Consider the following 60,948-nt stretch of genomic DNA (forward strand, 5'->3'; position numbering starts at 1 on the left):
AGTGGGAGCTGACAGATTGGTGGAATAATGAACAGCGGCGTGCTGGGTGAACGCGGGTGCAAGCACATGCCTTCTTTTGCTTTTCAAACTTGGATATGCCAGCTAGCAGTGGCAGTCCATCTTCCCTCCTTCTCCTCTCCCGCTGTTCCTGGAATGCTAGATGCTCATGCACAGAGCCCTTTCAGCTCGTGAACAAAACAAACAGGTTTGGAAACTTCTTCTCCTTTAGAGGCCTTTGGTGTCTTTACCGGCTCTGTGTAATCTGGGCGCCTTTCTTGTTCTGTCGCACTTTTCTTTACTTATTAATCCATCTCTGTCTCCCTGCAGCTTTGATGCTGGTGACGGCGTAGCTGCCCTGATTCTGTCATCGAAGAAGCTCTAAAGGTGGGGTGGTGTCATTGTGATTTGAACTACAAGGGCTTTGGAGAGCCCCAGCGGTGAGATGAAAGGGTGTAAAACAGCCAAGAGTCCACACACACAATTTTCAGAGCAGCATGAGACCTCTGAAGGCATCCCTGCCAAGAAAGACGAGGTACATTAACTGACAAATTGTCAGTTAATGTACAGTACAGCTCTGCTGAGCTATTTTGGAGCAACGAGGAGTTTTCTGAGATGTCACACAAAACACACATACACTGGCTTCACTTATAACAGCAGAGCACTGTAGAAGAGTGCATTAGACATGTCTCCTCTCCTTGTAATCCCCCCCTGTGGACAGAACAGGCTTCGTATTTGTGATCCCAATGAAAAAAAAGCAAGCTGGAAGGACAGAACACATGTAAGAAAGGGTTTGGCAGGACTGTAGCCAGCAGAAACATGCTCCAGAAAGGGAAATAAGTGCACCCTCTGGATGGATTTGCTAACAGTGCTACTCATAGCTATAGGCAGGCAGCTTGTCAAAGAGAGTCCATTGTTGACACAGCACCTTCGTGTCTGAACATGCCATTTGACAGAATGCAGAAATTATTAATGAGTGCAAGTTGTAAATGATTAATAGAGATTGTTTGCTTTGTTTATCTCACTGTTGACAGACAAGTAGCCTCTGGCTAAAATGCATGCTGCTTCTCTTCCAAAAAAAACAAGATGCTATTTCAGGGATGGCGGCCATCCCAGTTGCAAATTACTTTGGAGTGAAGTCAAGGGCCTGTTTGTTTGTGTATATGTACAAATAGACCTCACCCATCTATCTTTTAAAACAGCATGTGATGTTGAATAATTAAAAAAAAAAAAGCTGAGATTATGCTTTGTATTAGAAATAGATCTCCTTCCTTACTGCCTGCCAATCACAGACATCCACAAGACCTGGTGTATGTGCAAATTTCATATAAGGTCCTCAAGTTCAGTATAGGTGTCTTATTTTAGGATTGTTCTACTCGAACAATAAAATTGCAAAATTGTTTGCACTTAACAGAAGAAAAAAATCGAGAACTAAAGCTACATCTAGAAATATTTATTTATCACTGATTATCACCAGGGAAAGCGAAAAACATTTAACACACCTGATAAATTTAGACCCTCCTGCTATTCACCCACACAGGATTCTTCCAAAGAATTGACTGGTCAGTATGCAGCATTTTTTTTTCTTACCAAGTAAGAGTTCTCTGAATTTCACAAGTTTGAACTTGGGTAAGTGTTTCTCCGGGGCTGGTAATTGTAGATGGGAATCACGTGTGCCAGTGGACTCTGGGGTGGCCATGCCTTCTTCTGGGAGGAGGTAAGCAGAGTTAATTCACCCACGTCGACACAGACACGGAGAAGAGAGAGAAGAGAGTCAGAGAATGCAGGTCAGCACCTGAGTAGACAGGGGGGACCTTCTTCTATTTGTAAGAAAGAACTGGACAGAGCGCGGGTGAATGAATTCGCTCAGGTCACTCAGAGCTGTTTGTCTCAATTTACTGCAAGTTTTATGAAGGAATAAAGTGAAGTGGCAGAATGTAGCATCAACATACTTTAAACATGTACTCTTGAACCTTCTGGCTGGATTAGAATCTTCACAGTTTTCAAGGCGAGAGATATGTGGATTGAAATATGGATTGTCGAGTCATTCAATATTGATATAAGGGTCTAAATGTTGTCCTAGCAAGGAAATTACCTGTGCTAATTAAAGATCACACATTCACCAAAGGATCGAGCACACAAGGTGGGATTAATTTAGATTGATGGAAGGTGCATATTTGGGGAACACTGGTGTCAAAATGTCAGGCGTAATGTTCTTGTACTGCCGTGACAGTGTACACTAACTTATGTTTAATCAATTAACTGCACGCTGTAAGTGCCTTCCCCTTATCGCAGGTGCCCAGAAAAATCAAAGAACAGAATTATCGTACAAAAACCCAAGTGTGCTCTTCATGGATTCATCAGCTGTGTATATAGCTGTGTTGCATCAGTAATTCATCATTTTTTGTAGGAGTCAACATGTCAAGGTTGAACAGTTATAGGCCGCGATGATTTGTGAAGAGGCATTTCATTTGTTGGGTCACTAAAATACTCACATCAGTAGCCTCTAAGTGGATTTTTATGTGTAGGCCTAGGCGTTTTATGGTTCTGTTTTGGCATTTTGGCTGTAAGAAAATTGTGTTGGCAAAATTTTAAATGGCACTGTGGAGTATAGGATGAAAAATATGATGCTGGAGTGACCATGCAAGACGCTGGGTGCACACAGTGCATATTAGCTTTGATTATGTAGCATCAGACTGACCACACAGAAGTGGATTTGTAATCAAACCAACATGCAAACTGAAGGGACAGAGTTAATTGCAGAACGGAGCAGTAGCAAAGGGATGTTTCATCCAAACCACAACTTATGATCAAACAAACGCACATAAAAAAGAAAAATCTCCATAAACTGAAACAAGCAAAAGTTTGTTTTAATGTTTCCTGTCTCTTTTTGATTCTGATGCTTTAAAGTCTTTGGCTGGTGCTTTCCCCTGATTTAAATGGTGCTCGTGTACACTTTCAATTCAGTAGACATTTTACAGAACTGCAGAAGCCGTGTAACAAAACCATTTTTGAGACTGTTAACCACAAGTTCAAAATACATACTTGCTAGCACACTTAGACTGACCTTTAGGGAATCAATGTAGCAAATTACAAGGACTAGAGTTCAAGCAGGGTTCAAAGGGCATTATCTTGTTAAGACTGCTGCTCACTTATGATCAGGCGGAATTAAAGGCTCTTCAATAGCTCTGTCAGACTGAGAGTGATTAAGTAGATAAAGTGTCATGAATGTGCAGGATCCTGCAGAGAGTGATCAATTTTTATGTGAAAAATTACTGACTTCCAATAAACCTTTGCAGGATCAAGGACTTTTAAAAGTAGTGGGAAGAAAAAGAAAATCTGATTTTTATTTTCTTTAGTTGAGCATTGCACCTGCAACAAGATGACAGTGCTGGAACATTCTTCTGATTTTGTCCTTTTTCCCTCAACTTCTGAGGCACCCTCTGAATTTCACCTTCTGCTGCTAAGGCTTCATATTTGCCATCTCAGACTTCTCTCCTGCTGCCACCATCAATAAGCTAATGCCTGCTGTGAATATTTTTAGCTTCATATCTGTTCTTACTGATCCCCCTGACACCACCGACACGGACCCTTTTGCCTGTCTGCACTGCCTGAGGTGCAATAACCCTCCCTAGCATGTCGACATCATTACACACATTGGGCCCCCTGTAGAGCCATGGCAATGACACCATTCATACCTCTGTGAACTACCACAGTTCCCATGACTAACCCACCAATGGCTGCTGTTTCTCTTGCTGGCGTCCTAGTCCACTGTGCAGCCTGTGGTTCAGCAACAATATCACGCGCCATGGATCCAGCAAGCCCCTCCTAATTCCTTTGGGAAGAGATGCCAAGCAGGCACAAGATGAGGTAAATTATTAAGACAAACTGTCTTCCAGAATCCCTGTGCCAATTCTTAAATCCCAGTACAAAAAGAGACTGTTAAGCGGAAAATTCTGAGATTCTTTTGTGACATAGACCGTAGGGTAAATTCTGAAATACAGTTCATTTGAATTGTGTTATTCAGTAAAATTTAAATCCAGATCTATTGCAAATTATTATTTTTTTGATTATGATAATGATTTTTTTGGGGGGGTAATAGCTGAAGTTGCCTACTGTCACTCACAGTAAAATCTTGGTGACATAATGATTGCAGTCCCAGGGTGTTTCATTTTAAATTACTGTAACTGTTCACCCCACACCTCCCAGCTGAGGTTTATCGGTAGTTGCTTCTCATCGTAGTAAAGATTTGAGTGCACTTATCATTTTTCTTACATTATTACATCCTTAACATGACTTAGCATGACATTTGTACAAGTGCTCTGGTGGAACGAACCAGAAGCGGTGATCGTGCCAACACTCAATTGAATCGTTAATAAAGCTGTAATGCTGTAAATCTTTGCAATATACATGTGTAGCAGAAGTAGACGTGCCAAGGAAAAAACCCTGCAGACCTTATTTAGGAGCAAAGTGACCAAAACTTTTACGTCTTTTTTAATCAGATTTGACAAGTGATTTACACCCACTTATCACTTTATCAGGTACACCTTCATAGTACTGGGTTGGGCCCACTTTTGCCCATGCAAAAGCATGCAAAATGTAGCGCAAATTCAACAAGGTGCTGGAACCATAACTCAGAGATTTGGTCCATGTTGACAGGATAGCATAGTCACACAATTCTTCTATATTCATTGGCTACATTTTTATAGAGATTCACGTAGTCAGTAACATACTTAAGGTTTTATTTTAGGATGTGGTGTTTAAACGATGCTCAGCTGGTACTAGGGGGCCCAGAGTGTGCTAAGAAAATATCTCACACCGTTGCACCATCATAAAGAGCCTGAACTGTTGAAACAAGGCAGGATGGATCCATGATCTCATGTTCTTTATGCCAAACTCTAAACTTACCAGCAGAAATTGAGACTCATCAGGCTGGCAACATTTTTCTAATCTTCTGTAGTTCAATTTTGTTGAGCTCATGTGATTTGCATCTTCATTTTCTTGTTCTTATCCGGCATGAGTAGCAGTTGGTGTGGTCTTCTGCTGCTGTGGCCCAGGTATGCCAAGGTCTTTTGTGTTGTGTATTCAGAGATGCTCTTCTGAATACTTTGAGTCGCTGCTACCTTACTTGAAGAAGTCTGATCATTCTCCTCTGACGTCTGGCATGCATAAAGGTATTTTCACTCGGGGAACTGCCCCTTACTGCATTGTTTCTCTTTTTCTGAGCACTCTGTATGAACCCTAGAGGTGATTGAGTGGGAAATTTGCACTAGACCAGCACTTTATGAAATACTCCGATCAGCCTGTCTAGAACCAAAGTGACTTAAATCCCCTTTCTTCTCGATTCTGATGCTTGGTTTGAGCTTCAGCAGGTTATTTTTGATCATGTCTACATTCCTAAATATGTTGAGTAGCTTCTTTAACCGTACTTAATAAAGGAGTGAGTGTATATATGTAGTGAATTATGTTTCAGTGACCAATAAACTTAAAGATCTTTTAAAACCAAAAACAACATGCCAAGAGCAAAACTTGCTGTGGAAGGACTTTGGCTTAGCTTAGTAACTAATGTGACAATAAGCTACTGATTCCTGTGCAATAACTTTTTCATAGAGCCGTTTATACTTGAATGCTCCCTCTGCTCTGGATTCCCTGCATGTCCATCCCTCCAAAGGTCAGCGCTGTCAAAATGGCATGTTAGATTTGCGAGCAGCACAAATCTGCTGATAAGAGAAAAGAAAGTGGATTTGGTTTGTGAGCAAATCCTCTAAGTCTGCCAATTTTACTAGTTTCCGGAGAAATTTCACGTTTTTATAGGTCACTGTAGCCGACCGTTAAGACAAAGAAGCACTGTTTTGAGGGGGCCCTGTTTCATAACCTTTTTTAAAAGAAGAATTCAAAAGCTGACAGTAAGCAGTTCATTTATTTATATTTAAAAACTTGTGCTAAGGAAGGTGACACAGAAAATCTCTCAATCCTTGGTTACTAACAGATGTAGTTTTTTTTTCTCTGTGGTTTACATAACAAAATATTTTTATGCTATTCTCCACAAAATTTAAAAAGACACGAATTTGCCAGTTCGGTCATTTTATTTTCATAGCGGGAAACAAAAGTGTGTCTGTCGGTGTCAGCCTCAGAATTTGTGTTTCATATCTGACAGAAATTTACTTCTGGAGTTCTTGTCAAAGCAACTTTATCAGAAAATCAATTCCAAACTTCATAAAGGCATTTTATACTGCTAAAGCAATGTTCATCCATTATCTATGACAGCGCAAAACCACTGAGAATAAAACTGTTTTGACAGCAGGGAAATGTAAATAAGACAATTGTGCACGAAAAACTTCATCTCTGGCTACGCTTTACCTTTTTGTTTGCTTTGACATAGTGCCCATCTGTCAGCAATCCTGCAAGTGTGAATAGAACGATATAGATGAATATTTCACACCCCTCTTCTTCTATTGTAGTCTTAAAGAGAAACAAGTTTTTATGGAATTTTTAAGTGTCTAATGTCCATTTTTTACCAGTTAAATACACTTTCAAGGTCAATTGCTTCATGATTTGACTTGTAATTTAGTTCATCCGCCAGCTTGACTTTGACACACCTGTAAAATAACATTATTTCTATTTTCATCAGCCATCACAGAACATATATTACACATATATTACACATTATTCCATATTTATGACAATAAGCCACCCAGAGTTCAAGAATAGGTTTACGTATGTCTTCTTAGGCTTTGATAAGGTGTGCGTGTTATGGACATAAGATGGAGGATGATAGGTAAAAAAGAGAGTGTTTCTTTGGAGATAGTGGGAGCAGAACGGTTATGGGCTTTTATCTAACAGCATGGACGATCGTGGCTCAAGAGTTGGGAGTTCGCCTTGTAATCGGAAGGTTGCCGGTTCAAGCCCCGGCTTGGACAGTCTTGGTCGTTGTGTCCTTGGGCAAGACATTTCACCCGTTGCCTACTGGTGGTGGTCAGAGGGCCCGGTGGCGCCAGTGTCCGGCAGCCTCGCCTCTGTCAGTGCGCCCCAGGGCGGCAGTAGTTACAATGTAGCTTGCCATCACCAGTGTGTGAATGGGTGGATGACTGGATGTGTAAAGCGCTTTGGGGTCCTTAGGGACTAGTAAAGCGCTATACAAATACAGACCATTTACCATCTTTAGCGGCTCTTGAATTCCTTGAACACTCATGCTTTAAGACCTGGAGAGCACTGAGCTCTGAGAGGCAGGGGTAAGATATAAGAGGTTTAATAATGAAGGTCAATTTAAACAAAAAATCTGAACCTATAAAACCAGACAAAAGAAAAATATAGTATTAACCCAGTTAGAAATTATATATTGTGGCACTTAGTCCCCAAAAAGGGCCATTTGGTTAAAAAAATGTCATGGCTGAGCTGTAATTGTGGCTACTTGAGAGTAGTTTATGCTGCCAAGAAACCAAATGTGGTCTCTTGTGACCTTACTGCTCTGGAGAAAATGGACAAGCTACCCCCTGCCATGACAGCTTCTGGGTAGCCCTCCACAACATGTGGATAAATTTGAAAGCATGTACTAAATCACAGCAAGTGCACTGTCTGCAATTATAAAAATGGTGATCGATGGGGTAGGCCTTGCCCTGCGTCTTTGACTCCAGAAATAATGGTAGGTGGTGGAATTAACAGAGATCTGCCCTTGTCCATATCTAATGGCTCAGTGTCCCAGGATTACTAGCTTTGCCACAGGCAGCGGCATCATTGATTTAGAAGCATTAGTTTGTACATACAACAGCCGAGAGCCTAATAAAAAGGCTCCCTTTGCAGTTGTACTACTGCGACCCAGAGTATGACTGAATTACAATGCGCTTACTGTACAAAAGCAACACTGCTGGGACTATTTAATCTTTTCAAGAGCGCAGTAATACGAGGCCTGTGGTCTTCCACCTTAGGCCTACATTTGGGATATCATCTAACTCTTTATAAAAGTCAAATTAAGTTACACATCATGTAATATGAGGCATGTCCCTGATGATCTAGTGATAAAGATTTGCGGTGGCTCAGCAGGTAGAACGCATCATCAACACAAGACACTGGAGACACCTGATACTCCTCTGGAGCAGCACACTGAAGCTCTGTTGCTCCAGATGGTTAGGCTAGCACTTGAGCGGTAGCATGGTGGTGATTGCGAATACAACAGTGTATGATTTTTTCTTTTTGATAGACGCAGATTAGAAATTGTGTTAGTGATACAAAAGTGTTTTATCTTTTGAATTTGGCATATTGGTTGCAAACACAGCTGTCTGGCAATGTTTTTACAACAACACAGAGACGGAAATCCAGAAACTGTCATACTTCAACACATATTTCACAAGACTTCCATTAGTGTAGCACTTTTGCTTCAGCAGCTTAACATTTATTTTCACTGCCAAATACCATTAAGTCACAATTAAGAGTTAAGTGTTGTGCTAATATTGTTGCTAGTGCAGACCTCAAGAGATTGTCCAAGAGACAAGGCCATTAGTATGGTTCAGGTCCTTTACAAGAAGAGAGCAGCCCTAGGCTACGTTGCATTAGAGCCACAATTAACTGTGTTAATATGTACTGGATCCTCTCCGCTTTCAGCTTTCTGACAGCCAGCAGTGGCCGTGACCCTCATTAACCGAGCCACTGTACCTGCTCCTCAGCTCATATCAATGACCAGCTGCCCCTCACATTTCACAGTAATAATGTTGGACAAAATGATATCTGCAGAAAGTGTGTTATTCAAGAGTAGATGGGGAAAAGAATGTCATTTCTCATTTATTCTCAAAATTAGAAGACAGGCTTTCAAAACCTGCAGGCAATGACACACCAATGACTGCGTATATATTTAATATTTAATTTTTTTAAGAGCAAAACCCTAAAAATTAAAATTAGCAGTGTTTTACCCACTGGCAGGAGCAGATGGGAGAAGGGAGAAAGCCAGGAATTTACTGAAGCAAATAATAATAGTGTGAAATAATGAAGCACTAGTATGTCAGGTAACATCCATGTTACCGGTGAACAAGCACAATCATTTTTACCATTTTATTATATTTAAAAAAGCCTTTGATAATTTAGTTTTGTATTTAGTTTAACAGTTACAATGAAACTGCACTTTTTCCCCCTTTATTAAAAAACAAAATCTGAAATTATACTCGCACTGAGCCAATAACACACTCTCTCACTGCTTTCAAATCTGATTTATACACTTTGATCCATAACAGCAATACAAAGCAGACACGTGAATTCTTGTGTAGAATAAATCCATTAGCTTCAGGCATGACTGAGTGTAAAGGGGGCACAACATAAACCAGGTTGGCAGGCTGGACACAAATTCTGGGAATGGATGCCTAGAACTTGAGCCAGTGGACACCAGATCAGAGCAGAAGAGTTGCCAGTGAAGTGGACAGCCGCTGCCTTTCAATCCCCCGACTTCATCTCCCCCGCTTGTTCTGCTCACTTTTTTCTGCTCTTTCACGTCCTCTTAGGGGATTCATCTGCTCAGCTGTCTGTCTGCGGTTTGTATCTGACAATCTGTTCGGTACCTTTTACTCGCAGTCTCCTCAAATCTGTCTCTCTTCAGCTGCACGGCCCGTTCACCAACCCGACAAAATAGTAAGCGAGAAAAGCAACATCTGGCTTTTAAATAGGAGCAGCTCACGCATCTAAAAGCCTTACAGAGTGATCCTGAATAATGACTGAAGTGTTCTCCCCTCATATGAAGATGGGTGCCACATCATTTGTCTCTTCATTCACCACCCCCAGCTGGACACACATAATTCTTAAAAACCACACATACACACTTCACACGCTTCTGCCTTCTGCCCAATTGCTAAACCAGGTGACTGCGATTAGATAAAAGCAAAGACTAGCGAGCAGAACTGATTGTTATTTATGCATAACAGGCTCTTTGAAACCAGCACAATGATGTGGAGATGTGGTCCTTGACCCAGTTAATTAAAACACTGGTGGAGAAGTAACACAATAATGCCTTTGAAGTTAAACACAGCAGTCCTATTCATGTTCCCATATTAGCATTCCTTTCTCACCAGTTCCATTCAGTTTACCGAGGACCCGAAATAACATTGCTGCTTGTTGCACTGGCTCTACTGATGAAGTAACTGACAGGAAGGACCAGTATGGGAAAGCAACACATGGAATTAAATCTGAACTTGGAAAAAAAAGAAATGTTAATTAGAAATAGGAACACGGGGTTTGGTGCGGTTGTTCAGTCGTGTTTCGTCAAAACTACTGGGCCTTTTCCATGAAAACATTTTGACATAACGGTTTGAAAAGCTCAGGTGAAAATCAATTAATTAATCATATTATGAGTGTGCATGCTGCGTCCTGGATTAGTGGAGCAGCTGAACAGATCAGACCCATTGTTAATTTTATAAGAAAACTCCTGTGCTTTTTGCCACTATAACAAGCCAAAGTCTACCGTAAAAAAGGAAAAGAGAAATGTTTTATTAGCTTTCTGGTGTGATTGCGTCCTTACATAGTGTACAAGCTATTTGATTTCCACAACAGGCACTGGCCACAGATTTGCTGCTTAGTTAATTTTTTTTCCTAAAGTGAGCGCTGTAGCACCCTTGGGATAAGGTTGTCATTTATCTTGAGTTTTTAATCAGGTTTCGCCACATTAAGGAAAAAAAAATGTTGACGTATCAATATATATGACTTTCAATCACACCATGCCACAGAACAGAAAAGCTATTAATATGAAAATTACCATATTAAAAGTGCTTCATGTGCTGTTATGTCTTGGTCACTGTGCTTTCCAGCTTCCACAGCACTTAGAAAAGCAATAACCATCAGAGCTCTGATGGAATGATTTGACAGCACGCAGCTTAAAGGAATTCAAAACGTAAGCACTCACATTATATTGATTTTAGGTTAAATAAAACATAACTATTCTCATTCATTTTAATGTTCAGTATGATTTAAGTGGAATTATGTCATGTTAAAGGCTAACAGAGCAGCAACAATGAAGGCCAAAAGCTGCAGTTTCTCAAGTGACCACTTGAGGTTGGCTCTAAATAATAACAATGGATTGTATTTATATAGCGCTTTTTGAGCCCATCAAAGCGCTTTACAATTCCACTATTCATTCACTCTCACACACTGGTGGAGGCAAGCTACAGTTGTAGCCACAGCTGCCCTGGGGCAGACTGACAGAAGCGAGGCTGCTATATCACGCCATCGGCCCCTCTCGCCATCACCAGTAGGCGTTAGGTGAAGTGTCTTGCCCAAGGACACAACGACCAAGACAGACAGAGCTGGGGATTGAGCCGGCAACCTTCCAGTTACATGTAAGTCTTCCATCTTAAATGCCAGCTATCTGCGTTATGTTTGAGCCCCAGGGGTCTAAAACTTTGTACAAAGCTCAAAGTGCACCCTCAGCTGAATTGTACTGACATACTTTTACAACTATGTACAATTAAGTCATATAGTTTAAGAAAGGAAAAGATGGACTCAAATCATAAAATAATTATTATTTAATAGCCTAGTGCGTCTGCAGCAGTCATGGTAGCATCAGTGAGTGGGACACCGATTTAAAAGGGCCCGTGCACATCGGGTTTTGGGAAACACTCCTCATCCGGTCAGAGTTAGTGACTCTGACCGGTGTGTGGTGAGCAGTTTTGGTCAAGTTACTTGAAAAAAGTAATCAGTGACTAATTACTGATTACTTCCCCCAAAAAGTAATCCCCTTACTTTACTGATTACTTATTTTCAAAAGTAATTAATTATTAAGTGACTTTTTAAAAACACGATTTACAACCTGAATAGGTGATAAAGAAATAGATCTTTCAGCCCAATTCTACTTTTTCTGCATAATCCATCATACAAAATGTAATCAAATGGAAAAGTCTCTTTTTAAAACTTGTTTTATTAGTTTTATTAGTTCTTTTAACTTTATGCATCAAGCAAAAATTTTATTATATGCAACATTCTCTGACTGGAAGAAATTTGTTTAACATTTAAACCTATTTTCTGCACATTCCAGCACATAAAATAAAATATTTTTTGTGTGTTTACACTCACTTTTTCAAATAGATGCAAGTAAAACACAGCAGAAAATAAATACAATCAAAGACTAGCGGTCCTGTTGCTCTATTTTCACCTGTAAAGCAGGAGTGGCGTAGGCGGAGGTTTACCCTGGTGCAGGTGTGCCGCAGTGGTCAGTTGAAGAATCCCGAGTTTCTCTGTGAATTTCCCATTACGCCATAGCACACTCGGTGCTTGCTTGAAAGTTTAGGGGGTTTTTGCTGTAAAAAGAAGTTTTCTTCCCACACACAACGGACACTAATGTTTTTGTCACTTTTTATGGAATCAAACTCAAAATAAGGTCAGTACTTCCACGCTTTAAACGCTGCACGCTCATACTCTCTCCCGCACTCGATATATGATGCAGAGGTGTGGACTCGAGTCACATGACTTGGACTCGAGTCAGACTCAAGTCATTAATTTTATGACTTTAGACTTGACTTGAAAAAATGTTGCAAGACTTGTGACTTGACTTAGACTTTTACACCAATGACTTGGGACTTGAATTGGACTTGAACCGGTTTACTTGAAAAGACTTGATATTTTACCCCAAATATAAAATTTAACATGCATATTATATAGAGATTGAAAATGTGACGTCATTCAGGGGTAGAACCACAAAGGATTCTGGGAACTCGTGGCAAGCGGTACTAGCGCACGCAGGCTTTCAATTGAAATCAGTCACACAGCGATAAAAAGAAACACAAAAATGTCAAGAACTCGTTGTATTATTAACTGCAATGGCCGGTCACATGACAGCCACGGGAAGCCGACGGGTAAAGAGATCGGTTGTTATCGGATTACGTCGTTGAAGAGAAATTGTTCGAGCCATGTTTCCGAAGTAACAAAGAGGCGACGGATGGCCTGGATTGCAGCCATTCAAAGACCAAATATAACGTCCCAGAACCCTCCAGCTCACAGGTTAATCTGCTCCAAGCATTTCCAAAAAGATCAGTCTGCTGTTGTAGTTAACACGTCATTTTCATAACATAATTAGTGATATAGGTTACAAGCAAGTCTGGCGCTGAACAGAAATTGTCGCGCTATGCTCCTTTATTTATTGTGCATAAATAGTGAATTGTCCTGACACAATATTGCGTTTCGCTTCTGTTATTATGGTACATTGACAAAAACATATACTTTTATTCACAGGATAAAACAGTTTTTTTGTATCACCAATTGCCCAGTACGTTTACAGCATACAATATTATTGTCACTGCTACATTTCTGTAACGCGTACCAGAAATTATTTCCACTGCTAATTAATTACCGTTGAGCTCAAAGGTTATATTAATAAACAGTTAACGAATGTGTATTTATGAAGATGATTTGTGAGACTGGTAAACTTATGATACGTACGATGGTCTTTCGTTCTACACGGTGCATTTCAAGGTCCTGCACCCATCCGTCGGTAAACTGTACCTGGGCTTGTTGCAGTGACCTGAAGTTACTAAACTTCATGAGTGTATGCACTCACTCCAAGAACCGTATGATTATAAATATGCATATAAATATGCTACGATGAGATAGCTGACTTCATCTAACTAGCAAATGTTGTCCAGGCTACGTTGGTGATGCAGTTTTTTTTAATGTGTATGATATTTTTGTCATGCGATTTTAAAGCCGGTCCTACAACCGCATCGAAGAATAACATGCAGCTTATCTCAGAACTGTCGGTGAAAATTATTCTTGGAGCTAGGTTTAATTGAGCTGCATTTTAAAGAGGTGCAATTTCACAATTTGTGTATATTTTCTAAGTTCACTATTTTGTCATGTGTTGAGAAAAACACAGATTTAAAAATTACATGGTCTAATATTTACATTTAGCATATAACTGCAACATTATTTTTTCGTTTTTTTTTTAAAGACTCGAAAGGACTTGAAATTCAAAATTTCAGACTCGTGACTTTACTCGGACTTTTACACCAGTGACTTGAGACTCGACTCTGACTTGCCTGACATTACTTGAGACTTGACTTGAGGATAAAGACTTGAGACTTACTTGAGACTTGCAAAACAATGACTTGGTCCCACCTCTGATATGATCCACTGTTGATCTGCACACAGCTATTGTCACGAACGTCGCACTCGCTTACGTCACTGTCATGAGATATTCTCGCAAAAAAATCACGGTTTTAGTAATGAGGTAATGCAGCGTTCCTACGGGAAAGTAACGGTAATCTAATTACCATTTTTGCAATAGTAATCCCTTACTTTACTCGTTACTTGAAAAAAGTAATCGGACAAGTAACGCGTTACTGCCCAACTCTGGTGGTGAGTTCATTAATCCAACATCTCTCCCGTTTTATACACTCTCCCATCTAAGACAGATATTTTTGGACTTTTAACTGAGATTTCCTTTCTCTTTGAGTGTGTTATATGCGTGTGGGTCTAATTAGACACCGGTTAAAGATGAAATTTAAAACTAGCTGTTCATGCTTGAATTTGTTGTGTATAGTCAGTAAAAATTGGCCAAGGTATAGGTTACAATTATGTACTATTGCCTCTAGTGGTGCTTTTTTTTCTTAATCTTAATGAAATAGTAAAGTGAGTTAACCCAGATGCCCTGTTTCAAAATTGGTTGCCTGTCAAGCCCATATGGTCTGGCACTGAGCCTGTAAAAGCCCAGTGTTACAGCAGAGATAAATATATTTAATTATATGCCTCATATAAACAAATATATTTGGTCATTGACAGTGCTGTAAAACAGTCATTTTTTTCTATAATATAATAATATATATATAATGTAATAACAGTATATAATAATAGTTTGTCATTTGGGTCATTCAGTCCATTAACTGCATGGAGATTTTTGACCCATATGATTATGCTTTTATGTGTGCAGGGAGCCAAAAGGAAGTCAGCTATTTTGGAAGCTAGTGGGTCTGTGAGATGGAGACTCAAATGGCTCAGCTGGGAGCAGGACCGTCATGCACCTGCTCTATGGGTCCATATAAGGACCCATAGAGAAGGCTAACTTTTTCGTGTGGTCAATGAGCTCCTTCAATAGAAACCTTTAAAGTTCTCATCAATGCTTTTAGAAGTCTCATGTTTGCTTAGCTCTGTACCATCATATGATACTCCACATATTTCTGATTATAGAAGACAACCTGTTGATTGCACTGGGTCTGTAAAAGAGCCATTAGGGCTCAGAAAGTGTTTCAATTATCTTACTGAAAACAGGATAAACCCCAGGAATTTGGGATCGATTTAGCGTTCGAGTTAGAAACTCACTTCCAAAGTTGTCAGTGTTTCTTTCAGCAGTGCTGGTTTTGAAATGTCAGTCAAGCACGGCTGAGATAAAACCTAGAGACAAGGTTTAAGCTTGTTTACAAAAATAGTGTCCAAAAGAATACTCTTCAAAAATTGAAATGTATGCACAGCTGTTGTGTGGTTGGAGGATTGTTGTAGTTTATACAGCCTTTATAGTGAAAGTGAGGAGGATTCAAATTGTGTTTCAATCAAGGTTTTGACATGACTTATCTGCTCCTACAAGTCCTGCAACTGTCACAGCAGTGGAGCACAGTGGAGCTGGAGAGCAGCATCTATCAACTATAAAACCATTCATATGTGAAAATTACTGGGCGTGGTAAAGTTTTGAATGGCGGTAAAAAGCCAAACCTTGAGAAAATGAGAGAGGGAGTGGAAGTTACAGGAAGGTGATGGGGACGGTTCTCCCTGCAGATGGATTGTCTTGTGACACACAGAGGCTGCCCTCCACCTCTCTCATCACAAGTAAATAATAGAACAAAGCAATGAACAAAGACAGCCAGGAGAGCCGTTACTCAAAGAGCATCGCCATTTATCAGTGTCACAACAGACATTTCATGCTAGCCAAACACACAGAAAACACAGTGTACACATATCAATCATGACCGCAGGCAAACAGGCAAGGGCATAGAAATAGATTTACTCTGGCTTTAAGCAACTTTCAGCAAGAAACACACAAGGATCTTCATCCAGCACACGATAACATGCTCAGTTCAAAAAAACGTGGCAATTCAACGTGAAAAGGAAAGTAGAAAATGCAAATGAGGTGCTGATTATGCAATTCCGGAGGTTTTTTTAAAAAAAGTGTAACCACTGAATAAAACTTTAAAAATGTGATTTCTATGCAGATTTTCTAATCATTGCTTTAAAAAGGATTTTTATTATTCTAAGTGATGAAACTGGAAAATAATGACACCTACTGTGTGTAGCTTAGTGTAACTCACTTATACTGTCAGCACTGAATAATCAAATTTACACTGTTCCCACTGCACAAACCATAGCAAACAAGATAAAGAGTTTCATAGACCCTTCTGAGTCACAGACCTGCATACACAAGTGTTAAGTAAACACACATCTGACATCACAGCATTAAATAAAAACCCAAGGCCTTACTGCATGGCACTTACCCACCCAAGCATGGCAAGGTAATACATTAATGTTATATTATTTCCATATGCTTAATATTTATCCCTCCGAGCATTCACTTTCCAATGCAAATCTCATTGGGTGTGACCTCTTATATACTATACAGAGCCTGATAACGGGACTCTTTTCTCAATATAAGTGACAGCTCAATTCTGTGTGACACACTCCCGTCTCGTTGTCTTTATGCATCTACCTCCCCAGGCGAACGGCTGACAGTTTTGAAGCAGCTACAAAAAAAGTGCAGCAACCCACACTGTCACACCAGTACAGCCGCCACTCCTTCCTCTTTGCCTGACACCCAAAACACAGAGTAAGATTGAGAGACAGAGCTCTGAGATGTGAGGCGAGGAATATACTGACATTGTGTGCAATGAGTGGAAAAAACAGAAAAGATTTTCAATATGGGTCACCGTTTGTCTTCAGGATAGCCTTTTTGCTTCTATAACTGTGGGCGGTGGATACTAGACGTTTGTCAGTTCAAGCCTCTGGCTCACAGGCTTCCACATCCTTTACCCCTGTAACTGTTAGTCAAAAGTTCACCGATGATTACATTTGACACGGGAGGCTGTAAACAGTGTGGGGGCACCTTGGGTCAACAGAATTTGCACCTCGGGGTGTCCATGCTTCTTTAAAGTTTTGCTGATTTTTTTTTAACCAAAGCAGACTAAGGGACTGACTCGCTAAATAATAAAAACTTCACCCAAGTTCAACCTGAGCAAAAGTCTAATCAGCCAGCGAGATCCTGTGTGGATGCAAAATGGAAATGAAATGGAAGCAGTATCCTCAGTCTTTGGGTGTTTGTTTTGACTTCCTTGCTGACATTCCAATTACCAAAGAGAAGAAATTGAAGTTTGATTTATTTTTGTAATGGTGTCCTGTTAATGATATTCTCCACAGGGCATTAATTTTCGGCTCCAATTTCTAAACCGTCATTTGATTGGTGCAATATTTGTGTGGGCCGATTGTAATATCGCCTGAATTTCAACTTCCTACATCTATCTTTCCACTAAGTACTTTGTGACATAATCTAGATAACAGTTAAATGCTCGTACTGCTGTCATTATAGGAACGCATCTTACTGTGAGTTGACAGGCTGGTCATTTACCATCACAACAACGGGGTTCATAAATGTGAGGGGATTTACCCGGAAACCCCAACATTTAACAACGTGACACTAACAAAGGACTGGCGGGAGGAATTTAAATCGTGATGTGTACACAGGTGTACACACAGTCAGGAGGATACTACTTACTTTCAAGATGACTGAATCTTTTTGCTTTTATTTTAATTTTTGTGTCCAAAAAAAGCTTCAACAAATCCCAAAAAAAGAAAAGAGCACAATAGCTCTGGTATCAAGTTTATACTTGTGCGGTTTCACTTCAACAGGTATACACCGATACCCTATTACTGAATATATTGTTGACAGCATTGGACTCACACTGTGACTGAGCCACAAATGAAATGGTTTGCACTTATATATAAGCATATCTCTTAGTAAATACAAACAGTATCTGGGAAATGCTTTTTCTGCAGACTGTTATCATAAAGTAGTGCACAATGCCAATTTTCCTTAAGTCATTTTGCCTGTTATGACAATGTATTTTTTGTTGTGTGTATGTTATGTAACACCATGCATTTGTGAGAAATGACACCCTAACCGTGTACCTTATCTTAAACTTGGCCATTATCTAAGTGTCCATTATTTTTTGGCGCAGACGATCATCAGGTCTGCAGAACTCCTCAGATAAAAAAGAACTTCTGTGCATCAGAAAACAAACCCTATCCTCCTCAGCACTTCCAGCTACCAGTGACTTTGATTGACCAACAAGGGAGAACAGAGGTTCAATGACACTTTCTGTTAAAGACTAATAAGGTCTTGCGGTTCAGGCGGGCAATGTAGAGAATGTCCCCTCTTCAAAACTAAATGGGTTTATTGGCAGGTAGCTGTCATTCAGCAGCAGGGAGAGCATTTTAGACAGACTGCTGAAGGGACACTAGAGTGTCACAGTCATTCACAATCTGATTTCTGGGTCCCAGTTCAGGAAAGCGTCCAATTGGGAATCACTTATGAAGTGCCTGGTGATAACAAGCTAGGCCAAGGCTTCTATCAGGAGCAGACAGATTTGCACTTGAAGCCACCGTCCAAATGAAAACCCTATTCTGCTCAGAGGAAAGACTGAATCCAAGCCACTATTAGTATAGATTGCTGGCTTGTGGTATTCCATACACTCACGGGTGAAATAAAGCAAAAGGAGAAAGAGACCTAATCATTGGGTGTAGGCTCATAGCACATTTTAACAGAGCGATTCCAAGTCAAAGTTTTCATGATTGCCTCTTTTGGGACCTTCAATCAACACTTGCCTTCAACTAATGGAGTCTAGTCAGCTGGAGATGGCTCTGTTGGTGTGTGTAACCGTTGGCAATTTTGGCTTTAAGTTTGTCCACTTCATTTTTTGATGTGTGCTTTGTCATGAAGTGTGAAAGAGGAGACTTAAATGTATTGGATGAAACATCTTCAAACTTTTAAATATGTTGCTATGTGTCATTTTCACTCTTGAACTCTTGGCAATATTGTGAGAATCAAAATACAGGTGTGGTTCAAAGTAACTGCATGACTGGAAATAATCTCTTTTAGGTGAGAAGTTGTCTCCTTCTAGAGCTTGCCAGATGCAGACACATGACACCAGAGAACTCTCTGGACAATTACCTGCTTTGTTCTCACATATTCAGACTTTGCACTAGAGAGCTGGCAGGGCAGGCTGTTTAATATTCAAACCAACAGATTTGTTCTCTTACACACAGCTCTTCTGTGTAGATCTAAAAAATGTTATGGCTATACAACTGAATGCAAAGGAAAAACCCACTGCATGAGCTGGAGGTTGCTGGCCGATGCTAGCAAACAGATTGCCCCACCAAAAAGCTCCTTTGATTGCTTTGGTTCCTGGCAGATTGTTGCAATCGTCCATAGTTTGCACCACAAATGCTAACTTATCTGCAAACACTTGAGATTTACTCTCCAAGCTGCAGTGCGGTGCAACCTAAAAAACATTCACCTCCAGTGCAAAAAAAGTAAAAGAAAGTTGTGCCTTACCACTGCAACCAACACATTTCAAAAGGTACAACTTTTAATTTGATTACGAACAGACTACTGCTTGAACCCTCAGTCCAGCAGTGATCCCCATAGGGTGACAAACTTTAAACTACAGCAATGGCGATGTGAAAAGTTTGCAATGACAAAAGAAGAAAAAAGATGTCTTGATGCATTCTCAGTCATCCAGGGAAGTAAATCTCCAAAAAGCTGATTCTGTTCAGTCTCAGACTGAAGAAGTCACTTGGATGAGTGACGAAACATTTCTCCCACAAAATGCTAAGTCCAGATGAACAGAATCAACTTTTTGGAGAAGAAAAAAGATGTTGAGGGGGAAAACACAGTGGAGAGAGGAGTAGTTTATAACCACTAAGTATAGTGCTTCAAAACTAAATGCTTCTACTCTAGCCTTCCTTGCTGGGGAGAGGAATTTAAAAAAAAATTCTCACAAGCACCATATTATTTATTTTGTTTACTTTGATGTTTAATGTTAGTTAAGTTAGCTAGCAGAGCAGCTGATCAGGTTTTTGTAAGTGTTTATGATGCAATAGTGATGTACGCTGGTTGAAGAGGTCCCAAGTGTATTTTTGCCAAAATACATTCAATAATGAGTCTTTGCAGACAAATCTGCATTTTCCATGCAAACTACAGATGACCAGAGCAATTGCAAGGAGGGTTTTGATGCCTCTGGAAATCCCCGACCAACACACACTTTTCCTTGGCAACCAGGAAATCACCTACCTGTCTCTTGGCCTGTTTGCCTTGGGCTTTAGCGATTGATTTCATATCAACTGCCAGCAACCAGTCTGGGAATACACATTTTCCCCTTGCAACAAGTTGTTGACAGATGGTTGCTAACCCATCTATGCCTCTGCCTCTCTATGCCTGTGTGACTGGGGCCTTATAAGTGCACTTTCCAAATCATCATAAAGCACTTTAGATGGAGCATAATTGGTTAATTTTCACTAATCAGATTGCCTCCTGCTGCTCTTTTTCCAAAGTAAATTGATTTGCAAATAGAGATAGAACTAACAGATGCTATTTGTTATTCATTTCTATGTAATAAGAGTCCTTTTCATTAGTTTACCAAGCCAGACAGTCTTAAATATCACAGGAAGGACTGTTAAAGAAGAAACACACACTAGAAAAACACAAAGTCTATGACTGTTCATAGCCCTGAACAGGTACCCCAGTCCTATTTGTAGGAGGTATGACTTTCATTTAATGCTGAGTGCTATTTTACCCTATTGTAAAATATAATGTAATCCATTTAGATTGAATACAAAAATCTAATTGAAATAGCTATGAATGCATTCAGACTTTTAAAAATGTGCAATGACCAGCAACAGCTCGAGTATAGCAGTCAAAGTAATCTTTACCTGCAGATCTATCATAGCCGTGCCATTTCACATATAAACTCCATTCAATCACAGCTGTCATTAAAGCTGTGTTTGATGGCCGCCTGCCTGCCTGCCTGACCTGAATTTGCCATTTGGCGCTCCCGTCTGAGCCCTATGAGAAACAAGACAAAGAATTGAGAATAAACCGGCAGGCGGGAGACAGAGAGTAAGGGATAGATGTGACTGAATTGTTGATTTGTGCACATCACAAGGAAGAGTTTGGATGGATACAGAGATGTAAAGGGAGAGAGTTGGCGGATGCAAAGAGACATCCCAGACTGGGAAACTCTTGCATCACAGCTTGAAGTCCATCAGAGCAAAAGAAATAAGGCAGTCTTGAAATGAACTCGAGGGAGACAGAAAGGGGGGAGAGTCAAAGGATCAAGATGAGTTGGAAGATGAGATGAGATCATGGGGATGAGCATCACTCGAATGTGTAACTAAGAAAAGTTGTATTTGGCCTTTTAAAAAAGTTGTTAAGTCAGCTCTTACTAAGCTAAGGAAAGTCTCCTATTCAAGAGAGTAGGGCTGTGTGATATGACCAAAATCTCATATACCGATATAAGACCTCTATCGTCCCGATAACGATATAAATCACAAAAATGTAACATTTTCTGTAAATTCTGTGAATCTCGGGCAGCTCGACTTGCGGGAAGTGTTTCCAGCCGTACGTCATGTAGCTGGAGTCGAGTATTTTAACCGATGCATGAAACGATACATTTTTAGACATAGGTTGGTAACGGCCGCCATTTTCTTTGTGAGTATTTATTACACGTCGTGCTGCGGGGAAAAGCCTGTTCTAACGTTTGAGTCTAAGGTTTATTTTTTAGCACCTGGCGGCTCTTGTTTTGCTTCTCATCCGTAAATAATCTGCTCTTTCTTTTTTTTCTTTTTTTTTTTGTGTCCCGTTTGGATCTTTAGCCATCAGAGTTGTTGTCTTAAGGCCAAGAAAGATGCCAAGCGGATTTATTTTACCAAGTGGATCATCATGGCCTTGCCATATTGGTCCATTTGATTGACCTTTATTATAATTATGAATTTATTTTATTTTCGGTTGCTACAAACGGGACAGACATGACTGGGGGATAGGACAGGGAGAAAGAATGAAAGAAAGAGGGGGACAGAAAGAAAACCAAAGGGGAGAAGAGACGGTGAGAAAGGGGGGAAGAAAGAAAAAAAGAACAAACAAACAAAAAAAACCCCACCTGGATCACCTGTATGGAGAAAAAAAACAGAAGAGAAAGCAAACAACAAAGAGCAACATAATAAAAAAAAAACCCAGCATCATCACAATAAACTAGCTAGCAGTAGATAACAGTAGATACTAAATAATAAACGATATTGTGCAGCACGCAAGATAGACAGCGCACAATGTGCTTTGAGGCAGCAGCCAAGAAAGGTGTAGTCCGCGTCTGTGAACACCCGTGTGTACACCTGTGTGCATACCTGTGTGGATCAGCATGCTTGCATTCCAAAGGTTTCTCCATGTAACGATCTGCTAGGGAGTGTGGGGGGGCCACAGCCCCGTCCTCCAGGGTATGAAGCAGGTATGGAGGAGATCCAGGCCCCAGATATCCAGAGGCCCCAGAGTACAAGGACCCGAGGAGGACCACCAAAGGGGGGGGGGGGGGGGAACCGTGCCACCCTCCTGGGTAGAGCCCCAAAGGAGAGGTCACCCCACAGCTACGGAGCAGAGACCAGAGGGGGTTGCAGTGGCGTGCCCGCGGGCTCTGCCGGCAGCCAGCTGTGCCAGAGATGACCAAGCTTCAGGCCCAGAGGCCAGAGGCCTGAGGGCACTCCACCCCCTGGAAGGAGCCCAGCCGGGCCACAGGTGCCCGGCCCCGCCAATCGGCCACCAGGAGTGAGCCGGTACATACATGAGCGCCCAGCTCCAGACGACAAAGACCACCTACACACCAACGTCTGAGGGCATCAGCCACCAGCAGGGAGTGTGGTGAGGGGAGATAGGCCTCCGTACTTTAGAGGGCCTGAGATGTACCCAGAGAGGTTGAGTCTAAGACCCAACCTGACATATAGACACAGACGAACAGGCACACGCGGACACAAACGTGCATTCCCACCCCATATGCACAACCAAATACTCGGCACTCACCCAACGTGTAGACAGACACAAATAGACACTGCACAGACAGTCGCACTCCCCAAACATACTCTATATCCCAGGTCCAGGTACCCCCAGGGGCAAGCCGCACCTAGACCCAGGAGATGTAACCCTTCTCTCTGGGGTGGAGGCAAGCGGACCACCTCCTTATCTGCAGTAGCAGGGAGGCCCCGCATCCCAGACCCCAGTCTGATGGCCAGCACCTCCTCCCAGCCCCCCAGCCCTGACGGCTAACAGAACCGGGGTGAGTGAAGACCTCAAACCTCCCTACGCCCGCTCATATGTAGTGTTGCTGTGTGCTGTTCTAAAGTGCATTTAAAACTCAGGAGAGCATGGTACTAGCTTCCTCTCAGAGAGCAGCACGGCTCCTCCCGAAAACCCTTAGTGTCTAAATGCATTTAAAATTGAGGGTAGGGCACCAGCGCCAGAGGTGGGTTGGAGTACACCGACCATCCTCTGGATGCTGTAAAACGTGCCCACCCCCAAGGCCCTATATGTATGTGTTGTGTGAGAGTGTGAGTAATGTGGATGTCTAGGTTGCAGAATAAAATTGAGGCACAGGCGGCCAGAAGGGGACAGAGGGGGAGTGCCTCCCCTGCACCCTGGTGACATACCTGCACCCCAAGCCCTGCGTGTGTGGGTGGGTGTGGTAGAGCGGGAATAGGGAGGCAGCTGAGGATGGGGAGGGAAGAAAGGGCTCTTTTTTTGCTTCTCATCCGTTAATTATCTGCTCTTTCACGTGATTCAGTTTATTTTGAAAGGTCTCAACAGGATCTTGAGCTTTATTCTGAAAGGTTTATATGGAACATAAACAAGCGGACACGCGATGGTTTTACCGTCGTTGTTGGTAACCGCAACGCATAAAAACAGGCGCTTGTCCGTCCGTAGTGTGGTTATATTAAATATAAGAGAAAGAGAGAACTTTAAGAAATTAATATAGCCACTACAGTGACCATCAAAACGATGAAAAAATATTGCCGTAAACAGTTTATTTTGCGACACCACAAAACAAGCGATAGCGTAAAATGAAACGATAGACGTTTTTATATCGTCATCCGATATATATCGTTATATCGAACAGCCCTACAAGAGAGTTATTTAACTTCTCGTATAAGGACTCACAATGTGAGCTCAGGGCATACAGAAATAGCGACAACCATTTTTTAACCAAAAAAATATATATCCAAGCATCACTGCAGTCTTGTCACTACTGAACACCACTTATCCTGACTTAACGCCATGTTGAGCCTTGTCAAGCACCTCTAGTCCGCGTCTGAGTGTCTCTGGGGCTGTGATTGGAGTGTCAGGCCGAAGCACAGCACAGCACTCCATAAAGTGGCTATCTGGTGCTCCATTTGGGAACACTTAAGACTCTCCCTCTGCTAATTATGTGGCTCTAATTAGCTTGCGGGTAGAATCCAGTAAATGCCTAATTGTCTATTGACATTATGCAATGAGCTGCAACAAAACCCTCTATCTCTGTTACCGTATCGCCTGAACAGCGAAAAATATAGGCTGCTGAAAATGTCAGTCTTTGGGGTTTGAAGTGCATTTGCACAAGACGGCACAAAAAGGAAAGAGAATCCCAATATTCATATTCAGTATTCCAATCATGACTTTTCAAAGTCAGTGGAGATATGAAAGACTCAAGTCTGTCAGAGTTAGGCTGAAATATGTCTCCTTTTTTTTCTGGCTCTGCCTTCCAGTGTGTATTTATTCTTTTTATCAAATCTAAATTAAATGAGCTTTGTTGGTGGAAAATACTCATGAGCAACAAAAGTAACAATTTAACATAATGAGCAATGCTCAGCTGGCAAATGAAAAAGAGAGGGCATAAATTGATTAATGGTAACACTCACTCGTGCTATTGCGGGAGATCCCACGGGCATTTTCAGGATTCTCCAAAAACTCACATGCCTGTATAGAAAGTGTGAAAGAAGGGATGCTATATAGATGTAACCATTTGAAGATTCAGCCTTTTCTGCTTTGGGAATAAGCACATATTCAGTACCTTGTGTGTATCAAATCAAATCAAATCAAATCACTTTTTATTGTCACATCACATGTGCAGGCACACTGGCACAGCACATGCGAGTGAAATTCTTGTGTGCGAGCCCCACAGCAACAGAGATGTGCAAACACAACAACACAAACGAGCAAAATACAAGAATGGCCAACCTGAAACTAATAAATATATGTACAATATATAATAGTGTATGCATTTCTGGATGTGTATACTAAATATTTTCCTACGTGTGTGTGTGTGTGTGTGTGTGTGTGTGTGTGTGTGTGTATGTATACACATTTTTACAAATTAAATAGTAAAAAAATAAAATAAAATAATAATAATAATAATAATAAAATATATAAAATATACAGAGTTGAATATGTGCAAAACAAGTGGCATTTATATACAGTGTGGAGTGCATAATGTTGAAGTTCCAGTAGTGAAGCTGAGGTGTCTATGAAGTGTTCAGCAGTCTGATGGCCTGATGGAAAAAGCTGTCTCTCAGTCTGCTGGTACGGGACCGGATGCTGCAGAACCTCCTTCCTGATGGAAGCAGTCTGAACAGTTTATGGCTGGGGTGACTGGAGTCCTTGATGATCCTCCCCGCTTTCCTCAGGCACCGCTTCCTGTAGATGTCTTGGAGGGAGGGAAGCTCACCTCCAATTATCCGTTCAGAGCACCGCACTACTCGCTGGAGAGCTTTGCAGTTGTAGGCGGTGCTGTTGCCATACCAGGTGGTGATGCATCCAGTGAGGATGCTCTCAATGGCACAGTGATAGAAGGTCCTGAGGATGCGGGGGCTCATGCCGAATCTTTTCAGTCTCCTGAGAAAGAAGAGGCGCTGCTGCGCCTTCTTCACTGTTTTGTTTGTGTGTACTGACCACGTAAGATCCTCAGCCAGGTGTACGCCAAGGAACCGGAAGCTGCTCACTCTCTCCACAGCAGCGCCGTTGATGGTGATGGGGGTGTGTACTTCTCTGCACCTCCGGAAGTCCACTATCAACTCCTTTGTCTTTGCGACGTTGAGGGTGAGATGGTTGTCTTGACACCAGTGGGTCAGGGCGCTGACCTCCTCCCTGTAAGCCGTCTCATCACCGTTGGTGATAAGACCCACCACTGTAGTGTCGTCCGCAAACTTCACAATGATGTTGGAGCTGTTAGTGGCTGTGCAGTCGTAGGTGTAGAGTGAGTACAGGAGAGGGCTCAGTACACACCCCTGTGGAGCACCAGTGTTCAGTGTGATGGGGGATGAGGTGATGCTGCCCAGTCTGACCACCTGGCGTCTGTCAGACAGGAAGCTAAGGATCCAGCTGCAGAGGGAGCTGCTCAGTCCTAGATCCTGCAGTTTCCTGTCCAGCTTCGAGGGAACGATGGTATTGAATGCTGAGCTGTAATCTACAAACAGCATCCTCACATACGTGTCTCTCTTCTCCAGGTGTGACAGGGCAGTGTGTAGTGTCAGGGCTATGGCATCATCAGTGGACCTGTTGTGGCGGTATGCAAACTGTAGAGGGTCCAGTGAGTCGGGTAGTGCAGAGCAGATGAAGTCCCTGACCAGCTTCTCGAAGCATTTGCTTACGATGGGGGTCAGGGCTACAGGTCGCCAGTCGTTCAATGAGGAGATGGTGGAGGATTTGGGTACAGGGACGATGGTGGCCATTTTGAAGCAGGCTGGGACTACAGACAGAGAGAGGGAAAGGTTGAAGATGTGCGTGAACACTCCAGCCAGCTGAGCCGCGCATGACCTGAGGACGCGGCCGGGAATCCCGTCCGGACCAGTAGCTTTGCGTGCGTTCACCTTCCTGAAGCACTTCCGCACATCCTCCTCAGACAGTGTGCGCACTGACGTCATCCGCGGTGCGCACACTGTCCGGTCTCATGGTGTTCGCTGTGTCGAATCTAGCGTAGAATACGTTTAGATCCTCACACAGAGAGGCCGTGGTCTGCGGTGTGCTGGTTTTCCCTCTAAAGTCTGTGATCGTGTTTAGTCCCTGCCACATACTCCGAGGGTTGTCAAACTGTTGTTCCACCCTGTCCCTGTACTCACGTTTGGCTGCTTTGATCGTCTTCCGGAGTTGGTAATGTGCGTGTTTGTAGTCCGATGTGTTCGCGGAGGCAAAGGCGGTGTTCCGTGCCGCCAGTGCCGCGCGAACATCTCCGTTAATCCAGGGTTTTTGATTTAGGAAGGATTTGACTGTTCTGGATGGGACGACATCTTCCACGCATTTCCTGATAAATCCACAGACTGAGTCTGTGTATTCATCAATGTCTCTGGCGGCCACGTGAAACATTTCCCAGTCCGCGTGATCAAAACAGTCCCGCAGCGCAGACTCCGATTGGTCCGTCCAACAGTGCACCGCCCTCCGGGTTGGAGCTTCCTGTTTCAGCTTCTGCCTGTAGGCGGGCAGGAGCAGGATGGAGCAGTGATCTGATTGGCCGAATGGGGCGCGGGGGAGGGCTTTGTACGCATCCCGGAAAGAGGTGTAACAGTGGTCGAGTTGCCGGTTTCCACGTGTGTTGAAAAGGATGTGTTGATGGAGTTTTGGTGAGACTTTCTTCAGGTTTCCCTTATTAAAGTCTCCGGCTGTGATAAACGCTGCCTCTGGGTGTGCGGTTTCCTCGCTGCTGATCGCGCTGTACAGTTCCCTGAGTGCACGGTCAGTGTCGGCTTGTGGGGGAATGTAAACAGCCGTAATAATCACTGCTGTAAATTCCCTCGGTAGCCAGAATGGCCGGCACTTAATCATCAGGTACTCCAGGTCCGGTGAGCAGAAGGATTTGACCGGGTGCACGTTCGCATAATCACACCAGCTGTTGTTGATCATGAAACACACACCACCGCCTCTGCTTTTCCCAGTAAGATCCTGTGACCTGTCCGCGCGGTGCACAGAGAACCCCGGCAGTTGTATTGCGGAGTCCGGTACTTTGTCCGATAGCCAGGTTTCTGTGAGGCAGATCACGCAGCAGTCCCGCATCTCTCGCTGGAATGAGATCCGTGCCCGAAGCTCGCACAGCTTGTTCTCCAGAGACTGCATATTAGCCAGTAATAAACTGGGTAACGGTGGTCTGTAAGTGCGCCGTCTCAGTCGAACCAGAACGCCAGATCTTCTCCCTCTGCGTCGGCGTTTGCGGCCTCAAGGGCCAGAGAACAAAGGCGTCTCAGGTGAGATGAATGGGGGGTCTGCAAACGGAGCGTCCGTGTTGCAAAACTTGAACTCCGGAAAGTTATAAGAAAGACCGTCTTTTATGTCCAGTAAGGTTTGCCGGTCGTACACAAGGAGACAAGTGCTGCTCGTGAAAAAATAAAGGAAAAGTAAAATTAAACACAGAAGAAAGCTGTTGCTTGGGGGAGCTCGCGACGAGGCTGCCATACTCGGCGCCATCTTGATGCAAGTATCTGAAGGCACTTATGCCTAAACCTTTTCAAGTAGAAGAATTAATACACCACAACAGCAGTAATTGATGCATGTTATTTATGCATTTAATCCAGTCTCTCTGGTGTGCAGGTGGAACATTTGAAGCATCAGCAGGAACACGGTGAATGGTCAGCTTTCAAGGTAACATTCACCAGATGTAGTCATTTCAGTCCTCCTTTGATGTTGCGAGTAAAGTGAGGATGTAGAAAATGGATCAGGGTATTTTGATGTGCCACTTGAAGCATTTAATGTCTTTATGAAAACAACGACTGGTGCATTTTAGAGCCTTTCTCCTCTTGTCATATTTTGTTCGTGTATCGGACAGAAAATTGCTCCTATTTCAAAGCTTACTCACATTCATGGAGGAAGTACATCCTGTTCAGACAGACTCTGATGAGATCCAATTATCAGAGTAATAAACACAGAATGTAAAAGAAAATGCACCTTATCAAATAAAATTCTAATCTTGGGTTTTTCTGGCAAAATGAATCTTGTGTATAGCCTGTATTAAATGACTGACATATGAATATTACTCATATTTGTTGCTAGCTATTGTCTATAAAGACTAAAGAAAGACAGAAAACTTACTCTGCAATGAGAAAACGTATGTTTTCTTGGGCTACAAGCCTCTGATGATGATGAAATGTAACTGAAATATTTAAGCATATAAATATTTAAACTAGCCGGTCATTACTAGTGAATTCAGACACTGGGGGAATAAATGGTTTATATTCCTGTTGCTGTTGTTGTCTCCCCTTTTCTATCATGTTAACAGAGGAGCTCTGAATCTAATTCAGTGAGTACCACAGAGGAGTTGTTTCGGGTCATAACGTGTCGAGTGTTAGCTGACAGGCGCTACCATTGGCTCATAATATTCTTCTCACACATTACATTCTGTCAGACGAGCTGCAGGTTGTTAACAACACTCATGACATGCCTGGCATGTGTCTTCTGGGAAACACGAAGAAAGTCAAGACCCCAACAGCCTCTGCTGTACATATTGCATCTTGCAAAAGTTGGCAAGCTAACACGTTGAAATAAAAAGCTAAAAGTGGTCGGACTTGTAGAAACACAGATTATACTTGAACTGTGCTTTCATGCTTGTTTACACCCACAATATTATTAACATTCTTGCTATAGTTTCTTAGATACAGTGGTTCTGACCCTCTCTGGCCACCTTGTACATTTTAGCCATTCACCATGATTGTTGGACTTCAGATTTTATCTCTCTAGCAATTTCCTTATAATGAACAAAGCAGCTCCATATAGCCATCCAGACTCTTCCATTAGCCTATCAGATCTGTACATGGACTATAACCATAGCTGTCTGTCATTCAGGTGATACAACAAAATGCATGCTGGGAGGATGTTCACAATCTGACATCATGGTGTGTGAACAATAACTTGGTCTTAAACATGACAAAGACCAAAGAAACCATTTCAGAGTTCAGGACTAAAAAGAAAACCATAGAGACACGCATACCTCTATACATCAATAGCAGATCAAAAGCAATTTTCCTGCACCCCAGCAAACACAGGTAAGGTTCAAATAAGGATTCCTTATTTCTTAAGAAGGATAAGCAGAGCAAACCTCGCCCCAAAAGCTGCTTTTCAACTTCTACAGATGCACAACAGAAAGCATTTTCACAAACTGCATGACAGCCTGGTACAGTAGTTGCACCAAAGCTGTCAAAGGCCCTCTAGCTTGTTGTGAAAATGGCTTAAAACATCATTGGCACAGAGCTACTGTCTTTGGAATATCTATACATCGGCAACTGCGTGAGGAACGCCAACCAAATTATGCAAGACTCTACAAACCCTGGACACCATTTGGTTAAGCTCCTCCCATCAGGCAGGTACCTCAGAGCTATCCTTACACATCCAAAGGCTGTGACACTGCTTCAGTCTGTGAATAACCTATGTACAATCTTAATTTCACAATGCATTTCATAACTTGTGCAATCATTTCATATACTGCTGATGAACTTGCACTCTTGTGATCCTATTTTAATGATGTTAATTGTAATTTTAGTATTTTTTTTTTTAATGTATACTAATACTCTCTTTATCAGGTTTATGGATATCTGTCACACTTTATTTCTTACTCAGTTTGCCACAGCAGAGAACTCGATGTATCTCATTTGCCAGATTTTTCTGCTGGATGCTCCTCATGTCACAAAGCCCAAGGCACTTGTGCCTTCTCCCGGGATCAAACATTTGTTTAACTGTGTAAACCTACACAGAGACTACAGAACCAGTAATCCTGAATCTAAAAAATTTCACCCGTAATATTTGTCTAATAAGAAAATCTGTGAATTCATAGGCTTCATCAAACACATTCAGACAAGTTCGTATGTAATTATACTGTATTAAAAAAACATGTCCACTAAATTGCTGTTCTTACAACCTTTCCAGCAAACCTCTTTGGAGAATCAGACATTTTCATTCTGTACAAAGGCAAGTAAAAGCAAAAGTCTCTCTTTTTTCCCCCCTCTTCAAAACCAATTCTAATTCATTTTGTGCTGTCAGGGGCTTCTCAGGACTCAGATTACTCACTATGGCAACAAACTTAAAAAAAGGCTAAAGTCTAAAGAATGATACTGGCAAGAATTACTGACACTTCAACTGAAGTCACCTGGCAAGTGCTACTTGTTACTGTGGCTTACTATCTTTGTCCTAATCCCTGTTTGAGGGCAGGGAATAACAAAAAGGTATCATGTAAGGAGAGTTTTGCCCAGTAACAGCAGTGCGAGCATGAGAGAAAGTTCCTTTTGACAGAACCATTATTAATTCATTGAACTGTTTATAAATTTTACTGAAGCTTTTTTTTTTCCTAAAGCTCACAAGCAGCCGCCTTGGGTAATGTGTGTGAGCAGGTGCACTCATATAAGTTTTTTTAAATGTCCATGTGTGTGTGTGTGTGTGTGTGTGTGTGTGTGTGTGTGTGTGTGTGTGTGTGTGTGTGTGTGTGTGTGTGTTGGCTTGTTGGTATCACTTGGGGCCAAAACAACAGTTTCACTGAAATACAAACACAGCAGCTCTGCAGAAAACTGCAGAGAATTACATAGCTGCAGGTGTTGTTCATGGTATGGAGGGTCCGGTGAGAGCATTTCTGTCCATCATGTGTGCGCATGTTCAAGAAGATGTGTGCATGTGAGGCTTGTCTAGGCAGGGTACAAGGGGGATATCATGAGAACCAGTACCTGAGTATCACATCGGTGCATAGACTTTGGAGAAAATGTTACTTTTTTTGAGATACTAAAAGCACTGGACAGTAAACACAACATGTTAGTAGTTAGTGCAGGTTGGGCAACATCTCTCCTGTAACTTGCAAGCAAGTCATCTTTATAGGTTAGATTTTAGACAATAAACAATTACACAGAATTTAAGATGAGGGAATAAGTGGTTGATAACTTTACATAAAAAACAAACAATATTTGTATTTTGAATCTGCCACTCCCTGGTTTTCAACAACGTACTAGAAGTCACATGCGCAAGTCACATGCGCAACCCAGCAGGATTACAGCACAGTCGGCAACCTTAATAGACAATATATTTACTAATGAAATAGAAAACAGATCTATAAGTGGTCTCCTAATTAATGACATCAGTGATCATCTACCTGTTTTTGTAGTGTATAACAGCAATCACAGAAAGGTCAAGCAGGAAAATACAACAAAATACAAACGAGTGAGAACAGAGGAGTCCATAAATGCATTCAAAAGTGATTTACTCAAGCAAGAATGGGAGATGCTGTATAAGGAAAAAAATATTGATAAAGCTTATGAGATTTTTTAAGGAAAATTTAAACTGTTATATGATAGTCGTTGCCCAGTAAAGAAATATAGTAAAAAACAAAAATATGCAGAGTGCCCATGGATCACAAAAGGATTACAAAATGCATGTAAAAAGAAAAATACCTTATATAGAGAATTTATAACGAACAGAAGTGCAGAAGCTGAAAATAAATACAAGAAATATAAAAATAAATTAACTAGTATTTTGAGGTCATGTAAAAAGGAATATTATGAGAAATTATTAAATATGAATAAAAATAATATTAAAGGGATTTGGAAAACATTAAATACCATCATTAAAAATGGTTCTAGCCAGTCAAATTATCCTTCGTATTTCGCTAATAATGATAGAAATATTACTAACATGAGTGATGTGGTTAATGAGTTCAATAAATTCTTTGTAAGTGTTGGGCCAGACTTGGCTGAAACAATTCCTGATATAACAGATTCTGCAGAGAAAGAAACTAAACTCATTGACTGCAATCCTCATTCAATGTTTTTAATGGTGGCAGAAAAAAAGGAAATCATTGATATTGTTGGGAAATCACAAACAAAAAATTCTACAGACTCTGATGACATTGATATGGAAATCGTTAAGAAAGTGATAGATGGCATCTCCAAACCCTTAACACACATTTGTAATTTGTCTCTACAAACTGGTGCATTCCCAACACAAATGAAAACAGCTAAAGTAATACCACTGTTTAAAAATGGAGATAGACACCAATTCACAAATTATAGGCCTTTTCAAAAATACTGGAAAAAGTTTTCATTAATAGACTTGACAAATTTATAGATAAACACAAAATAATAATGGACAGTCAGCATGGTTTCAGACCAAATAGATCAACATCTATGGCATTAATGGAACTAATTGAAAATATCACTAACAATATAGATCAAAGACAATGCATAGTTAGTGTTTTCATTTACCTAAAAAAAGCTTTTGACACAATTAATCATGAAATATTACTTGATAAACTGGAGTACTATGGCATTAGAGGAGTGGTGCTAGAGTGGGTCAGGAGTTATTTGAGAGACAGGCAATAATTTGTGAAGATTGGTGAATATCAATCAGAGTGCCTGGACATTGTTTGCGGAGTTCCACAGGGGTCAGTATTGGGACCAAAGCTGTTTATCCTCTACATCAATGATATATGTAAAACATCTGATATATTACAGTTTATTTTATTTGCAGATGATACAAATATTTTTTGTGCTGGCAAGAATTCACAGCAGCTTTTGGAAATTGTCACACAAGAAATGATTAAACTGAAAACATGGTTTGACAGAAACAAGTTATCACTAAATTTGAAAAAAACTACATTTATGTTATTTGGAAATTGTAAAAAAGATGCCGGAGCAAAATTGTTAATAAACAATGTTGAAATAGAGCAAGTTTCTGATACAAAATTTCTGGGTGTGATAATAGATAACAAAATCTGCTGGAAACCTCACATAAAGCATATACAAGCTAAACTGTGAAGAAGCATCTCTGTACTGAGTAAAGTTAAACATTTTTTGCCTTCCAAATCACTCCGGGTACTTTACTGTTCACTTATATTGCCATATTTGGAATACTGTGTGGAAATCTGGGGAAATACATACAAAACTTCACTTCAACCACTATGTAAAATTCAGAAAAAAGCAATCAGGATGATTACTAAAGCAGGATTTAGAGACCATATTAACATCATGTTCTTGAAATTAAAAATTCTGAAGTTTATGGATCTTATAAAATATAAAACTGCAAAAATTATGTACAAAGCCAGATACAATATGTTACCAGGAAATGCACAGAGGATGTTTTTTGACAGAGAAGGGGACTATGAATTGAGGGGGAAATTAAATCTGAAGACTCTTAAAGCATGGACAAAGGTTAAAACCTTTTGTGTTACTATTTATGGGGTAAAACTGTGGAATAGTTTTACTGTGGACCTACAGCAATGCTCAAGCATTAGTCAGTTCATAAAGATGTTTCGAAAACTGCTTTTGGAAGAATATGAAACTGATAAAGTTGATCACCCATTGTGTGTATAAATATACTAAATTGTATCTAAATTATATCTATTTCTGTAGATATGTTTATACATGTTCTCCTTGTTTATTGTGTGGGGTAAGTGATGATGGGAATTAGGTGAATAGTGGGATTCAATAAAATGTTGAGCATGGGGTAGGGATTAATAAGTATGTTATACTTCTTCCTACTCCATTTCAGACCTAATAATTGCCTAATAATTTCATGTCATTTAGACTTTGTTTTATTTATTTATTTATTTATTTATTTTTTGTTTTATCTGAGCACATACGTGTGTGTGTGTGTATTTACATATATATTCGTATTTGTAAATGCAAGTATGTGTAGTTGTGTTTATATTGGTTTTTTTTCTGTATATGTCTGAAATAAAGATACAATACAATACAATACAATACAACTACAGGAGCTGCTCTGCTATGGAAAACTAAGCTATCAAGCTTCTGGCAGACAGTGTTTGTTCTGATGTTAATGCCAGAGAAGGTTTGGAAATGTGTAGTTATTGAGTCAGCAGAGTTTAGCACCTCAGTACATCGTGATCATGGTGTACGAGTTTGTACATAAGTTGCTGAGGTTTCAAAATTCTTGAAATTTTTTGTGTGTTACTAAATACATTTGTTTTCATGCTTTTACTATTTTTAAATATAGAAATGGCCCATCTTATAATTCAGCCTGTGTTTGTGTGTTTTGCTATTCTCTGCAAGTGGAATTCTCTCTCTGTTTTACTAAAGCAGTGGTTCCCAAACTTTTTTTGCTGGGCCCCCCTTTGTTTTACAAAAATGTTCGTGCCCCCCCGCGTGCACACACGCACACACCCTCCAACCACACACACCCATATTTTGCTCCATTGCGGTTTATTTCACACCTCAAACATTTAGTAAACAATTAAGCAAATACAAGTAATCTGCGATAAATTACAGGTAGTAAGAAAATAAACTACTAACTAATTTACGCTACGTCCACACCAACACGGGTATTTTTGAAAACGCAGCTGTTTCGTCCACACGTAAACGGCGTTTCGAATCACCGAAAACTGCGATTTTTTAAAAACTCCTTTTTTTCGTTTACGCGTGGACGAGGAATAGAGTTCATCACGCATTGTCAAAGGTATGTGCCTTTTTTCACATCACGCTGTGCGCCACGTTATTGTTTACATGAGATGAATTGCAGAATGGCAGATAGAGAAAAAATACTGTTAATCTCACTATCTGTAGGTTTTACACGCTTACATATACACACGCAGTTACTGTCCCTCTATTTACAAAGGCAGAGGCATCACGGTGTGATTATTTTACGTGTAGTTGTTTTTTTCCTGTGTAATAATATTCAACATTGATATCAATACATTTTTCAAAGAATGCCTCTCTGTGCAAAATAGGTTTAAAAACATAAACAGCTGTGGGATACTGTTTGTCCGTGATTTGAACCGGGGGAACAAATCGTGGCAGGATCAGCCTGGTGTTATTTGTATCCAGCCGTAACTTTACTGTATAAAGTATAGTATAGTATGTATATCTTCAAAATGTCAGGAGTAGTTAGTCATTACCAGAAGTGTTTGTGAACTAAAAATCACGAATGTGGGATACTGTTTGTCCGTGATTTAAACAGCCCAGCGCTGCTCACGATGAAGGGAAAAGCAATTCTGCAGGGGAGACCTACCTCGGCACTTGTGCAGGTGAAGCCAAAGGGCAGATATGCTTCACCACATTTTCTAGTCTTTGGCTTAGAATGAAGTTGGTTTGGAAACATATTCAGCGATGCTTCCTCTCCTGCTTTGCATTTCTGTAGGCGCCCGTGCTAGCAGTGTCCAAGCGTTTTGTTTTTTCCCCCCCTTTTCATCCCGTGCCCCCCGTCATGGCTCTGCGCCCCCACACTTTGGGAAGGTCTGTACTAAAACATGAACTGCAACATACCCTTGCCTTAATGTATTGACCTGGTGTTAGAAAATAGTAAAAGTTTCAACAAGAAGACTTGAAATATTTCAGAAGTTTGCTCTAAAATTCTTTGACTACTTTTCACACCTACCCAGTTTCACCTCTACCTTATCTGGGTCGTTTTCTGTTGCTTTCCTTCTTCTTCTTTTGTCTCCATAAACACACAGCACCCCCACATGCCTGTAGGATTTATAATTGATGCCTGGTGTTTGTTATGATAGAATAGTATTAGCTATATTATTTCTCCTTTTTGAACACCGTGCCAACAAATATACTCCCAATTACCTTCATCATACTGTTATTTCAGGTTGCTGATACTGTGATGTCCAGACATGAGCTTGCTGCGTCCAGCACTGTGTGCAGAAGTTCAGAAGACACAGGTGTTTTGTCACAGGCTGTCAGGCTGTGCAGATGTCTCCCCCCCCCCCAGGCAGTAGCCACTGGTCATTCGGCACAACTCAGACTTGGCACCTTCTTTAATAGCAAGTACCAACTCCTCAGTATTTCTGGGAAAACCGGAGCTGTGTTAAGTTCAGAAATCTGCCCTGAAGCCTTACCATACTTTTTCATTTGGAGAACAAATACCTCGAAACACTCGCGGAAGCACACATGAGTACTCCCGGGCCCTTCACTTTAAAGCGTGATAATAATTCAAAGTAATTACCGAGGTGAGGTGTCTGAAAAACTCCCTTTTAAGCAGCTTTTTCCACCAAACATCAGCTCTCAGACATAATCACGACAAGCACTTAAGGTACATTAATACTCATGGGCTGAATGACTGATGGTGCACTATTATCACATAGTATTCTGTATCTGTATGTGACGAGGCGTGTGGATCTTTGATACAAAGACACAAATGGTTCAGTAAAGCGCCGATATTGGCAGCAGGTATGGCAGCTGGATGTCAAAGGGGTTGCCATGGTGACTGTGCACAGTCAGCTCAGCCATCCCCTCCCTTCCTCTCTCTCTGTGTGCCTCTTTCACTCACTTTTCTGTTTTTTTTGGTCCTAGTTATTTCGTCTCATACCAGTGGGCAGCTTTGTTTTGCTGTGGTGGCCTTGTGTTGCAACTGACAAAAGCATCACAGCAACATTCGCAGCATCACGACGCTCGTCATTAGCATGCACCAACAGAAGATCTCCCAGAACACACATTTGCAGGAAAGCAACACTGGAAATGGCATCATGCCTTCATATCCTGATAGCTCTTTCCCTCAGAGCACAGTAATTGGGGAGGAAAAAAGCCTGAGCGAACCCAGAGCTGATAATCACATCCTGACAAGAGAAATTATCGTGTTCAGTAGCAGAGCAGGGCAGTTGCGTGTCTCAGACACAAATGTCACACTGCTTTATGCTTCCCTGCCTTATATGCTGAGGTCATCAAGTGCCTGTATGTTAATTGCTTTCCCATGGACTCTGATTCGCAGAGAGTGCAGACCCCCTTTCAAATCTCTGGAGATCACAACCGGCACATTTCTTCATAATCTTAGGTTTTCTGGCTAGACCCATTTTGCGATTTCGTGCTGGCCTCAACCCACACCACTTATATATTAAACCTTCCTTTCCTTCAGTGTATTCTCACATCACTAATTAATGCAGCTTACGTAGTCTTGAAGCCAATCATTAATATAGTCGATTAGTGCAGAGAAGCTAGAGCAGGAGAGGAAATGCAGATTATAATGGTTAAATGTCACCAATATTCTCACTGCGATGTGCGCCCATAATGACAACGAGCTCTGAAAATAGGAGTGATTGCTTGTGATGGGAGTCTCATGCAATGGCTCAATGGGTTCTTTGTGTTTGAACTTGCATACAGGAGCTCGGTGACACACATACACAGGCATTCGCCGTGCAACACTAACGTTTAGATACACGCACACACACACAAATAAACTCATGGTCACATGCCAAGCCTTTTATTTTAGTCTTGCAATGAGCAATGTGGAGCACAAACACTGAGTCATGAAGTCACACACAAAGGGAAAATGATACAGAGTTTAATGCAGTCAGTACAACCACTTGCTTACAGAAATATATTACACGTATATTCAAGAACCTGAGCCATAACGTGGACAGATTCCCCCCCCAACAAATTGAAGCATCTGACATATTCTCTCCGTTTCTTCCCTTTCATAAAGAAGGGAGCAGCTTGCTAAGAGAAATCTTTCTTCTTTTACAAATAAGACTGTGGCTTACAGAGCAGTGGGGAAGAACAGTATAAGGTACAGAGCACTGCCACAGAAAGTCTTTTGGAACAGGATTTATAGTGCAACCAGCCAGTATTTGCCATCACTCCCATGTTTCTAGGGTTTACAGACAGCACAGTGTGTAACGAAACAGCCTTCTGTGTCTTCAAGACATCATCCATGTCCCGCAAATCCACTTCACAAGTTGTTTAGAAATGTAAGATGATGTTTCAGGGAACCAGTAAAATCAGCACTTTGAAAACAGGATTAACGTCAGGTTTATAGTAAGAGTGCGGTCCCTGGGTAGGTGTCTTAATCAAAAACAGCCAGTTAGTTTTAGCATTGAGGACTCCAGTAAGACTCAGAAGTGATTCCAACTGGATTACTAATTTGATGTCTAACACTTGCCATATTTTCCTTTCAACACAAATTTCACCTTTAGACCAGGTGGCAGAGCTGTAGAGACATTGTTTGTTTCCTTGGATGTCTGTGAAGAGTAAAAATGGGCTAATACTGATGTTTAATGTCAAGAACAGAAACTGCATTATTATGCTGCTACACAACAAAGAATAAGGCTGTTTCAGAAACAAGGGTCAGGAAATATTCCTTAAATCAGTAGTTTTGCAGATGTATTTGGTTTTGAGTTATCATACCACCATCATCCCCATCGCCAAGAAGACAGCTGTGGCCAGCCCAAATGACTACAGGCCTGTTGCACTTACGCCTGTAGTGATGAAGTGCTTTGAGAGACTGGTCTGTCAGCACATCAGGGCCGGTCTGCCTCCCACTCTGACCCCCACCAATTTGCCTACAGGACAAATCGTTCCACCGAGGACGCCATCACCATAGCGCTCCACACTGCGCTGAGTCACCTGGAGCACCGAGGAAGCTATGTGAGAATGCTCTTTCTGGACTTCAGCTCAGCATTCAATCATATCATCCCGGAGATCCTGGTCCAGAAACTGTCTCACCTGGGACTCTCCACCCCCATCTGCCTCTGGATCAAGGACTTCCTGACAAATAGACCACAGTCTGTCAGACTCGGCCCCCACCGGTCCAGCACCATCACACTCAGCACCGGGTCTCCACAAGGATGTGTTTTGAGTCCCCTCCTGTTTACGCTCTACACATCCGACTGCTCCCCTACCCATCTCTCAAACACCATCATAAAGTTCGCGGATGACACCACAGTGGTTGGACTCATCTCAAGGGGGGATGAGTCGGACTACAGAGATGAGGTCAACAGACTGACTGAGTGGTGTTCAGTTAACAACCTCCAACTGAACACCACGAAAACTAAAGAACTTATCTTGGACTTCAGGAAGGGCAGAGCAGACCCGGCCCCACTTTACATTCACGGGAGCTGTGTGGAGAGGGTACACTCCATGAGGTTTCTGGGCGTGCAGATATCTGATGACCTCTCCTGGACTGCAAATACTACAGCGGTGGTTAAAAAGGCCCAGCAGCGTCTCCACTTTCTGAGAGTGCTCAGGAGGAACAACCTGGAGGAGAGGCTGCTGGTGACATTTTACAGAGCCACCATAGAGAGCATCCTAACGTACGGCATAACAACATGGTATGCAGGGTGCTCAGCTGCAGACAGGAAAGTACTGCAGAGGGTCATCAACACAGCCCAGAAGATCACTGGCTGCTCTCTGCCCAGCCTGGAGGTCACTGCAAACTCTCGGTACCTCAGCAGAGCTGGCAATATCATCAAGGACCACTCTCACCACAGCAACCAACTGTTTGAACTATTACCGTCAGGCCGACGGTACAGGTCACATAAAACCAGGACAAACAGATTCAGGGATAGCTTCTTTCCCAGAGCTATCACCGTAGTAAATAAGCACAAAAACAATTGAACCTATTCCATACCGTCACTGTCATTATATTATGCTGCTATTCATACTGTCATCATATTAATGCTGCTATCCTGTATATATTGTACATACTATTGTTTGAGTACTTACGATTGGTTTTTTTTGTACTTTTTATATTTTACATTTATATTTATTATTGAAACTTGCACCAAGGGAGTGGCACTCCAATTTCGTTGTACTCTGTACAATGACAATAAAGGCTATTCTATTCTATTCTATTCTATTCTATAACAGTGGTAAATTATGGATTTTATTCATAAAATGTCTCAATAAAAAGGAAGGTTAAATTTTTCAAACTCACATGGGCCCACCCCTGGGCAAAAATTCACCCATATCACCTGCCATCTTTATTTGATTTACCTTTCACTTTGAGTAAGTTCACATCTGTAGCTCTCAACTCTCACTGGATGTTGGACAAAGAGAAGCTTAATAGTTGTTTTACCACTAGATCAAGGGGTTTTTAAAGTCTGGCCTGCAGGCCAGTGGTAGTTCTTGGTAGCATTTTACGTGGTTCATGACCTTGACAGGGAAAGACATGCTGCTGTATACTTTATAAATTCATAGTTCACACTACAGTGAAAAACAAGACCAGAGCAGGGCTCTTCTTTCATTTCCACTCTTCTCTTTGAGCCATACAGCCGACTAAACCTTCATAATGGTGACAAATACATTTTGTGCGTAAACAATATAATATAAAACACTGTCTTCTCAAAGACATTACAAAAGCTGACTAAAAGTGTTTGGGTGCATTTTCAATGCAATCCTCTATTATGCTTTGGCTCCCAAATCGGTAATCAGTCATGAAAAATTTAACAACGTCTGACCTACAGTTGAGGTCAGAAGTTTAAATACATTCACCGTGGGCATGAATGTCATGAATGCCTTTGAGCTGTTCTTTTTTTCAGGTTGGAAAGATGGTACAGCATACATCTTTAATGACTTTGAAAAACAAATTACGTGCACAAGTTTGAATTTGTTTTGCATTTTCTCTAATCGACGCAGGGTCACAATTATACAAACAGGCTCAAATACTTACAAAGATTTACTGAAGTCTTTTAATAAGTGGTGCTGAATGTTCTACAGTATTTTTTGACTTGACAACGCCAAGGCCTCTTAACTTCTCGTTGGTGATCATGATTGACTACAACTGGGAGTCAACCGTCTTGTTCTAAATAAACTTTTGACTTTTCATTCTAAGAACTATGGGTCTGCGCTTGAGTCCATTCGGTTCTGTGACAGGTAGTTTCTCTTTGCCAAGGTGACAAGGATTTGGCGCACTCACCGAACTGACCACTACAATGGGAAAATTCAAGAAAATTTGCAGCAGCCATTACGGACAAGTCAAATCCCATTTGGAAAAAAAAAAACATTTTATGGCCAGACAAGACAAATATTGAGCTGCTTGGCCACAGTGACAAAAGGTATGTTTGGAGGAGAAAATGTGTCTTTTAAACTTCAAACAACTGTACCAAATATCAAGTACATTGATAGGTATGTTGCACAAAGTTATTGGAATAATGAAGAAGGAGGACTACCTCCAGATTTTTCAACTTCACCTCAAACCAACAGCTAGAAGGCTGAAACTTGGACACAACTGGGTGTTCCAACAGGAAAAATCTTAAAATACACATCAAGACTGGTTTTAGAATGGATAAACAGGCTAACATTGGAATTTGAGGGAAGCTGACCTCAATCATGTTAAAAAATTGTGGACCACAGCCAGAATCTGCACTAACCAACCAGTTTAAATGAACTCTACCAATTCTAATATCCAGCCGAAATTATGCCAGAAACGTATTGTTCACTATCAAAAGGATCTGGTTGAGGTACAACTTGTTAACAGACATTAAACCAAACGCTGGGACCTAATTTTGTGTGTATTAGAGAAACTTCAAAATTAATTCAAACTTCTACATCCAAGTAATTAAAATGTATGCTGTGCAATCATTCTTCCCTGGAAAAACAAACAGTTCAAAGAAATCATTAAGAGCCCTGGATCACCGTGACATTTGGGCCCACGGTGAGTGGATGACCTGCCCATGAACATTAAGGTGAGCTAGGTGTTAGTTTGTTTTTCCTGTGTAAGTCTCAGGCTTATGTTTGTTGAACAAGGGTACTTAGAAAAGTTATCTTTCAAATGAAATGTGTCCACTGTATGCATACTGTTTTGGTTTCCAGGTTTTTGTATTAACCTCTTTGTCTGACTGAGCCAGCCACCTTCCCATACAGAAATATTTTTTGATAGGGTCTAATGGCTTCAAGTTTGATACAGCAAGAGCAATTACTGAGTGCTGAGTGCTCCGTGAATTGCCAATTATACAGTTGGCTCAACATGTTTAGGTCAGCCCAACCACACTTTAAAAGTTCAACAAGTTATTTCAGCCCAACAGATGGATAGCCTCTTTGGCTTCACGCAATATGACCGGTTTAGCTTTCTAAAAGGTCTTACATTCACTCCTTAAACTTTGTAGTAGCATTACAAAAAGTCTTTCCTCTATTAATAATTAAAAGTTCATGCACATTTTCCTTTAGTTAAGTTGCATCTTTACCAGTTAATAAAGCGCTAACAAATGCCATGTCAGTGACAAGCATCTTAAAATGAGTAACTGGAGTTGTGGCTCAGGTGTATGTGAGGCTTGTCTGAAACCCCCAGCCCGCTTACTGCATCCCAATCACCTGGCATGCTTGCCCAGTGAGACTACCCACACAACAGGACAATCATGCCAAATCCCCTTGTGGCGTGAATAAGGCACGGCGGGACCACGGAGCAACGTTCAGAGCCAACTTTATTTAATTCACGTCACACCACACACACACCAACCCCTGAGTCCCCGTGTTTTAACACGGCGGGCGTGATTGCGGATGCCGTGCAGGTGCGTCCGCACGGCACCGCAAACCACGCCCCACCACATACCCCCATCGCCCGATTGAGGCCGGGGAGCAATCTGGCCGAACCTACTCCCCCCCGCGAACTGGGGCGAGACTCGGCCCAAAACATCGGCGCCCCAGCCCAAGCGACGGGGACGCGTCCATTCTGGTGGCCGCCCGCGCATCCAGCGGCAACGGCGAAGTTGGTCCGGAGGTCGGCCGCGTAGCAAGCGGACACGGCCCCACAGGCATGGCCGTGAGCTCCTGTACCCAGGCGGCTGGGCAGACGTCAGGCGCGCAGAATCGACTGGTGGCAGCGAGGCTGGACTAGCCAGCCCGCCGACCCCCGGCTTAGCGGGGCTGTCCCGCTCCTCTGCCTCCAACTCCGGCTGCGCAGGCTGCCCTGGAGCAGGGACCTCCGTCTCCTCGCACAGCTGCTCCGCCACCGCCTCCGCCACTCCCGTTTGGAGCGGCTCCCCGCACTGCGCCTCCGCCTCCAGCAGGCACAGCCCCTCGTCCACCTCTGGGTGGAGCGACTCCTCTTCCTCCGGCAGGTGTAGACCCTCGCCCGCCTCGTCCTCCGCCTCCGATTGGAGCGGCTCCTCCACCGCTCCCGGCAGGAGCAGCCCTTCACCCGGCTGCTCCTCCTCCTCCGGCAGGCTCGGACCCCCGCGTGACTCGTCCACCACCTCCGGCTGCCGAGGTGCCCCACACGGCTCCTCCACCGCTTCACTGTCCTCGGGACACACTTGTAGGGGTGGCGCCCAGGCCCAGAGCAGCGCCACCAGCTCCCCAATCCTTTCCAGGTGGCGCTCGGACCGGTCCTGTAGCTCTTCCTGCTGGCGACGCACCTCCGCCGCCTGCTCCCGCTGGGCGGCCGCCATTTTGGCCACCCTCCGGGCCAGCTCCTCCATTCCCTGGCTCCGATACGGACCCGCCGTGCCGCCTCCTGGGTTTCGGCACCAATGTGGCGTGAATAAGGCACGGCGGGACCACGGAGCAACGTTCAGAGCCAACTTTATTTAATTCACGTCACACCACACACACACCAACCCCTGAGTCCCCGTGTTTTAACACGGCGGGCGTGATTGCGGATGCCGTGCAGGTGCGTCCGCACGGCACCGCAGACCACGCCCCACCACACCCCTGTTCAGCCAGGGGCAACCGCGGCAGGTAAGGCAGACAACAAAAGGGAAGAAAAGAAGGTATGTTGTAGGGGATCTAGTATCAAAGGATTCATTTTGTAAGGAATTTATGGAAGTGATTTCTGGGGAGGTAACCATATTTCTTGGCTATAACCCCCTGCTCAGCCTCCTTTATGCTCAGCGGACTTACTTTCAAGGTTCATCCAGCTCAGCTGCTTGGACAGATGCCATGCTAGGAGGTTTTGAAGCCACAGGTTTATCTCAGTTGATGGCCTGCACATCAGTCAGGAGCCCATAGTAGGATGCCATGGGTTGTTTTCCATCTTCCATCTCTGAGCCTTATGCTCATGATTCACCTGACAGTGGATCTATCACGTTATTCAAGTGTGTGCAAGCATTTGTTGACTTCCTGGGTTAAAAAGGGGTTAAGAGTCATCTATTAAACTCCACTATAGCTTTTTCCTTCCAACTTCTGGGGATATTTCCTGTGCTAGGCTGGAGCTTGTACATTAAGCAAGCTTTGATTGTCAGATGGGCTGATAACCCTTCTGCCTCCCTTCCCAGCATCTGTCAATCACTGTGGAGGCTGTGAGCCACAAGAAGCATAAGAAGCTACACAGCCAGAAGGGAAGAGAGTGACACACAGAAAGAATTAAACAGGAAACCAGATTGAAACACACACACAGTTTTATACTGTATACAGAAAGGAGAGACTAAGGAAGCTGCTTTCCACCACTACAGGTTCAAACCAGCAATGCACTGGCTTAACTCAATTGAAGCCTGTTTCAGCATTTCTGATCATTAAACCAGTGCCAGAATTAAGGATGGAACGACATCCCCCATTGCTTCCATTAATCTATTAGTGTTTATTGACTGATCTAGTTCTTTGCTTGGAGATAATCATGTTTCCACAGTGAGCCCCATTTACTTTACTTCCTTTGCTGATTTGACAGATTTGCTTGTTGCTGAGAAAAGCTAACATCCACAAACTGTTACACACTGGGGCACTGCTATTGCTGGGGTTGTGTCCTTTACACGTCATACTCTGAATGCTGCTGATTAGTGTGCACTGAGGCCTGAGAGCTGAAAGATACTTTAACCAGTATAATAGCTTAGAAATGGGGGAAGAGTCAATGGGTTCAAATGTAATTAAACAAAGAAAATCTCCTTTTTTAGCTGATTAATTGATATATTTATTATATATTTTTATCATTTATAGTAACTGGCAAAAGTTTTACTTTGTAAAAAAATTATTGGCAGACAACAAACTTACGCTGCATCATCAGGCTGTTTTAAGGAAAGCCCAGTCTATTGTTGCTGATCGTAAGCACCCTCTTTATTCTGACTTTGAATGAATGTCGTCAGGACGACGTTATAGGATGCCACTATCTAAGGAGATGCTGTGATGTTATTGTTGTGTTAAACATTTGTATATGTATATGTTTAAATGTGGGTTAATATGAAGTGACTTGATTGATTCATTTACGACTTGGTGAGCCGAAGGCAATTTTCCATTGATGTGGATGATAAAATTATTATATTCTATCCTATTTATGTGAATAAAATAGTTTTTTAAATGAATCTAATGTACTTTAATGGCTCATTCACACCAGCGTTCAGAAAATGCAAGCTCAATGTTTTTTAGATTACAAAGACTTTTAAGACTACATGATGAAAATCATGGACCATTTAGCAGCTGAAGTGACGGATAGAAAGATGAGAAATGCACAGTGATAAATGTTTCATCTCTATTTAGCTGACGGCAAAAAACACAATTCAAGTTAACCGACAGTGAATTCAGTATGTTAAACTTTGGTGTATTTTGACACATTAATTTGTGCTTTTTGCAAACAAGTGGCAAAGTGTCTCAACAATGCTCAACCTTTCTGCGAAGAGAAGGCATCAGTCAAAAATCCTGAGACGGGGCTGTATTAGATTTCTGCCACGATTCCAAACTTAACTTTCAGACCACGAGGCAATGTCAAAAGAGCTTTCAGTTCCTATTGATTTTGTCATGTATTAAACACACAGCAGTGGCAGCCAACTTCAGAACTGTAAAATTCAAACATGAAGAGAATGCAGTCCCTTGAACACACAGCAGAGTAAACTAATTACTTTTAATAAAAGTAGAAGGCTGAAATGGGTTTTTACAATACTTCAATTGGTTGCGGTCGCAATCTTTCTTGTGAACAGATTAATGAAAACCTTTTACATGACACCTCACCAGCCAGAACCTGTTTCAAACAGGTATTTTTCCCCCACTTCAGCAGCTGCAGCAGCAGTAGAAGGTTATTTCTGTAAATTAATGGTTGCACGCTGCCTTCATGACACCTGCCTCTTCATCAAATTCCAATGACACTATTGTGAGAAACCCATACAGGATTATACAAACAAAGACTGGAGGTGTGATGAAATGCCAGAGCAAAAAGAACTGATCATCAGCATGTGTGAGATGCCCACCTGTAATTATGTAACACTGTGTGTGTATGCGGATCTTAATTAAATCCACATATATGTTTACTTATGCAAGCATTTGAGTTTTATTGATGTGCACATCTGCTTTTAGAGGATTTGAGGACATCCATGCATGTACGGGAATGTGCATACCTCTGAGCCTGTGTGTCTGTGTGACAGTAATAAATGTGCTGAGAGGGAGGTGGCAGAGGAGAGTGATGGATCGCCTATGCGCTGCAGGCTGAGTCTCCAGGGAGGGACACTGCTACATCCTACCAGGGAGGGACAACTTAGAGTAATTGGGTCACTGGTGCTGGGGAGGAGAGTTTCCACCCAGCCATGCTTTTAACTGAGAGAGCAGCACAGAAGGTAAGGAGAAGAGTAGAAAGCAAGGTAGGAAAAGTGATAAATAATGAGAATGTGGTCTTTGTGAAGGGAGCAGGCAGAGGCAGGGAAAAGCACGAAAAAACAAAAGCTAAAAACGGAGCAATAAAAAAACAAGCAGAAGAATCACAGTTGGAAAGAAATGAGCCGCTACTTTGGTTTTGATATCGTCTAGAAAAGCTCCAGTGATTACAAGGAGCCATGGATTCAAAGTTTTTTGGCTTTTGTGCAAGCAGATTTCATCCTGCATGGCATGGCCTCATGTTGGGAAGTATGCAATATGTAGAAGACAGGCTGAGGTAGCGCTTATGTTCATGCTCTGCTTCTCTTCTTCCAGTGGAGCTCAGCGGTTAAATCAGATCAAACTCTTCTTTAATGAACAGAAAGAGGTGCAAAAGACCCGTCTGGGAGTCTTCAGGCCGCTTATGGCTTCTGAAAGAGAGACTGAAACACACGAGAAGAAAGAGGCAGAGATGGAAGGAGGGAGACAGAGAGGGAGATGTGGGCGTCCTCTTCTTCTCTGGCAAGAATTAAAGGTCAGAGATTGAGTATTGTGTAAATCTATCACTACAATGCCGGAAGGCTAATACGCTAGAGCTGGCTGCCTCCCTGCTGATTCTGTTTCTCCTGCACTAACCTGAATAGTTTATGAACCTATACCTGATATTATATGTAGTTTTGTTGACTATGCATCTTTTCAATTTGTTATGATAACCCAAAATATTTTGGCTTAATATATATAATAAAGGCTGAAATAAGTGATTTTTGACATCACATAATTAAAAAAATAAAGTTGTTAGACACTACTGATGCCAAAAAAATGTAATACTTCCATTGTGATATTTTAGCACTGTTGGTACTGCATTTTATCAATCAACTTCAAGAAACTATAGTCCAGCTACTATATTTCCCCAAACTTTTTTGGTCCAGCTCTACTGACCCAGTTTTTCCTTCTTGTGAAACAATGTAAAATGCTCAACTTTGTAGGCAGTGAAATTTAAGCCCCAGTCACTCAAGAATGAGACTAGCTGCTGACTCTTTAGCAAGCTCTGGTTATTTGGCGAGATTGGTGAAGGTTTGCAGTTTGTATCACAAGTACTTGCAACACGGAATACTGATTTATCCCTTGTTTTTGCCATCTGGGCACCAGATGATTTCTAGGCCTTACTGACCAAGGCCATAAGTATTCAAAATATCATTTCATTTGATATTATTCACACAGATGACAAATATTTCCCAAGTTTTTCAAAACTGCAACATGCATTTCAAACAATCATTTCTGATTTCATGATTGCAAACGTCATATAGTTGCATCAAAGTATATTTTAATTTCCTGGAGAGCAGCACAAGTAGGTTGTAAACAAGACAGACAAATAAAAGCTGACAGAAAAACTTGAATATCCATAACCGTGGAAAACATCCATTTCAAGACTACCGGTTATGTGCGCCAGTCAGTGGCATTCCACCGGGACAAGCAGGGCAGGAGTGATTGTCCAGTGAAAACAGGTATCAATTTAAACCAGAGTAGATACATGATGTCTCTCCTTAAATCTCAAACAGTGTTCCATATCATTGTCTTTTTGCTTCCTATAAATTACTTTAATTTTGTTGTCCCAGTTGGCTATTGCTTCTGGAAGTCAGCTTGACTCATTTTGAGCCAACAGAATCTGTAGTTTCAGGCATTTTCATGGGTATGTCTGTTTCCAGTTAACCAGTTATCCAGTTCCAGTTTTGGCAGCAGCTTTTTTTGGTTGTTTGCATTTGCACATTGTGGATAAACCTGACTTATAAAAGAACAACATGCCGAATGAGCTGCTCCCAGCTTTGCTTTCACTGCTTTCAGATCGTTTAAGTTCTGTGAGTTATTGTAAATGCGAATATATGTGTGTGTAAACAAAGGTAGCAGTAGCAGATACTGTAAATGAGCAAATTCCTCTGTGTTTTTCAACTTGTGTGGTGTAGAGGAGTTAGAGTATAGTGTGAAAACAAGGAGAGCCTTGATAATAGAGATGAGACATCAACTCTTACCACATCCACCTTAATAAAGCAGTGGAGGTAAACAGGTTCATAATCTCTGTTTGACTTTCTATAAAAGTCACCTTAGACCACTGGTGTCTGCCTCATTTGCAAATATAGTTACTAAATCATCAGCAGCCAAAGGTTTTGCGATTGCCTTGTAATATTTGCAGTCTCTCTTTTGCACTGATGGAGTCATTACAGGTTGCTCATTACTTTTCTTAAATGTAATGCAGAACATCAGTTATATGTTATAGTACTCATATTAGTTTTGCCCTGACGTACACTGGTAACAAAAAAACTGAGACTAGAGTCCCACACATTGACACAAATCCCTAACCCAATGAGGCCAAACATACAATCTTTATATATGACCAGATAGCAGTTGAAATCTAGAGACTTCAAATCAGTTACCACAGTGATTCTACCTTTGAAATATGTAGAGATAGAAATAAAAGCTACAAAAATACAGGCCTGGCTGCTCATCATTGTTTCTGTTACCTGTTGAAGATCAGGCAGAGCTGGGCTGAGTCACTAGGAGTTGTTTGCTAGCTTGTGTTAGCGTGCTGTTCGGACAGATGCTTGCAAAGAGCCAGAGATGTGTTGCTTCTGTCCTGGATGCAGTTTGTACTTTACCACCTGTGCGTGTCCTTTCTTGCAATAAAGATACAAGATAAAGTCCATTAAAAGTTGTAGACCACTCCACAAGTTACCTCCTCCCTGAACAGGTGATTGAGCTGTAAATGTACAGGATAAAAGGGTGTGTTTGATTTCTTTTTTTGGTGGTGGTGTGGTGTGTGTGTGTGTGTGTGGGGGGGGGGGGGGGGGGGGGGGGGCGCGTCTATCTACCTCTTGTGCAGATACCCTTACCATAAAACAGAAAGTGACGTAAATTTTGCAGAAACTGTAGGGTTGTTTTCCTCCATGGCCTATCAAAGCTCCATTGGTGTTATTGAAAAGACATGTTTGACTTTAAGGCTCCCTGTATATATCCTGTGACACTTAGAGCTTTGGTTGCACTTGTAAGATCAGTTTATTTTGATGCACATGCTACCGTTTTGCAAATTGTGCACAGTAATATCTATTTTCATTTTTGTTACAGTTTTGAGTGTATCTCAAAAATGAAATTATGAAGACACATTTAAAACAAATTTCCTGTGGCTGGACACTATTTTGTGCAACTTTTTCTCTTTTACAATTTTGAGGGATATGCATTTGACATTTCTGTAACTAGAAACATGTAAAAACATTGTATTTCTTTGCAGTTTATTGCTTTTTTAAAGCAATTTATGTAGTTACTAGGGACTTATTACATGCATATTATTAACATTTGGGATATAAATGTATAATGTATATGATGTATAAAAATGTATAAAAACTACAGCATGTAAAAATGTAAAGACAAGCTCTGGCTAACTTGTTTTCTTTGTCTGGCTGAAAAGTATTAAGAACCCTTGTATTGCGAATAGCAACAGAGTTTTAATGTAATTACTGATTTTTGTACAGTCACGTATGATATTATTGTGTTATTGAAAAATGTGATGGGATTACAGTAACATCTCAATTTGGATGTTACACCAAATGCTGCTTTTTTGCTTTCTACACAGTTTACCTGCATGCATTTAAAGCCTCCTGAAATATTTATGGTCAACAGAGCCGGGACAAGCCGGTACAAGCTAGTGACTAAAATAAAGGTTTGCCTAAAGTAGAGATGTTTGGCCCTAATGCACCATGTTTGGCAAAAAAGAAACATATCATATCATCACACGAAGCACAGTGGTGGAGAGATAAAATGCTGTGGTGGGACCTTGCGAGAGCTGTGCATAAACAGATTCCTGCAACCTGGATGAACTGATGTAACAAGAAGTGGGCCCAAATTCCCCCACAACAATGTGAAAAACTGATAAAATCAAAGAGAAAATAATTATTTCAAGTTACAGTTGCTAAAGGTGGTTCTACAAGCTGCTGAATCAGGGGTCATTTTTAGTTTTTCACAAGACTGTGATTGGAGTGAGCCAGATAACTGCATACATATATATATATTCTTATTCTATTGTTTGTAGTCGCTTTGCTTATATTATTTGCATCTGCTTTTATTATGTAACAAACTGCAATAAAGATGTTATTTAACTTGGAGTATTAAATTCTCCATTCTCGCATTCATGAAAGAAATTAATATGTTGACAAACTCAGGGGAACAGATTTGTCATTTTACAAAAAAAATGCCTCTAATGAGCCATTTTTCTCTGCAGAAAAAGTCAAGTGTTTTACATCTCCAGCAGGCACATCATCGAACAGTAAGAGCCACCTTGGATAAACAGACAAACAGAAAAGCACCGCCTACAGAAACTCCAGCTCCATCAACAGAAGAAGAAGAAAGATGCAACTGTAGCCACACTGACAAGTAATTTCTGTGAACACCCCAGTAAATACAGGACCAAAAAAAAAAAAGAGGAATTGTACATTAAATTTTATGCCTCGCCACATCAAAAATAGTGGTTATTGTTTGATTTCAACTTTAGGCGTTGTTGCACTGTTACCCACAAAGACTCGACAGCGTAATCGTGAAAAATGGGAACAGGAGAATCAAATCACTTTTTTTTTTTTTATTGTCACATCACATGTGCAGGCACACTGGCACAGCACATGCGAGTGAAATTCTTGTGTGCGAGCCCCACAAGCAACAGAGATGTGCAAACACAACAACACAAACGAGCAAAATACAAGAATGGCCAACCTGAAACTAATAAATATATGTACAATATATAATAGTGTATGCATTTCTGGATGTGTATACTAAATATTTTCCTACGTGTGTGTGTGTGTGTGTGTGTGTGTGTGTGTGTGTGTGTGTGTGTGTGTGTGTGTGTGTGTATACACATTTTTACAAATTAAATAGTAAAAAAATAAAATAAAATAATAATAATAATAATAATAAAATATATAAAATATACAGAGTTGAATATGTGCAAAACAAGTGGCAGATCTGACATACTGTAAAGGTCAAAACCTTGAATCAAACCATTGTGGAAGAAAATATGACAATCCTAGAGAAAAGAAACTCACTCTTTCTATAACTCCTACACTGATGTTTTCTCCTGTTCATATTTGTATCTCATCTTACTCTTCTGTCCCTCACTTCTTCCGTCGTTATCTAGTCCTCACATCTTTGCTCCCATTCTTCTCACCGTCTAATTTCCTCAGTGCCTTGTTCTCCTGCACCACTATCCATCAGCTGTTCAACCAGCCCTCCAACCTTAGATGCAATATCACTGCAAGTCTGCAGAACGTCTTTGTATCTGATCCATTTATTGAGTTTGCATTATGACTAAAAATGGTTGAGAAGCAAAAAACATTGCTCTGTTTAGCCGTTGTGGAGTAAATGAATTTTAAACCACAAGTTAGACCACCGAGCTTGCAAGTTTCATATTTTAATTGGGGGGGAAAAAACGCATTACTAAAATTTCATTATTTCAAACAGGTCTTATTAATATGATGCCTTGACACGGAGACTGCAAGCGCATTCTTTTATAGATGCAGGATTTTACTTAAAAGTTTTATAGGCAGTTAACCCCTGAGATATTTATTTTTTCTCTGCTATGAAACTGTGTGATGTATGATCAGCCAAGCAAATATGAGTTGCATAGTCAATAAAATTCATTAACTCATGACTTCTGGACATGAATTGACTTTATGTCTAAAAATCAAAACTGACTGTCAAATGTAAGAGGCCCAGAGTTTAGCAAATCACAAATGAAGGGAGGAATTCAATAAAATATACTTTTATTAGGTTGTAATACTTCCAGAAAAGGCAATTAGTCTGTGCTATTTTGCAATCCCAATTTATGCGTCTGGAAGATCAGAAAATTAATGTTTAATTCTCGGAAGCTTCATAAGTGGATGTCATTTTAAATGTAATTCCCCATAGATGATATTAATTATTTAAAAGAATATACTGTAATGCCTATCTGTGTAATTAATTCTTAAGTTTTTGACAAGAACAATAAATAATAAACTCACTTTACTTTTTAATAGACCTCCAGGCAACATAGTGATGCAAATGAAAGCTGACAGATCACCTGAGAATCAACAATTTTAATGGAATAGTTCACGGAAAAAATCTTTTTTCTGTCATGTTTTTCACCCCCTCCAGTTTCAGCGCTCAAACCCCTGAGTATAATCTGACTGTTCTGCAGCAAAATGATCAAACTGTGAATTTAAAAGTCAACCACAGTATTTACCTCACTCTCGCCTATATTTCACTTGATGATAATAACCTAGTCAAATCGCACTATTCACCATAAGGTGCAACTTTTCTTCAAAATGCTCTGCTTATGCCGCTATTTCAGCTGTTAAAGAAAGGACTGGGATGAAACAAAGACACTAGTTGAAGAAACAGCAATGTCAATCACATGAAACACTTTGCTCTGAATGAAATATCTCCACTGCTGTCAAATGAATTGATATTCATCATTAGCATAAGCATCATTAAGCTGATGTTTCTGGCTTTTGAAATATGTCTCAATGGCTACTGAATAGATATATGGACAGTTAAGTCAGTATGTTTTAGCACAATGGGACATTTTTCTGTGAAAAAAAAGTGGAATGGATTATGAATCAAACAAATAATATTAATTTAACAAACAATTTAACAAAAGTACTGCAGTAACTGTGTAGGAGGCTCAGGTCGGGGGTTGGAGCCTATCTCAGCTTCGAGAAACAGGGTACACCTTGGACAGGTCACAAGTCTATCGCAGGGCTTACACAGAGAGACAGACAACCATTCACACTCACATTCATGTAACCTATGGGCAATTTAGAATCACCAGTTAACCTAACCCCACTTGAGGAACTCTTGGATTGCTTTTGCAATATGTTCTAGGCCAGTATCTGATGATATATGTCTGATAAGTTTTGCAGTATTTGGCTGAATCTAAGAAGAAAGTACAGCTCCGTACGCCACAGAACTCAACCTGGTCACGTGATCAGGAAACACTTGTTGCCGTCTTCCACTTTCACTGACAAGCCCATGCCATCACACTACCATCATCATGTTTAACAGATGATGTTTTTTGCTTTAGATCTTGTTTAGGTCAGGGTTATTTTTTCCTGCAATCAGAGTCCTGATCAGGAGCTGCCCGACCATCGCGCATTGTGGTAGGAATAGCTAATCTGTATGAAGTGATAAATGGCCTTGAACTCTATACCTGTTTGGAACATGGCCAATTACTGGTCAATTGAACTAACTATAGATAGACTATAGGTATGCATATGTATCGAACAATACAAAATTTTTAATTTATTTTATCAACTTTTCTTCTGACGATGCTGTCTGTGTTGAGAGCTCAGTGGATCTGCGTTCGACTACTCCTGCCCCAAGTGGAGGAGTTCAAGTATCTCGGGGTCTTGTTCGCGAGTGATGGGAGAAGGGAGGGACAGATGGATTGGGGCTGCAGCTGCAGTAATGCGGACGCTGCACCGGTCCGTCGTGGTGAAGAGGGAGCTGAGTGTAAAAGCGAAGCTCTCAATTTACCCAGCGTCAGATTATCAACCTGTCCAGGGTGTACTCTGCCTTTCATCCTGTGGTAGCTGGAATAGGCTAGTAACGCAGATAAAAATAAGCAGAAGAGAATGGATGGATGCATTTGGTTTCAGTTTATACATATGAGGCATATTTTGTTTTTGGATTGTAGTTTATCTGTTCCTGCCTTTATGGCATGTTGTATCTCTGTTCTCTGATATGACCCATAGTAACATTAGATTATTTAGTACCCCGCAGGGAGCAAAACAATATGCCACAACCTCACTGTTACATAGAATTCAATTTTCTCAAATGCTTCCTGTGTCCACCTATTCCACACAATGTAAAATGTCAGTGGTGATGTCATAACATACAGGTTTATCAGCCATGTTTTGTATTTCAGATACCTTTGTTTATTTTTTAAATACTATAGCTAGATGTGGTCATTGAAAGATCTGCCACCTAGACCAACTTTTCTTTACATTTTCAAATGAGATGAGTTAAGCTTTATTTCAGTGTCCCATTTGAACATTTATGCTTTACATTGAAATTCATATTAATTTTCACTTGATTTCTAGAATAACTCACAGGTTTAAATAATAGTTTTTGTTAGGTTTTGGAAAAGTTTTGAAAAGTGTTATAGTACCCCTAATGAAAAAATATTTAAAGGGGGGCTGACAGTATCTCCAACACTGCCAGCAAGTTGTCTATAAATGTGACAGACATGAAATATATAATAATATATAGCTGAAATATTAACATTATATCATCATCGCACTATATGACATTGCATTCTTATCAACTAATGATACTACTACTACTACTACTACTACTACTAATAATAATAATAATAATAATAATAATGATAATAATAACTGTTAAACATAACCTGCTTTACATTCTTTAGGGAATGTTTAAGGATTTTGTTTACTTGATTAGACAGGCTAATTGTATTTTGTTTGTTTTTTTCCTTTCCCTTTCTTTTCTTTTCTTTTCTTTGTTTTATTTTTGGTCAGTGTTGCCCTGTTACTACAGAATACTCTTTTCTTCCTCTGAGTACTGGAAATACACAAATAAAGTGTTCTTTGTTCCTACCTTTTATGTGTCTTTTTTTTTCCAAATATCAGACTGTAAGAGTTTAAATAAAAACATTTCTCTGTTTGATAGTTAAAAATGTAGAACAGGTATTTTATTTAATAAAAGAATCACAATTCATGTTTATTAACAGATAAATTAGTACATCATACCATGATATGTAACATATAGTGTGACATTTTCTTTACTGTGACAAGTATGGTTTGTCATGAAATTACTACTATTTGACTACTTTTATGATTAAATGGCACAAAGGAATATGAAGATAAAACCAGTCTTATCAACCTTTACCTAAATAATAGCCTTGGAACTTTTTCAATATTGTGATATTTCACAATTTTTAGTGTCTGGCACCAAAAAAAAAAAAAAAAAATTCTAATGAACACAACAAAATTTACTAATAACCGAAGCATCTGGCATGCATAATCAGAAGATCATTCTATATATTCAAGTTTCATCTATATATTCAGACTTTGATTGTAATATATATATAATATTTTCCTAAAGGGCATTCCATAAAATAAATAAATATATATATATATATATAGATATATATATAAAAACACCCAGCACGCCCCTGCGGGCGGTTTATCCTTCAAGCTCGGGTCCTCTACCAGAGGCCTGGGAGCTTGAGGGTCCTGCGCAGTATCTTAGCTGTTCCCAGGACTGCGCTCTTCTGGACAGAGATCTCCGATGTTGTTCCCGGGATCTGCTGGAGCCACTCGCCTAGCTTGGGAGTCACCGCACCTAGTGCTCCGATTACCACGGGGACCACCGTTACCTTCACCCTCCACATCCTCTCGAGCTCTTCTCTGAGCCCTTGGTATTTCTCCAGCTTCTCGTGTTCCTTCTTCCTGATATTGCTGTCATTCGGAACCGCTACATCGATCACTACGGCCGTCTTCTTCTGTTTGTCTACCACCACTATGTCCGGTTGGTTAGCCACCACCATTTTGTCCGTCTGTATCTGGAAGTCCCACAGGATCTTAGCTCGGTCATTCTCCACCACCCTTGGGGGCATCTCCCATTTTGACCTCGGGACTTCCAGGTTATACTCGGCACAGATGTTCCTGTACACTATGCCGGCCACTTGGTTATGGCGTTCCATGTATGCCTTGCCTGCTAGCATCTTGCACCCTGCTGTTATGTGCTGGATTGTCTCTGGGGCATCTTTACACAGCCTGCACCTGGGGTCTTGCCTGGTGTGATAGACCCCAGCCTCTATGGATCTTGTGCTCAGAGCTTGTTCTTGTGCTGCCATGATTAGTGCCTCTGTGCTGTCTTTCAGTCCAGCTTTGTCCAGCCACTGGTAGGATTTCTGGATATCAGCCACCTCCTCTATCTGCCGGTGGTACATACCGTGCAGGGGCCTGTCCTTCCATGATGGTTCCTCATCTCCCTCCTCTTTCTTGGGTTTCTGCTGCCTGAGGTATTCACTGAGCACTCGGTCAGTTGGGGCCATCTTCCCAATGTATTCTTGGATGTTCGTTGTCTCATCCTGGACTGTGGTGCTGACACTCACCAGTCCCCGGCCCCCTTCCTTCCGCTTAGCGTACAGCCTCAGGGTGCTGGACTTGGGGTGAAACCCTCCATGCATGGTAAGGAGCTTTCTTGTCTTTATGTCAGTGGCTTCTATCTCCTCCTTTGGCCAGCCTATTACCCCAGCAGGGTACCTGATCACGGGCAGGGCGTACGTGTTGATGGCCCGGATCTTGTTCTTACCATTCAGCTGACTCCTCAGGACTTGCCTGACCCTCTGCAGGTACTTGGTGGTTGCAGCTTTTCTAGCGGCCTCTTCATGGTTCCCATTTGCCTGCGGGATCCCCAAGTACTTGTAACTGTCCTCTATGTCTGCAATGTTGCCTTCTGGTAGTTCAATCCCCTCAGTTCTGACTACCTTCCCTCTCTTTGTTACCATCCGGCTACACTTCTCCAGTCCGAACGACATTCCAATGTCATTGCTGTATAGCCTGGTAGTGTGGATCAGTGAATCGATGTCTCGTTCACTCTTGGCATACAGCTTGATGTCATCCATGTACAGGAGGTGGCTGACAACTGCTCCGTTCCGTAGTCGGTATCCGTAGCCAGCCTTGTTAATGATCTCACTGAGGGGGTTCAGGCCTATGCAGAACAGCAGTGGGGACAGAGCATCTCCTTGGTAGATCCCGCACTTGATGGTGACTTGTGCTATGGGCTTGGAGTTGGCCTCTAGTGTTGTACGCCACATCCCCATTGAGTTCCTGATGAAGGCTCTTAGGGTCCCATTGATCTTGTACAATTCTAGGCATTCCAGTATCCAGCTGTGGGGCATTGAGTCATAGGCCTTCTTGTAATCAATCCAGGCAGTGCACAGGTTGGTCAGGCTGGTCTTGCAGTCTCGGCTGACTGTTCTGTCTACCAGTAGCTGGTGTTTTGCGCCTCTGGTATTCTTGCCAATTCCTTTCTGTGTCCCGCTCATGTATTGACCCATGTGCCTGTTCATCTTAGCCGATATGATGCCTGACAGGAGCTTCCATGTAGTACTGAGGCAGGTTATTGGTCGGTAGTTGGAGGGGACCGGTCCCTTCTTGGGGTCCTTGGGGATCAGGACCGTCCGGCCTTCAGTTAGCCATTCCGGGTGTCTCTCGTTAACTAGCAGCTGGTTCATTTGTGCTGCCAGACGCTCGTGGAGTGCAGTCAGCTTCTTTAGCCAGTAGGCGTGAACCATGTCGGGCCCTGGTGCTGTCCAACTCTTCATACTGGAGACCCTTTCTTGGATATCTGCCACTGTGATGGTTACTGGACCCTGTTCAGGGAGGTCGCTGTGGTCTGCCCTCAGATCCTCTAGCCACTGAGCATTGCCGTTATGGGTTGCATCCTTCTCCCATATGCTCTTCCAGTATTGCTCCGTCTCCAGCCTTGGTGGTGCTGTTCTCTTATTGTTCCCTTGCCACTGAGAGTACACCTTTGCTGGTTCTGTGGAGAACAGCTGGTTTATTCTCCTGCCTTCTATCTCTCTGGTGTACCTCCTCAAGCGGCTGGCCAAGGCTGTGAGTCTTTGCTTGGCAGTTTCCAAGGCCTCAGGTATGGACAGCTTGCTGTATTTCTTAGGCACCTTATTTGTCGCACCTTTCTGCAACTCCGTTAGTTGGCTAACCTCCCTCCGTGCTACTTTGATCTTGCCCTCTAGCCTCCTTCTCCATGGAGGGTACTGCCCCTTGTCGCTGTTCAACTTGTAGCCAAGCATCTCACTGATCACTGCTGCCGTATTGTAGATCAGCTTGTTAGTGTCGGTAATCGTGGTTGTAGGTATTGCCCGTAGTGCTGCATTAACATCATCTAGCAGACCTTCTGAGGGTACTTCACGTAATCTTGGTAACTGGCTACGGGGGATCCAGGTTTCAAGCTTGGCCATGATCCTATTTTTCAGGTCAGTTCTTCTCGCACTTGGGGCTATGTACCCAATCTCGGGTGCGGGTGATGATATCGCCCCCTTGACCTGGCGTCCTGACTCCTCCTTGCCGTAGCATTTGTGTTGTACCTCGTCAATCTCTAGCTGTGAGAGCAGTCCCTTCTTTCGAATGTTGGAACACTGAGCTACTAGTTGTTTCGCCGTCATTGTGGATGTTGGGTATCGAAGAATCCATAGGTCCCTCATCCTATTCATGTAGCCCCTTCCGCCGGGGTTACTTGTGTGGTAGCATTAAGATAAGATAAGATAAGATAACCTTTATTAGTCCCACACGTGGGAAATTTGTTTTGTCACAGCAGGAAGTGGACAGTGCAAAAGTTATGACGCAAAAATTAGAATACAATAAGAATAAATACAGTACACAGCTGTACAGAATAGAATAAAATAATATACTATATACAGTAGAATAAAATAGAATAAAAATATACAATAAGATAAAAATAGAATACGAATGCTATATACAACTGAGTAAAAATACAACGATGCCAGATGCCTTCTGTCTTCTTCCAAGCTCTTTAGTCACTGAGTGGAAAGGCCAGCTCGTTGACACTTCTTTTTAATTCCATCTAGTTAATGCAATACTTTTGTTAAGCCTGTTATATGAATGCAAAGAGTCTGCCCTTCAATCATATCTTAATTATTGGATTCAAAATCCGCTGTAGTGGTGTACAGAGGAAAAAAATTTAAAAAGAAAAATTAAGAAGAACCTATGAATACTTGTAGATGCACAGCAGTACCTAGTTCATAGCTTATATAGGACAGTCATTTAAGCACAAATGTCAGTGGTCTTGTGGCTCATCTGTCATGCAGAAGTCACACACTAATTGCATCTAGGCCTATTAATCAGCCTTTTTACCTCCTGGCAAACTGGCTGAGTGTCAATCTAACAAAACAGCATCAATCCAAATGAAATTAAAGCCTCCCGGAAAAGCTAATTAGTATTAGTTAAGGTTAGGTAACCGTGTTTTTGAGCCCTATTACACAAGATTTCATCACTGCACAGTGATCACAGCAAGTCCAGGAAAGGACAGTCATATCTGACCCACCTTCTGCTTAGTCTGGCCTTAGCCGGCTGCACCTTCACACCAGTGGAGGCTGACCAAACAGGTGGTCTGAGACTGTGTGTGAAGCTCCAGAGAATATGAAGTAAACGTTCTAAAAGAGGTTTAATCTGCAGTGTGTTGCTTTCAAACTGCACTGTTGTTTTACTCCTGCTGCAAAATCAACCCATTTCTAAATGAAGAAGTGTGGTAAGAGTAGAAACATTTAAATATTTTTTTAAAAAAATCATAAAATATTAGTCTTTGAAAAAATTCTCATCAATTTTCAATACCTATAATTTAAGCCACATAAAGAATGAATTCAGCACAAGCTCCTCTTAAGTGCTGAGTCAACCTAGTAGTTCAGCTTCACTCTTCTTGAAAATAAAATGTGTATTAATGTGGGATTTACTAATGACATTTCAGTTTTTAAGATTTAAGATTTTATTTTATTTATTTATTTATTTATTGCTGATATTAAGTGCTCAATGGTGTAGACGCGGACAGAGGAGAGGCAAAAAATGATGGAAACATAAATCAGAATTAAATTTGGGTCACATTAACTCAAATGACAGCTAGCTGAAGCTTTCAGTTATTAAAAAAAAAGCCAGCAGATGAGTGCTGGAAGGAGCTAAATGATCTGTGCACATA

General features: G+C 41.5%; 1 protein-coding gene across 1 annotated transcript; it reads right to left on the reverse strand.

Moving 5' to 3' along the window:
• Positions 1-20,969: 20,969 nt before the first annotated feature.
• Positions 20,970-44,328, reverse strand: LOC147312828 (uncharacterized). The gene is made up of 2 exons (XM_086264485.1): positions 43,238-44,328; positions 20,970-21,058 (listed from the first exon to the last, which is right to left on the reverse strand). Exons 1-2 carry the CDS (start codon positions 44,103-44,105, stop codon positions 20,970-20,972), a joined length of 957 nt encoding a protein of 318 aa, XP_086120611.1. The 5' UTR covers positions 44,106-44,328.
• Between the last annotated feature and the right edge of the window lie 16,620 nt (positions 44,329-60,948).

This window comes from Aulonocara sp. 'chitande type north' Nkhata Bay, linkage group LG15 (genome assembly GCF_057382095.1).
Source record: "Aulonocara sp. 'chitande type north' Nkhata Bay isolate Kocher_YH1m ecotype deep benthic linkage group LG15, A_spYH_male_GT1.1, whole genome shotgun sequence".
Lineage (NCBI taxonomy): Eukaryota > Metazoa > Chordata > Actinopteri > Cichliformes > Cichlidae > Aulonocara > Aulonocara sp. 'chitande type north' Nkhata Bay.

Excerpts from the sequence above, each read along its gene's own strand:
- LOC147312828 (XM_086264485.1), bottom strand. The coding sequence starts at position 44,105 with ATGGAGGAGCTGGCCCGGAGGGTGGCCAAAATGGCGGCCGCCCAGCGG. Across the intron at positions 21,059-43,237 it reads GCCTCAATCGGGCGATGGGG|GGCTCAGACGGGAGCGCCAA; the intron begins GTATGTGGTGGG and ends TGTTTCTCATAG.